This window comes from Notolepis coatsorum (genome assembly GCF_963971535.1).
Source record: "Notolepis coatsorum genome assembly, chromosome: 15".
Taxonomy (NCBI): domain Eukaryota; kingdom Metazoa; phylum Chordata; class Actinopteri; order Aulopiformes; family Paralepididae; genus Notolepis; species Notolepis coatsorum.
In genome coordinates this window covers 7,225,780-7,294,586 of record NC_140179.1, presented here as the reverse complement: position 1 = coordinate 7,294,586, position 68,807 = coordinate 7,225,780, and the positions used below count along the sequence as shown (strand labels likewise).

The 68,807-nt window shown below is 43.7% G+C and overlaps 1 protein-coding gene and 1 long non-coding RNA gene across 2 annotated transcripts in view; both read left to right on the top strand.

The window, feature by feature from the left end:
- Positions 1–8,327: 8,327 nt before the first annotated feature.
- On the top strand, positions 8,328–25,733 carry LOC311241656 (uncharacterized protein; the record flags this gene model as incomplete). Its single annotated transcript, XM_084330532.1, has 5 exons — positions 8,328–8,337; positions 12,476–12,568; positions 12,726–12,841; positions 24,901–25,645; positions 25,729–25,733. 5 exons carry the CDS (start codon positions 8,328–8,330, stop codon positions 25,731–25,733), a joined length of 969 nt encoding a protein of 322 aa, XP_084186658.1.
- Positions 25,734–68,005: 42,272 nt separating this feature from the next.
- The window catches only part of LOC311241702, a 7,095-nt gene continuing 6,293 nt past the window's right edge, over positions 68,006–68,807 (top strand). Inside the window, exons 1-2 of the long non-coding RNA XR_014620566.1 lie at positions 68,006–68,140; positions 68,232–68,347. This is a non-coding gene — a long non-coding RNA (uncharacterized lncRNA). The remainder of the gene's footprint in view (positions 68,141–68,231; positions 68,348–68,807) is intronic.

The window sequence follows — 68,807 nt, the reverse complement described above, 5'->3', positions numbered from 1 at the left end:
CAAACATAAGGCCACCATGGAGTAATGATACGAGTCTGCATTCCATTGCTAGGGGAACCCAAGATAGGGGCCTACCGCCTACGTTTTATTTCCTGTCAGCTATTGTACTGGGATTCACTATTGTTATGACCCCTGTGGGTCTAAGGGTAAAGGGCTGTAACATAACTGTTGGTTGATAGAAATGATGGATCAGGTTTGTAAACGCAATGATATTTATTAATAAATGCAAAGGAAGCACATGTAGCTCAAGGGTGAGCCAAGGCCAAAACGACAAACAAACACCACTATTCTCCAAATAAACCAACCTAATCTATGGTAAAATAAATGACATTATCTAAACTACCCTTACCGAACCAAAACAGGAGAAAACAATATCCAAATGAAATGGCAGCTCACCCCATCCGTGCTTCCTGGAAAAGAGGAAAATAACTAGGGGTGCACCGATATATCGGTCGGGTATCGGTATCGGCCGATAAGCTCAAATGTGCCGATGGCAGTGGCCGATAAATATCCGTCAATTTGTGTCAATCTGGTCCACACGTTCAAACTTTGAAAAGTTTCAGTCAAGCGACCTGCACACACAAGCTACTGCATCAAAGTTACTTATGATTAACAAAGGCATTCGTTTTGTGGGATTAACGTTATATAGTTACACGTTCAATAGCATCATATTATTTACCCGACCATAGCAAGCATTACTCATTCATATCTCTCACTTCCTTCCTTTGCTCAGAGAGCCCGTACTGAATTGTACCCATTCTGCAATCTGTTAATAAAGTTTTCAATCAGACAAATGTATAGAAAAGCTTTTATTATAACATTCGTTGCAGTAAAATCATTATGCCTCGTTTAGTACTCCTGCGGAGCGCTGGTAATCTACTCGTGGGCCGCGGGGAGCTAACGTTATTAGCTTTGTTGTTGATCTCTCGAGAAAATCAATGACAGATTTCCCGGAAGTAACAAACGAATAAGCGCTTGCCGATTGGTGGTAAGAACAGCAGGAGGTGGGTGCTAGCAAAATGGTTCTGTTGTACCTGACACGACACATGCATTGCAAACTCAGATTATGGAGATATTACTGGAGAACATGGAGCTTTGTTTGAGAGAGATACAGTGAGTGCTGTCTCTTAAACTCTTAAAACTCATAAACCTTTTTGTCTTTTTAGTCAAGTTAGTCTGTTGAAGATGAAAGCCAGTGGGTATTGTATGACTCAGACTTCAGCAATAATCATGAGCATTATAAAATATATAAAAAACACACATGGCATGATGGAATACCATAAATATATTTCTTGATGTTTCCTTTTTTAAGTAAGTAAAGAGGCCTATGTTCATATCGGTGAGCACAATTTGTAACACAAAAAGAGAGACGTGTAGCCTATTTATTTATTTAATATTTTATTTATTCATTTTATTATTATTATTTTATTTGTTGCCATGCCTAAAATAATAGTCAAGCATAGGGCTAACACATTTTCATAAACAATAATATAATTTTTTGTTATATGGTTATAATAAAAGCTTTTCTATACATTTGTCTGATTGATTGTTTGAAAACTTTATTAACAGATTGCAGAATGGGTACAATACAGTACAGCTCAATACAACAACAGTGCTAAGACTGGAGGATGAACACCAGAAAAAGACTTTCAGCTTTTTTACATAAGGGTCCTCCATTTTCAATTCATCTAAATATTTAGAGACATAAAAATATACAGTAGTTTCATAAAAAAAAAAGAAATTTACTTTTTTTTGTTGCCACAAATATCGGTATCGGCCGATTGTGTTAGTTGAAAAATCGGTATCGGTATCGGCCGCAAATGTTCATATCGGTGCATCCCTAAAAATAACACATTAGTAGAGCTGCCGCGGTATTGATGTTTTCCTTACCGCACAAATTTGCGTTTTGTGGCATTAACGTTATATAGTTACACGTTCAATAACATCAGCGTATTTACCGGACCATAGCAAGGCAAGCATTACTCAATTCATATCTCAGTTCCTTTCTTTGCTCAGAGCGTGCAGAGTTGTGCCCATTCTGCGGTCCGTTAATAAAGTTTTCAATCACACAAGTGTATAGAACGAAGGGCTTTTATTATAACATTCGTTGCAGTAAAATCATTATGCCTCGTTTAGTACTCCTGAGGAGCGACGGTAATCCACTCTGGCGGGAGCTAACGTATTAGCCGTGTTGTGAGCTCTGATCAATGGCTGACATTCAGGAAGTAAAAACCTAATACGCGCTTGCCGATTGGTGGTAACACACTGCAGGACGCTCCAACGTGTGATGAGTCTCTCTTCTGACCAATCAGTGGTCTGCAGTGTTTCACGTGACTTTTCTGGTACCCAATAGGGTCGCTTGGAACCTCGACAGAGGAGTAGGGTATATCTGCAGAGCCGCAAGCCCAACGAGAGCAGGGTACTTGTACTTTATTATTATTATAAAAAACAGCTGTGATGCGGTATTCAGCCTAACTCTGCGGTGGCCGTGATGTAACAGCGATACCGCGGCAGCTCTACACATTAGTAATATATACAAGAATGGAAAACATAACAAAACAATCTAAAGCTATCTATGCTCTCTCTGTGGCCATACACACAAAAAGGCAATGTCACTAATACAAAGGCCAATAAACGAATGCAATATTATCCAAGTACAGGTTACAAAATCACACCAGGCCTAGCCTCATGCCAGAGAGAGTGAGTGACTGAAGTGAGCAGCCATGTTTTAACAGGGTGTGGTGATCCATGATTGGGTGGTGGGTGATGGCTTCTGATTGGGTCTTGGAGTCTTGAAACCCATCCACCAATCAGTGCTGTGCTGCTATGTAGTCTACCAATGGAAGGGCAGGCATAGCGGGGACCAATGGTGGAGGATGGGTTCTGGCTGGAGGGAGGAAACAAAAAGGAGAACAAGACACACACTGGGGAAGCACATGCATTGGGATGTAACAACTATAAAAACAAGGCATCTCATGTATTGCATCATGCAGTCTGGTTAATGTTAAGACTACATGAGACACCTGGATTATAAGGCTAGGGTTGAGTATACACAAGATGCCTGGATTTTAGAGTCCCCCACTGCACATTTGGAATCCCCTCCCCCCACTGTAAAACAGACTAAAGTAAATACGCTCTAGTGTAGTCTGGCAGATTTAGGCTATTTTCGGTACATTATGAACCATGACATGAAGGTATTTTTTTCTCTTAACCTGCTGTAATTTAGTCTTTAGTTTTTTGACAAATAATCCACTGCGTCCACCATGATGAATTTGTTTTGGGCATCTTTGTGTCAACGTCTAGAGAAAACACGAATGGATTGTCCAGACGTCCACACGCTTCCCATCACCCGTGGCAACAAGGATGGTCTGCTGGACGAAGACAAGCTTGCCAGAGGTGATTATTTTACCACTTAATTTAAGTAATTTTGTTCTTAATTTCTATCATTCCTAAACACCTCATGGATGTCAATCAATCTACATTTCATTATGGACTCACGGCCCATATAAAAGACAGGACTGTGGGATCGCAAGAAAGGATGAAACGGGAGACGGTAGTCGAGTCTTTCCTTTACTTCCCAACATAAATTACATACATCAAACAGAGTGCAGAGACGTTTAACGTTACTACTTGAAAGTGACAGCAGCCAGCTGACAGCTGACATAATATACGTCACCAAATACCCACCCCGTTCCCAGAATCCCCAGGCTTAAAGGAGCATTCCTCCGCTCCTCAAGTCCAGTGAATGTCTGCACCAATTGTGCGTGATAAGTGAGTCACCACACAGGCCCCCCCAGAATTCACAATAACCCCCCAAAAGATCATCCACAGTCAACGAGGCGGGGGGCAGATCAGGCGCCCAAAACGACTCCGTATCAACCGTGCAGGGGTAGAGGTGGGGATTGGGGCGTGTGGGGGGGATTCAGGAGATATGAGGTGACGAGAGGGAAAAGCAGTTGGCAGGGGCCGGGCAGGGGGTCGTCCACGCCGCGGGGGCCGGGCCAGTTCAACTGGCCTGTCTAGGTCCAAATGGGCAGGCTTGAGCCGGTCGACCGATACCTGCTCTGACCTTCCTCCAATGTCCACCATGAAGTTCTTAGGCCCCGCCTCCAGGACGCGAAAAGGGCCGTCGTAAGGGGGCTGCAGAGGAGTACGGTGGCTGTCATGGCGAATGAAAACATACCTGGCTGACTGCAGATCCCTAGGCATGTAGGACTGCGGGAGGCAGTGCTGGGAAGTTGGGACTGGGGTGAAAGCACCGGCGTCATCCCTGAGCACAGTCCGAGATGAGGTGACCGACCAGGGAGCCTCGGCATCCGGGAGGAACTCCCCAGGGACTCGCAGCGGCTGTCCGTACACCAGCTCAGCAGCCGAGGCCTGCAGGTCTTCTTTGGGGGCGGAGCGCAGGCCAAGCATGACCCAGGGAAGCCGGTCGACCCAGTTGCAGTCCGTAAGGCTGGCCCGCAGAGCAGCCTTCATAGATCGGTGAAACCGCTCACACAAGCCGTTGCCCTGTGGGTTGTAGGCTGTGGTGCGGTGGAGCTTCACTCCCAGGCCCTCGGCGACTGCAGTCCAGAGCCCGGGCGTAAACTGTGGGCCCCGGTCGGATGTGAGATCAGATGGTGTGCCAAAACGGGCTACCCAGGACCCAATGAATGCCCGGGCCACCTCGGCGGATGTGGTCGATGCCAGCGGGACCACTTCCGGCCACCTAGTGGTTCTGTCCACCATGGTGAGGAGGTGAGTGAACCCGTGGGAGGGGGGCAGGGGACCCACCAGGTCCACATTGACATGGTCAAAGCGCCTTTCCGGCACGAGAAACTGTGCCAAGGGGGCTTTGGTGTGACGGTGTATCTTTGCACGCTGGCACGCCACGCAGGAGCCGGCCCAGGCTGCGATGTCCTTCCTGAGGCCATGCCAGATGAATTTAGCACTGACCAGCTTAGTTGACGCCTTCACCCCCGGGTGCGACAGGCCATAGATGGCTTCGAATACCTGCCGCCGCCAGCCAGCGGGAACCATCGGACGGGGCTGACCGGTGGAGACGTCGCAGAGGAGCGTGGTGTTGGCAATACCAAACTGCACATCCTCTAACCTTAGCCCAGTGTCGGCTGTTCGGTAGGCCTGCATGTCCTTGTCAGTGGCCTGGTTGGCAGCCATGGGAGCGTAGTCCAGTCCCAAGTGGACGGCCCCCACCACCGTCCGGGAGAGGCAGTCAGCGACGTAGTTGTCTTTACCTGCGACATGCCGTAAGTCCGTGGTAAACTCGGAGATGGTGGAGAGTTGGCGCTGCTGGCGCCCTGACCACGGCTCGGTGGCCTTGGCCATGGCGAAGGTGAGTGGCTTGTGGTCCACAAAGGCAGTAAACCGTCGGCCCTCCAGCAGGAATCTGAAGTGCCTGATGGCCAGGAAGAGGCCTAGGAGCTCCCGGTCAAAGGTGCTGTACTTTCTTTCATTGTCCCGCAGCTGGCGACTGAAGAAAGCAAGCGGTTGCCAGCCCCCCCCCACCCACTGTTCGTACACTGCCCCCACTGCGTAGTCTGAGGTGTCAGTTGTGAGGGCGATAGGGGCGGTAGGAAATGAGTGTGCCAGTAATGCGGCATTGGCCAGTGCAGTTTTAGCGCCCAAAAAAGCATCGTCGGTACACGGGGACCAGTCCACCTTGGCCTTGGGGTCCTTACCACGCAGGGCCTCATACAAGGGGCGCATGAGGTGAGCAGCACGGGGAATGAACCTGTTGTAGAAGTTCACCATGCCTAGGAACTCCTGCAGGGACTTCACGGTGCGGGGGCGTGGAAAGCTGGCAACGGCGTCCACCCTGGCAGGGAGCGGAACGGCTCCCTCTGCTGAGACCCTGTGCCCGAGGAAATCAATCGACGACCGGCCGAACTGGCACTTGGCGGGGTTAACAATGAGCCCATGTGCACTGAGCCGCTCAAACAACTGCCTGAGATGTGTCAGGTGCTCCTCTGCAGACGTGCTGGCTACGAGAATGTCGTCCAAGTATACGAACATGAATGCCATATCCCGCAGCACCGAGTCCATCAGTCGCTGGAAAGTCTGTGCCGCCCCCTTGAGGCCAAAGGGCATCCGCAGAAACTCGAACAGGCCAAAAGGAGTGATGACCGCCGTCTTGGGAACGTCCCGTGGGTGAACTGGTACCTGGTGGTATCCCCGCACCAAGTCCACCTTGGAAAAGATGGTGGTCCCCGCCAGGTGGGCGGAGAAGTCCTGTATATGCGGGACGGGGTACCGGTCCGGGGTCGTGGCGTTGTTTAGTCGTCGGAAATCGCCACAGGGACGCCACCCACCATCAGCCTTAGTGACCATATGCAGGGGGGAGGCTCACGGACTGTCAGAACGGCGCACAATTCCAAGGCGTTCCATGGTTGCAAATTCCTCCCTGGCAATGGAGAGCTTAGCTGGGTCAAGGCGCCGAGCACGTGCATAGACCGGGGGACCGACAGTGGCTATATAGTGCTCCACGCCATGCTTAGCGACTGCTGAGGAAAATGTAGGCGTGGTGAGGATAGGGAACTCTGCTAGGAGGCGCTGATATACATCCCCAGCAGCAAGCATGTTGGACAGACCTAGTGTTCCTGGCCCTCCCAGCGTGCACGGGTAGGTAGCGAAGGAGACAGCATCGATCAGGCGACAGTTTGTAATGTCCACTAGCAGCCTGAACGCACACAGGAAGTCTGCACCGAGGAGAGGAACTGACACAGCGGCCATGACAAACTCCCACCCGAAACGGCGCCCGCCAAAACACACCTCTACATACCGGGTTCCGTAGGTACGTATAGGCGTGCCATTAGCAGCGTCCATGGGGGGACCGTGGCCCCCAGCCATAGTGTCCATAGCTGTAGCAGGCAGGATGCTGCGTTGCGCGCCCGAGTCGACTAGTAGTCGCCGGCCAAATAAGGTGTCCTTAATAAATAGCAGCCTGCTGCCTCCGCCAACGCTCATGGCTGTTAATGAGCATTGGCCCTGGCGTTTCCCTGGTCACTAATTGCACGGTGGGCGACAGTTTGGCCCTGGCGCCAAACCGGTTATGGAAATAACACCATCCACTGTTACCCTGGCGACGGGCAGTCACTGCTGCAGCGGCGTCCACTAGGTGGGTAGGTGGGTGGTAGGCTGGAAGCAGCGCATGCACAAACTGCTGCCGGTTGGCGAGATAAATCCTGTCCGCTTCGGCAGCCAGCGCGCGGTAGTCCTTGGTGAAGGAGACGGGAGAGCTGGCCAGGGCGGTGCGCACAGGCGCTGGGAGCTGACGCATGAAAACATGTTTAAACAAAAAAGAGGGATCTGCCGAGCCCAAAACGGACGGCATCCTGTCCATCAGTTCGGACGGCTTGCCGTCGCCGAGGCCGTTAAGTGACAATAGACGATCCGCCTTTTCAATTTCCGACAGTTCAAATAATTGCAAAAGGAATGCCTTGATAGCGTCATATTTGCCGGCAGCTGGCGGGGCTTCCAGCAGCCCCATAGCGCGGGCCGTCGTCTGGGCATCCAATGCTGCTACCACATGATAATATTTCGTAACATCCTGTGTTATTCCTCTCAACTCGAACTGAGCTTCAATGTGTTGAAACCAGGGTCGAGGGCTGTGATGCCAGAAGTCGGGTAACTTAATTGCAGCGGCGTAGATAATGTTCACTTCTCCGTCCGTCATGATGTAATATTCACGTACTTCAGGTCACCAATGTGGGATCGCAAGAAAGGATGAAACGGGAGACGGTAGTCGAGTCTTTCCTTTACTTCCCAACATAAATTACATGCATCAAACAGAGTGCAGAGACGTTTAACGTTACTACTTCAAATTGACAGCAGCCAGCTGACAGCTGACAGGTGACATAATATACGTCACCAAATACCCACCCCGTTCCCAGAATCCCCAGGCTTAAAGGAGCATTCCTCCGCTCCTCAAGTCCAGTGAATGTCTGCACCAATTGTGCGTGATAAGTGAGTCACCACAGGACAATACATTGAATAAATTACATATAAAAGCACCATAAAAACATAGTTTAAAAGATAAGAAAAGAAAATACAGATTAATGTCTTGCATAAAGACAACATGTCTCAGTGTTTCCACTGCTGGGATTGAAGGACAAAACCAAGAAGATCTCATTTACAGAGTAATTTACCCGGCAAATACATTTATACATAAGATTTCTTAAGATGGCTTGGGAAGGAAGTCACATATGGGCGAATTCACAAAGAATGGATTGCGCACGCTAATAGCACCCTTAACTGTGTGTGATTAGTGCCCGCTATTTGCGAGCTATTCACTAAAGTTATTGCGTGGATGATATACTAGCGCAAACATGCCCATAGGTGTGCAATTTGCTCCTGATATATGTCAGCGCAGTTGGCTCGCTGAGCAGTTTAAAAAAGAAACCCGAAATGAGGGAGAGGGAAGCTCTTAGACATAACAGTATTTTTCACCATTTGTATTTCGTATTGTATTTTGTTTATTTCGTCATTTGTATTTTCATGACACATTGCATCCTTTGTTTTTGTAAATATCTTTCGTCATTGCATTTGTTTGTCATGTCATCCCCAAATAAATTATTTTGAGCAGACCTGTCCATGGTGCTGAATCTTTAGACCGAAGTTAGGCACTGTGCCAGTGAAAATATTTTCCTCATGGACCTGACGAAACGTTATAAGTGAAGTTTATTCTGGAGCATATGAGTCTGCGGGTTCTATTCTCTTTATTGTGATTATTACCTAACCCAGCACCCAAAGGAGTGGTGTGCTTTGGGGCGACGATATAGCATTGCTCCACTGCTACGATCCAGGGCCCTCATTTATCAACGTTGCGTACGCACAGATATGTGCGTAACCCGTGCATACGATCATTTCTAAGCAAAGTGTGGGACTTGACGACTAGGGGTTAAACCCTGGTCTATGCCTATAGTTGTTATTACGGTATAGTTGTTGTTGCCGTAAATAACACCATTCAAATAAATAATTGTATTTTTATTTGAAATCATTTCTTTTAACACATTAATTGCCAATAACTAGTATACTGTATATGAGTATAAGTAATATTGACGTACAGAGATTGAGAGTTTCCAGTGTGACACTGTGAGACAGGCACTTTCTCATCAGATGGAATAACGTTACTATTCGTTTGGGGAATATATATATAAATATACTTAAATTGTATTATGCTTGTCCGACCATTTTTTTTACTTGTCCCGGACAATAGGACAAGCCTTAATGTTAAGCCCTGCATTTGCAATGAATATTACAGCACAAACATTTGTGTCATCCTTGTCTTGCATCATTCCTATAGACTGCTGTTATAGAGAGAGACCCTTACCAAACACACTCAGTTTAGTTTGGTACCTCATGGTACCAAAGCACCTCAATGGCGCTTAAAACAAAATTACAAACATCACAAAACAAACTGGTCAGACTACTACTTGACCTGAACCCCAGAACCCACCTCACCACTGCCCACTTTGCCAACCTAGGATGGCTTAGAGTAGACGACAGAGTACAGCAACTAGCAATGGGCCTGGTCTACAAGATACACTATACGACCGGGGTGCCCATGTACATGTCAAAATACTTCCCAAAGGTCAGTGAATACCACAACCACTACACCAGAGGAAGCTCAACAAATCATGTTAAACCCAGATTCGGCTCAAACAAGGGACTAAACACGTTTCGCAATTATGCCACAACAATGTGGAACGCCCTACCCAAAGCTGTAAAGGAATGTGAATCCCTGCCCACATTCAAAACCGCCCTTAAAGAGCACCTACGGGAGGCTGCAATTCGAAACTGGCCACCGTAAATGCCCAAAACCCCCACCACCTCCTAATAGACAGTCTCCTCCCCACCGCATGTATATATTCCCTCCCCGCCGTATGTATATTTCCCTCCCACCCACCCACCCCCTCCTAATGTACAGTCCCCTCCCCATCATATGTATATACTCTGTCAGGATCTAGGGGTAACAGTACTGTATATTTGAATACCGCCTATGTCACAAATGTATCAGTACTAAATACCTATATGTCCCTATGCCATAAATGTCATGTATGTTGTGTATGTCATAAATGTCTATATGAATTGAAAATGGGGGACCCTGATGGAAACAAGACAAACGTCTTTCTCAGGTCTGCATCCCCTTAACAATTGTATGTATTGAGCCGTACTGTATTGTACCCATTCTGCAATCTGTTAAATAAAGTTTTCATTCATTCATTCATTCACAGCAGATTAAAGTAGATACTTTGATAGTGGGATGTACAATGTACCCATGTTGTGTACCCTTTCTAACAAATCTCAAACCAAAACCCTGCTCAGACTAGTTTGAGTGAAACCCTGCTCGGAGACCTTGGTGTTGGATTATTCCTGATTCTTGGACGATTAGTCAGTTAGCTAGGTTACATCCAAATAAATCAAACAAATCAATAAAAAATTTAGATTCTGGTTGAGGCATCATCTAGCCATACTATCTGTTCTAGTGAGTGTAAACACTCCTACTTGACAATACAAGTCAGGGTTCTGGAGTGGTGTGTGTGTCGGAGAGAATTAGAAAATCAGAGGGGTACAGATCACACTACACAGTGGCTGAAAGACCCTGGAATCGGGGATTGATACCAGCCAGTTAAGGGGAAGGGATGATAAGGTGGTCTTGATGTCAGAGACCTTATTGGGAATTTGGCCAGGAACGTCGGGGGGAACCGTCTTTATGACCAAATTCAGTCTGGACCTCGGTTTAACGTCTTATCCGAAGAATGACACTCTAATCTGTACGGTGTCCCTATCACCATAACGGGGGCATTGTTACTATCTAGAGGACTGAGTGCCCCCTGCTGGACAACAACAACACCACCAGGTCCAGAGAACAGGGTGCTCCCTGCTGGACAACAACACCACCAGGTCCAGAGGACAGAGTGCTCCCTGCTGCTGGACAACAACACCACCAGGTCCAGAGGACAGAGTGCTCCCTGCTGGACAACAACACCACCAGGTCCAGAGGACAGAGTGCTCCCTGCTAAACAACAACACCACCAGGTCCAGAGGACAGAGTGCTGGACAACAACACCACCAGGTCCAGAGAACAGAGTGCTCCCTGCTGGACAACAACACCACCAGGTCCAGATGACAGAGTGCTCCCTGCTAAACAACAACACCACCAGGTCCAGAGGACAGAGTGCAACACCACTTTCCCACAACATTTACATTTACATTTAGTCATTTAGCTGACGCTTTTATCCAAAGCGACAACGGCCTTGACCGGGGCCTGAAATGGTGATCTTCCGAGTGTGGAGCGTGTGGAGCGTGTGGATGTTTCATGCATTTCATTAGTCCAGACAATGTCTTTGGGCTGATTTATCAGTGTGCAGGTGAGTTTTGAGAGAAACTTTGTGGTCTTGGTTGACCAGGTGGAGAATTTGTCTGTTTGACATAAGGCTGAGACCACTTATTGATTTATCGATAACTGCGTGAAATCGATAAGTGGCATCACTTATCGATTTTCTTTGCATGTGTAAAAAAAATATATATATACTTTATACTATACTAGGTCTTGTGGCATGTTTTAGTTAAAACATCCCCATTTCATGTAAATTCAGTTGAATTGCAACTCTGCACTGTGCATTCAATATTGCCTTTTCCTGGCAACAATTACTGCTGCCATGATCACCTGAGACGCTGGCAATGACACCCCTTTATAAATGTGCTTAGTTACCACCAAATCTCTGAAGGCGTAAATAGCGTTGCGTGGCAATTAGCACAGATATTTGTGTTTTTGCGATGAGGCTAATTTGCATAGAAAGGGGCACATGTTCCGCCCATATTACCTCATTTAAATACCCACAGATAGCACCGACGCAATGCTGATGGCAACGCAGTTAGCACCGCATTTCACCCTTTGCGCTTGCTTTGTGAATAACAAACTGTGTTTCGGAGCTATTTGCACAGGCATAGCATCAGAAAAAGCCACGCAATCCCTTTGTGAATTTGCCCCACAGTAAACTAACAGAGAACAGAGACATCTTCACTACATCTGTACACATAGTAAACTAACTGAGAGAACAAAGACATCTTCACTACATCTGTACACATAGTAAACTAACGGAGAGAACAGAGGCATCTTCATTACATCTGTACACATAGTAAACTAACTGAGAGAACAGAGACATCTACACTACATCTGTACACATAGTAAACTAACTGAGAGAACAGAGACATCTTCATTACATCTGTACACATAGTAAACTAACTGAGAGAACAGAGACATCAGTATTTTCCCCAACATAGATATAGTATTTATGGCCGGTTTAGATGAATCGACTAATTGATAAAATAATCAACTGATTAATCGATAACAAAATAATCCTTAGTGATAGCCCTAGTATTTTCCCCAACATAGATATAGTACTTTGCTGGCTTGTTGCAGTGTTCTTGCTTGATGCAGATGTTGGCTGTATATCTTTTTACTGTCCAGAGTCGTCGGAGGAGGATGAGGAAGAAGACGATGAGAGCGATGAAGACTGGAGCTCACATAGTGGACTTGCAGCAGAGGAAGAGAAGGGAGGGGGTGAAAACTGAGAAGATGAAATTGGTAAAGAAGAGGAAGATGAGGCAGAAAGTGAAAAAGAGGACGGTGAGAATGACGTGGGATGGGAATACATTATTTCGAATTTGAATTTCTTCAATATTTAGTTTCAAAAGTGTGGCTATGACGGTTCTCTCAGTTTCAGAAAAGGACACAGACTGGTTTGTAATCCAAGGTTACGAGGAGCTTGGAGAGAAAAGTGGAGCTAAACTACAGACAAGACTCTTGGAAATCCGCCTCAAGAGATTGTCAACGGTAAGATGGGGAGGAAAATATTACAGTGAGTTTCTTTTGCATAATGCATTTGCACATTTTATATAAGAACCTTTACATGATAAAAAATATAGATATAGTGTATTAAAAAAAGAAATAATTGCTTAACTAGGCTTGCCTAGTCTCGTTCTTGGCTGGGTCTTGCTTAACTAGGCTTGCCTAGTCTCATTCTTGGCTGGGTCTTGCTTAACTAGGCTTGCCTAGTCTCGTTCTTTGCTGGGTCTTGCTTAACTAGGCTTGCCTAGTCTTATTCTTGGCTGGGTCTTGCTTAACTAGGCTTGCCTAGTCTCATTCTTGGCTGGGTCTTGCTTAACCAGGCTTGCCTAGTCTTGTTCTTGGCTGGGTTGGGCTTGACTTGGTGTCTACTGTAGCCTATTGTCTCTTAGCGAGAGAGAGGCGTGGAGAGAGAGATACTCTAACCAACCACACTTAGTTCGCACAGCAGATTAAAGTAGATACTTTGATAGTGGGATGTACAATGTACCCCTGTTGTGTACCTTTTCTAACATCTCAGACCAAAACCCTGCTCAGACTAGTGTGAGTGAAACCCTGCTCAGAGATTGATGTTGGATTATTGCTGATTCTTGGAACGATTAGTCGGTTAGCTAAGATACATACAGAGTGCTCCCTGCTGGACAACAACACCACCAGGTCCAGAGGACAGAGCTCCCTGCTGGACAACAACACCACCAGGTCCAGAGGACAGAGTGCTCCCTGCTGGACAACAACACCAGGTCCAGAGGACAGAGTGCTCCCTGCTGGACAACAACACCACCAGGTCCAGAGGACAGAGTGCTCCCTGCTGGACAACAACACCACCAGGTCCAGAGGACCGAGTGCTCCATGCTGGACAACAACACCACCAGGTCCAGAGGACAGAGTGCTCCCTGCTGGACAACAACACCACCAGGTCCAGAGGACCGAGTGCTGGACAACAACACCACCAGGTCCAGAGGACAGGGTGCTCCCTGCTAAACAACAACACCACCAGGTCCAGAGGACAGAGTGCAACACCACTTTCCCACAACGGCCTTGACTGGGGCCTGAAACGGTGATCTTCCGACAATGAGTGTGGAGCGTGTGGAGCGTGTGGATGTTTCATGCATTTCATTAGTCCAGACAATGTCTTTGGGCTGATTTATCAGTGTGCAGGTGAGTTTTGAGAGAAACTTTGTGGTCTTGGTTGACCAGGTGGAGAATTTCAGTCTGTTTGACATAAGGCTGAGACCACTTATTGATTTATCGATAACTGCGTGAAATCGATAAGTGGCATCACTTATCGATTTTCTTTGCGTGTGTAAAAAAAAAGATATACTTTATACTATACTAGGTCTTGTGGCATGTTTTAGTTAAAACATCCCCATTTCATGTAAATTCAGTTGAATTGCAACTCTGCACTGTGCATTCAATATGCAGTGCACTCCTCCATCACATCCAGAGACCTCCGACTATAAAATGAGAAGGATCACTGTGGTCGTTTTGAATGGGGAAATCTGTAACACTAAAGATGGCGGCAATGACAAAGAATTGCTGCAAGATTAACATAAATGTGTTGTTTAAATAATAATAAAAAAAGTATATATTTAAAAAATATACTAATAAAAAATATCGATAGGTTTGATTGAAAATGTTATTAACAGATTGCAGAATGGGTACAATACAGTATGGCTCATTACACACAATTGTTAAGGGGATGCAGACCAGAGAGACTTTCGTATTGTTTACATTAGAGCAGTGGTTCTCAAACTTTACACCAAGTACCACCTGAGAACGTAGCTGGCTCTCCAAGTACCACCATATGACCGGCGTTAAAATACAATCTATTCATCTATGCGCAGTTCACGCAGGAGGCAAATGTATTCCTAATACCATTATGTATTGTTAACTTTTGTCAGACACAGCCACAATGTACAAAGGGATAGCACTAGAACTAGCAAACGCTTCCACACAACTCATACAATACAAGGGGCATTGAGAACATAATAACTAACATTCTCACATAGCAAGTGAGAAAATTAAGAACTGTATTTCAGCAAATGTACTTAATTCTCTCTATCTCTCTGTCTCTGTCTCTCTCTCTCTCTCACACACAGTAAGCGATTGTCCATCATTCACTCACACACACACACACACACACACACACACACACACACACACACACACACACACACACACACACACACACAATTATTTGGTTACAAAAACTTAATTTCCTGCATTCTGGTGCAGGAATTTTTGAATTTTTACCCTTTAAATGTCAGTGTTTGTGATGGGCATCACAAATTATTGTAAAAAGAAAAGAAAACACATATTTAATACATTTTTTAATGTTTACCCTTTAAATGCCAGTTTGTGTGATGGCATCACAAATTATTGTAAAAAAAAACACACAAAAAGTAAAATATTTTCAATATATCAAATGCAAAGTAAATTTTTCTGGGGGGGATTGTTACAGGCTAGGCATGTGTCAATGATTAGCAGCAACACAGATTGTGATGAATTTTTTGTAATGTCAGATTTTTTATCTGACATTACAAAAAATCTAAAAATAAATGGTTATGATCAGGGCTGAAGTTGAATTAAAGATGTATGACTGTTTAGACTGCATTACTCTCTGTCACAGTGATCTCCTGGTTGTTCCCCACTTAGGTTATCTAACTATCGCGCCACCGCAACCAGAGACACTGGCCTGGCCTGCTTCTAAGTTCAGTGGCCTGACTGAAAAAAAATATGTTTACTGGATGTTTACTGTTAATGCCTGTGTCTAATTTGATGTTATGTTTAAAAAATAATTAAAAAAAAAATAGTAAAAAAAAGAAGAAAAAAAATTGTGCTTTTTTGTAAATGTTTTCAAGTACCACCAGCAGTACCACCAAGTACAACTAGTGGTACGCGTACCACAGTTTAAGAACCACTGCATTAGAGTCCCCCATTTTCAATTCATAATGAATTGTAAGTAAGGGTGCAATTAGCACCGTGCAATCCATTCTTTGTGGATCCCGCCCCCAGTCTGTTTGACACTGTGGTCTTGGTTGATCATCAGTCAAAGTCAACTTTATTGTCATTTCCCATAATGTGCAAGACATACAGAAAATGTAATTACGTTCCCCCCTTCCCACAGTGTATATAAAAATATCTCTACAATATAAACAAAGTAATATAGGACACAATATACAACACACAATATACAGGACTATGTACAATATAAACAGTAGCTAAAAATAAATGAATGAGTGACTTAAATAAAAGAGGTAAAAGAGAACTTAGTGCAAATCTTCCTACCAGCGGTAGTACATAGTCAAATAAAATAAAGTGGCAGTGAGTTAGTAAAGTGGCAGTGTGTGTCTGTGGGATGGTGTGTGTGTGTGTGTGTGTCAGTGGGTTGTGGGTTCCTAGTCCAGAGTCTGTGGGGGCAGAGTAAGAGAGGGGGAGAGCTGGGAGAGAGTTCAGCTTCCCGACAGCCTGATGGATGAAGCTGCCTTTCAGTCTGCTCGTCCTAGCTCAGAGGCTCCTCATTCTCCCGGAGGGCAGGGTGGTGATGAGTGCTTTGCAGGCCAGGCGTGTGTTGTAGATGTCCTGGAGGGAGGGGAGGGGGGCACCAACGATCCTCTCAGCTGTTCTGACCGTTGCAGGGTCTTGTGGCAGGATGCCGTGCAACCCTCGTACCACGCGGTTATGCAGCTGGTCAGGAGGCTCTCGATGGTGCCCCAGTAGAAGGAGCACAAGATGGGAACTGAGGCTCCAGCTCTTCTCAGTTTGCGGAGGAAGTAGAGGTGCTTCAGGTTGTTCAGCAGAGTGGTGTCACTGTCACAGGTCTGTGGTCAGGGTTTGTAGTCTGTGATGGTCTGAATCCCCCGCCACAGGCTCCTGGTGTCTCTGCTGTCACTGAAACGGTGCTCTGTCCTCTTTGGGCGTTTTCACTCCGGCAAGACTCCGGCTCTGTTCTGGAGCCTCTGAACCTTGGTGCTCTCTGGCGAACCAGCCCGTGTGTACACCTATTTAAGCAGAACCCAACGCTCCACCATCCTCTGTCATCAAAACAGCTTCAAAGGTTCGGCATTGCATCTGCACCATGTACTCAACAGGTAGCAATCTCAAGATGAGATCCGATTCAAATGTATTGTCATTATACAGCACAAGTACAATACACCATCCAACCAAAGTGGATAAAGAAATGCTCCAGAAAAAAATAAATGAATGAAATAAGAAAGGAAGTTTTGAAACCAAGAGATTTGAACCTGGGACCATAGGATCCACAGGCAGCCACACTAACCAGTTGAGCTAAAGGGTCCGACGTTGACTGCAACTGACTAATCCATAGTTTACACTTGTCAAGAGCCGATTGCGCAGTCGGTTAGTATTGGCATTAATAAATCAGATGTCATGCTAATATGTCATGTTCTACAGTAGGACTTACTACTATGATACGCAATAAAACAAGTCATTAGAATAATAGAAGCCTACTTTGCTGGACCGATTCATTTTGAACATATACAGTACGTGTGTGTGTGCTTGCGCACTTTGGCTCACTACATTTCTTCACGCATATTTATTTCTGGAGCATTTCTTTATCCACTCTGGTTGGATGGTGTATTGTACTTGTGCTGTATAATAACAATACATTGGAATCTAATCTCATTTTGAGATCAGTCACAAATCGCTTCCTGTTGAATGGATCGATTGAGTGCAATGCCGAACCTCGAAAAAAAGTTTTTGCTTGTCCTGACAGCCTAGAATATGACACGCCCACTGATGATGTCACGGTTCGCAAGGAAAAAACAACAATTTCCCGAACCAATTAATCCCGGAGTGAACGCGCCTATTTGTGTACTGCCTTTTTGCATTTTTGATGCCAATGTCCAAGTCGGCCCTGGCTGTTCTCAGGCCAGGGCAGGCGGCGTTGCGGGCCCTCAGTAAACCATGGACTTCCCCTGTCAGCCATGGTTTCTGATCGATGCATTTACTGATGTAGTCAGTGACTGTCTCTGTATATTCACGGATGTTGGTGTGATGGTTATAGGTGGCTGCCTGCTTAAACATTATCCCAGGCTGTGGTGTCAAAGCAGTCTTGAAGTGTTGAGGAGGCATCCTCTGGCCACACCTGCACTTGCTTCTGAACTGGTCTGGTGACTTTAGCCCTTGGCCTGTATGCTGGCATTAGCATGACAGTAGTGTGATCAGAAGCACCCAGGTGGGGGAGGGGTGTAGCCTTGTATGCTCCTCTCAGGGTTGTACACAAGGTCCAGTGTGTTTTTTACCTGTGTAGGAAAATCAACATGTTGAAGTTGTGAGCATACAGACTTAAGGTTTGGTTGAAATCGCCAGCCACGATGAGAAATCCATCTGGATGGGCTGTCTGTTGCTCACAGATGGCGTTGTTCAGTTCCTATAGTGCCCTGTCTCTGTCGTTGTTGTTAGAGCAGGGGGGAATGTAAACTCCCTCGGTAGGTAGAATGGCCGACACTTTAGGAACATTAACTCAACCAGGGCTGAGCAGTGTTTACGTACCACCAGTGTCTTGACACCAAGCATCTCTGATGTAAACACAGACCCCGCCGCCGCAGGTCTTGCCTTCTTCCGTGAGGAACATGTCCGCCCGGTAGCATGTTAGCTCATGTTTGACTCTTTCAACAGTTTCCTAAAGGTGAAAAACAACACTCTCTCGCCGCCTGCTGTGTCGTTGTATGTGGTCCCGTTTATTGTCCAGGGAGCGTACGTTAGCGAGTAGGATAGATGGTATGTTTGGGTTAGCCGCTAGCCTAGCTCGTATACCTCCACGCTTGCCCCTGCTTCCGCTTCCTCTTGCACCACCTGCGTTGCGTCCTCAGCGGGCACGACTCAGTGGTGGTGGGTGTTGGAGTGGTGGGCTGCCGGAGTAGTCCAATGGCCCGTAGCTCCTCAACGTGCACCGGATTTAATTCACTAAATACCGTACTGCCGATGTCGATCAGGCTCTCATGGCTGTATGTTTGCCTTGAGGTGGATAAGCGCGACCAACACTCACACACGATGAGTAATAACAATTAAAACATGTAAACGCTGCATTATCGGGACAGAGGGTAGCCGCTGCGCCTGCTCGCACCGCCATCTTGGTCTTGATGTGGAGAGCATTAGTCTGTTTGACACTGGTCTTGGTTGATCAGGTGGAGAGCCTTAGTCTGTTTGACACTGTGGTCTTAGTTGATCAGGTGGAGAGAGTTAGTCTGTTTGACACTGGTCTTAGTTGATCAGGTGGAGAGAGTTAGAGAGTCTGTTTGACACTGTGGTCTTAGTTGATCAGGTGGAGAGAGTTAGAGAGTCTGTTTGACACTGTAGTCTTAGTTGATCAGGTGGAGAGAGTTAGAGAGTCTGTTTGACACTGTGGTCTTAGTTGATCAGGTGGAGAGCCTTAGGGGGCTTTCACACTCAGCCTTTTGTACCGAATCACCGTCCCGGAGCACGGGGGGCAGTGTTCTCACTCACCACTTTTGGGGTGCGAAACGGCGCTGAATCGTTTCACCCCCCGCTGAACGGGACCAGCTGGCAGAGGTGGTCTCGGGGTCGGTCCCGGGAGAACGGGGGGTGTGGCTTTGCGAGCTTGTACCTTTTCACGGGCGTGGCGCCTGGTGCTGACATAACGTCATAAATTTTGTTTGCCATGGCTATGTCTATAACATTGTTCGAATGCATTTATTTCTATTAGACCAGTGGTGCCCAACAAGTCGGCCGTGGTCGACCAGTAGATCGCTCAAAAGCGGACTCTACAACACCATCCATTCGTGATAAAATATAACTTAATATTTATTGGCAATTTGTTCATTTTATATCAACATCCAGAGTCCGCAGTCGTGTTAAGACATTCCCGTTTACATTTTTGGTCGACCAGTAGATCAATGACATTCAATATAATCGATGCGAGTTACTAGTATGTTGCAGTAACGTTAGCGTTAGCCGTTAGCTTAGCGTTATTGTTAACGCTGCAAAACGATCAAAAGCGGACTCTACAACAGAGTTCCATTCGTGAGAAAATGGGGGTGGGTTATATTGACAAGGCTTGACAACAGAGGTTCAAATATAACTTCATATTTATTAGTTATTTGTATCTTTATATCAACATCCATTCTCCAGTCTCCGTGTGAACACTTCCTGTGTTTACATTTCGAGCGTGACATCATCGACTACGGCAAGCTTACAAGCTCAAAACGCAAACCGTAAACAAAACCCAGAGCGCACCCAGAATGAAGTGTGTACACAAACTAGAGGGGGGAGAGGGGGGGGGGAGAGTTCGGATCAGATCTCGGTACGGGAAGAACGGAACGAAATAGAAACGAATAGAGTGAGTGAGAAAGGGCCCTTAGTCTGTTTCACACTGTGGTCTTAGTTGATCAGGTGGAGAGCCTTAGTCTGTTTGACACTGTGGTCTTAGTTGATCAGGTGGAGAGCCTTAGTCTGTTTCACACTGGTCTTGGTTGATCAGGTGGAGAGCCTTAGTCTGTTTGACACTGTGGTCTTGGTTGATCAGGTGGAGAGAGTAGAGCCATATGAAATCCGCGTTCACGGAATCGCGGACGGAATCGCGGAATTGACCAATAAAAATGGAATCGACTGCAAAATGTGGAATATTGCAGAATTTGGCCTAATCTGGACTGAAATTCCGTTTTTGGGTGGAACGTTTGGTGCAAAGCAAACATGACCGGGGACCGCTGCGTGTTACACACAACACAACAGTGTCCAAGCGTCTGCTTTGGCGTTAACGTCGTCAAGAAGCTAAGAAATTCCGCAATAAGCCCTAAATTCAGATCAGAGCAGTATCCTAATGACTTTTATGCCTCCGGCGATAAGGTGTTTTGCTAATTCTGTCAACGTTCCGTGGACTAGACCCGCAAAAACACGTGCGACACTATTGTGATTAAATAGCTAACGTTACAGTACATAAGACTATAGATGGAAATGATAGCTTCTTGCTAAATCTGGTGCACCCATCCATTTGTTTAATGAAAACGATTGTCATTACACACTGTCCTTTATAAACTAAATAAACTTAAATAGCTATGTAACGTTACAGTACATAGGACTATAGATGGAAATGATAGCTTCTAGCTAAATCTGGTGCACCCATCCATTTGTTTAATGCAAATGATTGTCAGTACACACTGTCCTTTATAAACGAAATAAACTAAACTAAAGGTGCCCAAATGATGCATTACTATATTTCATCACAATATAATAGATATAGCTAGGCTACTGACATTGTCATTGTGATAATGTCAGTAGTAGCTAGCTGTATCTATTGTTATTTAAAAGATATTGTGTAAAATGTAACTATTTCTGATTTGCAGCACCTAAAAACATTAAATGGACTGTTATATCTTATTCAATTGTGGACATTTATTCATTCCCACTTATTAGACACTATTCCTGATGGTAAAATGAGCATAAAAAGCTAAATACAGAATTCTGAAATATTAAAACGGAATTTGGGAAAAAATTTAATGGAATTTGGAAAATAATAAAACTGATTTCATATGGCTCTAGGAGAGAGTTAGTCTGTTTGACACTGGTCTTGGTTGACCAGGTGGAGAGAGTTAGAGAGTCTGTTTGACACTGTTGGGATGATTCTTGACACAATAAGCAGGTCATGGTGCTTCTGGCAGGAAAGTGGTCAGACATTGTGGCCTAAGCGTATATATACTGGGCTACTTCCTAATTTTTAATAAAAACAAATATGTACTGATTGAAAAATGCACAATTCATCTACTGTATGGAACCAGCTGTTAGAGGCCAGAATAGAACTACAGTATCATAATTAGTGTTTTAGACAAATTGCGATTTTTCCTGTAATGTCTGGCTTTAGCATTATAATTACAAATCAAGATTCAGTTTATTGTCATTCCTCTCAGCCTAGAGCAGTGCAACAAGAAAGGATAAAATAGAAACTAAAATGTATCTGCATATAAAATAATAAATCTAAAATATCTAAAGACAATTAAGAAGCGATATGAAAAACGGAAGACAATCAATCAATGATCAAATAAAAACACTCTAAGTCAGTGCTTCTCAAACTTTTTCTGTCAGGCCCCCCTTTGGCGGACCAAAATATCTTGCCCCCCCCCCCTCGCCCCAACAAAATAGTCATGAAATGGGCCATGTTTAAATTTATTGAAATAACACCAATATCGTGACCTTTCAAATTGACAACCTCGCTGTGAAACAGCACTGCAGAATGGTCAGCTCCCATCTCCTCACACAGTGCAGAGAACCGGCGCGCTTTCAGGGCTCGGGTTTTGATGAAATTTACCACGTTTATAACTTCTGTCAAAACCTCATTCAGCTCAGGGCTAAGCTGTCTTGACGCTGGCGCCTCTCTGTGAATTTACAGTGCGTCCATTGCGCGTTTGGCGAGACCCCCTTGATGAGCGCCTGTTTTGTTTTCAGAGCCGTCATGGATGAAAAGCCAGCTTCACACAGATATGTGGTGCTGAATGGTATCAACACCTTAACTGCTGCATCATGAGATACTTGGTACTCAGCACCACACTCTGAACCTAGCTCTCCAGGTGGTATCAGATGAGATTTCAATGAGTTCTTCCAAGAGTTTGGATGGAGATGTGTCAGGAAGCTTTGTCTCAATGTTGTCTGTAAAGTTTTTTTTTATCGAGAGTAACTTGGTGATCCTTTTCTGTGTTTTATTAAATAATGATTTTCAGATTTTGAGAAATGGTCAAACTTATCCAAATATGGTATTTTCATGGAGAACAGTGCAGTTGCAACAGATAGCACTTTAGTGATAATTTTCTGTAATAATAATAAAAAAAAAAAAAAAACTTTTTTTAAATCTCAAGGCCCCCCCTGTCATGCCACTTTGAGAAACACTGCTCTAAGTCAACATATAGGACACTTGGGCAGTTGGGGGCGGCTAAGTGGTGCAGTGTTAGGGGTGGGAAAGCCGGTGGGTGGGGATTGGACGTTGTGGACAGCGACTCCTACAGGTCTGTTGGTGCGCCTGTACAGCAGAATCAGGAAGTATCGGGGGCAGCATGAGCCTCCCACGCGTTACTCCTCGCCACTGAGAGATCACGCTGTTCAGGTGAAAAGATGCGACAGCTGCCTCCTCGTGTACCGGAGGGGACACGTGATGCAAGGCTTGGTCCTCACTGCAGCCGACCAGTGGGAGGCATGGTCTAGCAACGTTGGCGAGGCGAAATTGGGATGGGAGAAAAATAGAAAAATAAGGAGAAAAAGTGGATTAAAAAAAAACATATAGGACACTCAATCAATGATCAAATAAAAACATATAGGACACTCAATCAATAATCAAATGCAAACATATAGGACTCTCAATCAATAATCAAATAAAAACATATAAGTCAACATAGGAGGAGCAGAGAGTACTGACAATGGGCTCTGTTGATTAGTCTGATGGCTTGGGGGGGGAAACTGTTCACCCCATAGTGCAAGTGCTTCGAGAGGCACATAAAAAAAACTAAATCTGTGCCACACTAGACCAGCACCAGTTTACTTTTCGTGAAAACAGATCCACAGATTATGCCATATCCACAGTACTCCATAGCACCCTCACTCACCTGGAAAACAAGAATACGTATGCCAGATTTCTGTTTGTCGACTACAGTTTGGCATTTAACACAATAATCCCCTCCAAACTGGTCATCAAACCAGCCAACCTAGGCTTCACCCCTGAGCTGTGCACCCTCATCATGGACTTCCTGTCTGAGTGGCAACAGGTAGTGAGGACAGACTCCATTACCTCTGCTCCTCTGACCCTGAGCACTGGAGCTCCTCAGGGCTGTGTCCTGAGCCCCCTCCTGTACTCCCTGTACACTTACGACTGCGTATCTTCACACCACTCAAACCTGGTGGTCAAGTTTGCCGACGATACAACTGTGGTGGGCTTGATCACCTATGGGGACGAGTCGGCTTACAGGAGGGAGGTCGACAACCTGGCACAGTGGAGCGAGGATAACAACCTCTCACTCAACATCGCCAAAACCAAAGAGCGGGTGGTGGACTTCAGGAGGGGGAGGAAGACAAGAGTTGGCCCCCATCACAATTGGAGGTGCTGCTGTGGAGAGAGTGGGCCAGTTCAGGTTCCTTCGGAGTCAACATCACCGAGGACCTGAAATGGGACACCCATGCGGATCAGGTGGTGAAGAAGGCCCAACAACGCCTCTTCCACCTGAGAAAGTTTGACATGGGGCATAGTATCCTGCGTGCATTCTACAGGGGCACCACAGAGAGTGTCCTTACCGGCTGCATCACAGCTTGGTACGGGAACTGCACTGCTCACAGCCGCAGAGCGATACAGAGAGTTGTTAAGACAGCTCAGAAAATCTGCGACTGTGGGCTCCCCTGCATACAGGACATCTATAACAGCCGGAAGATCATTAAAGACCCCAGCCATCCCAACAACGGCTTGATCCAACTGCTGCCTTCTGAGAGGCGTTGCCACAGCCTCAGAGCCAGGTCCAGCAGGCTCAAGGACTCATACTACCATCAAGCCATCAGACTCATGAACACTATCTAATCATTCAGATTTTATTGTGTGTATTTAATATGTATTTATATTTTAAGTACTTTACGTTGATTTTATTCTACTGTTGCAATTTTTATATTAACCACTCTCAGCACTGTCACGTTTTCATACATCATTATTATGCTGGTTTTCACCGTGTTTTTGTGTATTGTATTGTTCTATTGTGTATTTTATTGCCATGCTGTAGGTCGATGGGGCAAGGCCCAAGAATCTTGCTCTTTTTTGTATAAGAAATATGACAAAGATGCAAAAATAAAGCTGAATCTGAATCAGTCACCTCATGCTATGTGTCCAGTGGAGAATGAACAGTCACCTCATGCTATGTGTCCAGTGGAGAGTCACCTCATACTATGTGTCCAGTGGAGAATGGAGAACGGTCACCTCTGTAATTTCACTGTAAGGCAGGGTTAATCAGAAGGTCTTAAAGTATACATCTATACATAGCCTTAGACTGCCAGTTTGTAAACTGGCTATCTCTTCATTTGAATGTTTCTGTCTCTCTGTTCCCCAGATCCACCCCCTGTCCTGCTGCCCGGCAACCAATGGAGACATGGAGGAATTGAGACTCCATTCCTCCGACCAGTGTGGGGAGAGCTTCAAGACAAAGGCAGAACTTAAAAGTCATCACATGGTACACACAGGAGAGAAACCTTACTGCTGTGACCAGTGTGATATGAACTTCAAGACAAAGGCAGATCTTAAACAACACCATGTGGTACACACAGGAGAGAAACCTTACTGCTGTGACCAGTGTGAGAAGAGCTTCAAGAGGAAGGGAGATCTTAAACAACACCACATGGTACACACAGGAGAGAAACCTTACTGCTGTGACCAGTGTGGGGAGAGCTTCAAGACAAAGGCAGAACTTAAACAACACCATGTGGTACACACAGGAGAGAAACCTTACTGCTGTGACCAGTGTGAGAAGAGCTTCAAGAGGAAGGGAGATCTTAAACAACACCACATGGTACACACAGGAGAGAAACCTTACTGCTGTGACCAGTGTGGGGAGAGCTTCAAGACAAAGGCAGAACTTAAAAGTCGTCACATGGTACACACAGGAGAGAAACCTTACTGCTGTGACCAGTGTGGGAGTAGCTTCAAGACGAAGGCAGATCTTAAACAACACCATGTGGTACACACAGGAGAGAAACCTTACTGCTGTGACCAGTGTGAGAAGAGCTTCAAGAGGAAGGGAGAACTTAAAAGTCATCACATGGTACACACAGGAGAGAAACCTTACTGCTGTGACCAGTGTGATATGAACTTCAAGACAAAGGCAGATCTTAAACAACACCATGTGGTACACACAGGAGAGAAACCTTACTGCTGTGACCAGTGTGAGAAGAGCTTCAAGAGGAAGGGAGAACTTAAAAGTCATCACATGGTACACACAGGAGAGAAACCTTACTGCTGTGACCAGTGTGGGGAGAGCTTCAAGACAAAGGCAGAACTTAAAAGTCATCACATGGTACACACAGGAGAGAAACCTTACTGCTGTGACCAGTGTTGGAACAGCTTCAAGACAAAGGCAGAACTTAAAAGTCATCACATGGTACACACAGGAGAGAAACCTTACTGCTGTGACCAGTGTGATATGAACTTCAAGACAAAGGCATATCTTAAAAGTCACCACATGGTACACACAGGAGCGAAACCTTACTGCTGTGACCAGTGTGGAGAGAGCTTTAAGACAAAGGCACATCTTAAAAGTCATCACATGGTACACACAGGAGAGAAACCTTACCTCTGTGCCCAGTGTGTGAAGAGCTTCAAGACAAAGGTAGAACTTAAACTACACCACATGGTACACACAGGAGAGAAACCTTACTGCTGTGACCAGTGTGGAGAGAGCTTCAAGCGAAAGGCACATCTTAAAAGTCATCACATGGTACACACAGGAGAGAAACCTTACTGCTGTGACCAGTGTGGAGAGAGCTTCAAGACAAAGGCACATCTTAAAAGTCATCACATGGTACACACAGGAGAGAAACCTTACCTCTGTGCCCAGTGTGGGAAGAGCTTCAAGACAAAGGCAGAACTTAAACTACACCACATGGTACACACAGGAGAGAAACCTTACTGCTGTGACCAGTGTGGGAAGAGCTTCAAGACGATGAGAGAACTTAAACAACACTACAGACGGCAGAGGACACCATGCAAGATGCCAACCTACTTATCGAGAGCAGTTGGGGGTTATGTGTCTAGCTCAAAGACACTTCGACACACTGCCCAGGACGAGTTGGAATCTAACCAGGAACCTTCTGATTACCAGACGACTGCTCTCCCTCCTGAACCACTGTTTATGCAGGTAGTTATATCACTGTAATGATGTGTTTCTATGTAAATCAAGATCCGTGGTCTGAGGTATTAAGAATAGAAATCGGAATACTAATATTGAAATTAATATCCGAATGATTAGGAGACAATTCCTGAAGTTCAATAAGTTTGTTTATTATACTATGGATTAGGGCTGAACGATTAATTATAATATGGATTAGGGCTGAACGATTAATACATTTTAAATCGAAATCGCGATTTGAAATTACGCGATTAGCAAATCGCAAAGCCTGCTATTTGGGATACGTTATACAGCGAGTCTGATTCAAGGTATTTTCTTGCTTGTCAGTCATGCTTACCAATCAGAAGTGCTGTGCTCTCATTGCTCACCAATCAGAAGTAGCCCAAGGTAGCTATACGCCCAACAACAACAGCCCGTGAAACGTGTGTGAAGACGTTACAGCTAGGGATGCACGATATTGATTTTTTGACCCCGATATCGATACCGATAACTTTATGCTCCTCAAGCCGATAACCGATATCTATAACCGATATTTATTGTATTATAATTTTTTTTTTAAATGTATATATATATATATATATATATTTTTTTAATCACATTTTTATTTTTATTTTTTTTAGTATTTATAAGCTCAGACGTCATCGGTACTGCTATCGGTACTCGAGAAATTATGGAGTTTTTTTTTGAGGAATTTAAACGTCGCAAACTAATCTTGTTGGCCGTTTTCTATCTCTCCTCCCTCGGTCTCTCTCTGCCTGCGCGAGTCGGCTGTGCTCTTACACACACTCACACACACTCACTCACTCACTCAGACAGCTCTGCTCTCGACAGCACCCGTGTGTGCGTGTGTGTGTGTGTGTGTGTGTGTGTGTGTGTGAGTGAGTGTGTGTAAGAGCACAGCCGGCTCGCGCAGGCAGAGAGAGACCGAGGGAGGAGAGATAGAAAACGGCCAACAAGATTAGTTTGCGACGTTTAAATTCCTCAAAAAAAGTCTGGGTCTATTTTACTAAAGTCGATGCTGACAACGCTCGTTGCCACAAGTGCAACAAGACATTTGCCAATGTATAAGCGCTGGTACTTGTCAATGTGGCTGGCGGGGAGCAGCTAACGTTATAGCTCCGAGTAGAATAATGGCAGACAATCCGGAGGTAAATAAACGAACGAGAGCTTCTGATTGGTGGTAAGAAGAGGTGGGTGCAAGCGGAGGGACGTAATTGGCAGATCGACTGTCTGTCTCCGAATGTAACGTGACTACGTCACAGCCAAGAAAGGGAGCGCTGGATTTGTGTAAAACTCCCTGTTCCTAAACCACACGCTGTCAGTCATACCACAGTACTGGCAAAACGGGAGGAGGCTATAATAAAAACAAGCGCCCTTCATCCAAATCCACCCACAACGGATTTCTTTTAACCAAAAAATTTATTATATATTATCGGAGCTATTAATAACGTTATCGGGATGACGTCATAATTGCTGATATCGGCCCGATCATTATCGTGCATCCCTAGTTACAGCAGGGCTCCAGAGTGTGCCTATTTGGTCGTATTTTCTATGTGCAGTGAAAACTCCAATGCGTCTAACAAGCTTTGCATTCTCGTCATTCCTGATGCCCACGTCGGGGGAAAATAACATTAGCCGCAGCGCTAATTAAGCTAAGCTTGCTAACCCTGCTCAGACAGAAAACAGCGGAGTTTCAATAGTAGGGAATAGAGATGGGCGTGAGTAATCGATTACTCGCGGCTATGCGAATACTCGCAGCTATGAGAACTTGAACCAGCTTGTGAGGATTCATTGTAGCCAGCTAGCGTTGATGTTATTCAATGCTATCAACATTAGCTAACCAACTAACGTTAATGCCATTCAGAATGTATAACATAGCTACAACATACAATAACGTTAATACAATTACATGCATCATTGTTTACAATGAACGGGTGGGGCTAGTGACCGAAAGGACTGGACACGGGGACAAGTTAAACATCAATTAATTTAATACAACGGGTAGTTTCGATCTGCAAAGTCTAAAACACCGGAAAATACATTTATTTTGTACAGTAATTCACAATCACTCGAGTATAGCATGCAATCAATATCTGGGCCCTCATTCACCAACGTGACTTACGCACAGATATGTGCTTAAGCTGTGCGTACGACCATTTCTAAGCAAAGAGTGGGATTCATCAATTTCAACTTGAACTTGACTTCGTGCTTATGTGTACGCACAGCTCTGAGCATGCTTAGCTGACGCCCAGTGGTAGAATATCGTTACTACGGCACAAGCGCTCCTCAGTACATGCATTCGTTTCAACGCGGAAATAAAGACACTGGCGCGTGTTCTGTATGACCCCCGTAATTCATTATAGTTCATTGTGAAATAGCGATATTAGTGTAATTATTGTCAAACCCTAAATAGCATGTGGAATAGGTCTTTCTCTCCGAATTAATGCAGGTTTATATATATAGCGTTATCGGGTGCACTGACTGCGCTCGCAGGAACTGTTTTCAGAGATAGCATCAGATAGGGATGAATGAATGAATGAGGGGCAGTCTAATTGCAGAGAGAACATAATATTAACTAGAGTCCACTACCCGAGACACCTCCTTCATTTGTACCGCAATTTGGAGCTATGAGCTTAAAAGCTTTTCCGTGCTTATTTGAGAAGGTCCAGCTGCAGAGCCGGAGAGACAGACAGCAGAGAGACAGACAGACAGACAGACACTGTTCCACAGTGTGTGTGTGTGTGACCACTAGTCTCCTAGTAGAGACCCCCCCCCTCTGGACCACCTCCTAGTAGAGACAAGTTTTCTGAAATGTATGTTTATATATGCAAATGAGGCACTTCCCCATTAAATATGTGGACATTTATGGATGCAATAAGGCAAAATGAAGTAAAATGAACAACTAAATGTGTGTCATTGACGTTTTATTGTCACTAGTTTCATAGAAGACATGTTTAGGAAGCAAAATATAACAATCTCAATCAACAAAAAAAGTATATTTGCCTATTCACCTGCAGTGTCTCGCCTTAATCCTCATCTTCGTCTTCTTCCTAGAGAAGTCTCTACTAGGAGGTGGTCCAGAGGGGGGGGGGGGAGGGGGCTGAGTCTCTACTATTAGACTAGTAGTCACACGCACGCACGCACGCACGCATATGCTAAACTTCGTTTTAAATTCCTTAATTCACTTTTGTTTATTTCATAAAGATTTTCCCGACATAATGCTACCTGCCCCGACCAGATCCGTGACTCTGTTGCGATACAGATTAATTATCTACTCAGAAAGCTTATAAAACGATTTAATATGCTAAACTTTGTTTTTAAATTCTTGAATTCACTTTTGTTTATTTCATAAGGATTTTCCCGACATAATGCTACCTGCCCCGACCAGATCCGTGACTCTGTTGCGATACAGATTAATTATCTACTCAGAATAGTATTATAAAGTGGCTATCTTTTATGCTGTAGATCACTGCTGGTATGTGCGTGCAGAACCTTTATTTCAGCGGCGACTGTAGTATTTATTTGACGTTACTGTACAATATATGTGTATTAAAAGACGGAGCTGTCTTTTATTGTATTATAATAATTATTAATATTAAAAATAAATGAAGAAAGGCATTCTTATTCCAGCATGCATTAATGACACTAACGGGCAACGGCAAAACAGTGGTTAATGGTCTTTATTAGTGTTTGCGGTGTCCAGGCAGCAATGGTCTTTTAGGAAGTTAATAGATATAATATCCGACAGTGTACAACACCCTCGGCTTAGTCCACTTTTCCACATTTCATGGGGGTGGTCCATTACCGTATATGGTTAATCGGGGCGGTTCTGGTATGCAAATACGTGAAAGTGTGCACGAGCCTCGGCGCAGGGCCAAGGTGATATTTATCATGACAGGTGTGCGTAGAACCTGCGTACGCACGTGTGGTAAATCCCGTTTATTTTGTGCGTGCACTCATTCTAAATTCTGTGCTTAAGTGGGGAAATAGAACATTTTCCACGTCACGTTGATGAATGAGGGCCCTGAATTTTTCTTACAAATGCCCATCCCTAGCAGAGCATGTGAGCGGAGCGGCGCGGACGAGAAATCCGCTCTTCGCTCTAGACGGCTTGTTCTGCTCCGCTAATCGATCATGTTGATCCCGCCGCTCAGCGCTCCGCCCCGCTCACCTTCATTTACGAATCAAGCGCTCCCCGCTCTACATCGCTCCACAGCTCGCTCTGCAGATTTTTTTTCTTTTTGGAGCATGATGTAAATTAGCTTGATTTGACCAAACTACAACAGTCTACACCCCCTGGGCCCCTTAACAATTGTTTGTATTGAGCCGTATTGTAATTGTACCCATTCTGCAATGTTAAATAACGTAATATCCATTCAACTAGCTCTACTAAGCAATGGTAGCTAGCCTAGCCACAATGCTATGGTAGCTGCCATTCACGTTACATTCACACCTAAGGGAGACTGCAACTCGAAACTGGCCCCTGTAAATGTCCGAACACAACCCCCGCCACCCCCCCCCCCCCCCCCCCACTCCTACCCCCCCCCCCCCCAACCACCTCCAATGTACAGTCCCACCCCCACCTACCCAATCCAATGTACAGTTTCTACGCCTAATGTATATACTCTTTTCTTTCTGGACTCTTTTTGTATCACAAATACAGTACTGTAATTGCAAATCTGGTATGTCATAAATGTATAGATGTAGCAGTACTGTCTATCTGTATGTCATGTATGTCATATATGTTACGATGAATTGGAAATGGGGGACCCTGGTGGAAACAAGACGAAAGTCTTTCTCTGGTCTGCATCCCCTTAACAATTGTATGTATTGAGCTGTACTGCACTGTACCCATTCTGCAATCTGTTAATAAAGTTTTCATTCATTCATTCATTCATTCATTCATGTAAGCTAACAACAACAACAATTGCGGAATATACTTTGGTCTAGCAGGATGTGAGTGACGGGTCACCCTTCTCATTGGTCGCTGCCATTCACGTTAGCATGTAAGCTAACAACAACAACAATGGCGGAATATACTTTGGTCTAGCAGGATGTGAGTGACGGTTCACCCTTCTCATTGGTTGAAAATGGCCTTCATGTTTGTACATCGCCACCTGTTGCTTTGGCATTGTACTACATGTATATTACATCAGTGTTAAACCACTGTGAGCGGAGCGGATTGGAGCGGAGGAGAACTCTCGCTCCGGAAGTCGCGCCGACCCAAATATGATAATAAACATTTTACTTCATTAGCTGAAATATTCTACAATCATTAAGTCTACTATAAGCCATTCTTCCTTTATCTGTCTGTGTGTGTGTGTGTGTGTGTGCAAATTGAATCGCAATCTGTCCGAAAAATCGCTATTAGATATTTCCCCAAAATTGAGCAGAGGATAGAAGAGACCGTAACACGGTAATGTTTTATATCTCACAGACAAAGAGAGTCATATTACTTGATACATATTTAACATGTAAATTCTGACATGTAAGTTCTCATGATGCATATACTGTGTCTCGTCTATGTCCATATTAGTCCATAAGGTACATCTCCCATTGCTGTTTATATATCATAGGCCTTATAGTGTCAGAAGCAGATACTGAGCAGAGACAGGAGTCCATTTATGGCTATAGAGTGACTGAGAACATAGTGTACAGAATATGTTCATGTAAGGATGTGTGAATAATTTTTCCTCCTTACAATCACATTGTAGGAGTCATACGGCAGGTCCATATCATATAAACATCAGTTAGTAGCTATTCTCTATATTTACTAACTGCAATTACATTTTCTATCTATATTTACAAACAGGTAACATGACTATTCTTTATATTTACTAACTGAGGTAAAATCTGACTAGTCTCTATATTTACCTAACTGAAGTTAAATCTGACTATTCTCTATATTTACTAACTGAAGTTAAATCTGACTATTCTCTATATTTACTAACTGAAGTTAAATCTGACTATTCTCTAGTATATATAGAGGTTGAGTAGTTTCCTGTGATATATCACATTCACACTCCAAGTGAGTTAGATTATCTTCACAACCGCAAATATACCCTACCTGCAGTATTTTAGCCTATTATCACCCTCAGTACCTGCAGTCTTTTAGCCTGGTATCACCCTCCGTACCTGCAGTATTTTAGCCTGTTATCACCCTCAGTACCTTCAGTATTTTAGCCTGGTATCACCCTCCGTACCTGCAGTATTTTAGCCTGTTATCACCCTCAGTACCTTCAGTATTTTAGCCTGGTATCACCCTCAGTACCTGCAGTATTTTAGCCTGGTATCACCATCAGTACCTGCAGTATTTTAGCCTGGTATCACCCTCAGTACCTGCAGTATTTTAGCCTGGTATCACCCTCAGTACCTGCAGTATTTTAGCCTGGTATCACCTCAGTACCGGCATCAGTATCTGTGTATCCACATCAGTATGCATGGGACTTATGAATCAGAGATTTGAACCTATAATGTACTGAATCCTCTAAACATGCACTCTTTAACTCTTCACAGTGTGAAAGTGCGGTGAAGACTGAAGCTTCACTTAAAGAGGAAGGGTTGGAACATGAAGATCTGCAACGTGAACAATCCATGGATCTAGACTCCACCTCAAAACTAGCAGCGGCGTCTGCCTCCTCTGACATAGAGGTGTTTGACTCTTTCAACGGATTCCTAAAGGCGAAGAACATCAATTATGCACACTGTGCCATTTTTTCTGCCCCAGAGGAGGAGGACAGCGACATTCAGACCGCGGATCAGAACCCGAGGCCACAGATGACACCTTCATGTGAAGTTGAGTCTGACCCTGAATGTGATGGGGACCTAAGTACCTCTGAAACTGAACACAGTTCTGATTACTCAACATCTTGATTAATTTCCAAAAAGCTTCCGAAGATCTCCCTCCAAGTCAGATTGTAAGGATGAAGAAGGCGAGGACATGTCAGACGTAGCCTATCGCAGAGTCCTCCTTTACCCGAGTCTGACTCTGAGAGCAGGGGAGGAAATTAGGCCATTTTACTCGCCAAATGCGAGTATTTTTTATGTTTGGCGAGTGATTCATGAAGACCACTAGCCACACTGGCGAGTAAAGAAAACTAAACGAAAAAGGATCGGTTCATATTGCGATACTCTTATTTTGAAAATCCGGCGAGTCGTATCCGCCCAGTAGTGTGAAACGCTGTGTAGCTCTGTACAGCAGAGCAGGGCTACAGAGCGCCTATTTTGCGACCCGATATGAGTCTGTGCAGTTTTTTTCCCGCAACGGGTCAAATGCATCTTAACATGCTTTGCATCGTCGCCATTCCTTTATGCCCATGTCGCGTTAAATACCTAAATTAACATTACGTTAGCTGCTTACGCTAACTAAGCTAAGCAGCTAACCCTGAGAGAGAACAGGAGAGGGGACTGGGGAAGGAGGAGGAGGGGGGGGCAGACTCCCTTTCTGTGTGGGGACTGGGGGAGGGGCAATGTGTGTGTGTGTTTGAAAATACCAGATAAAGTCAGGAGTGTTATATTGATAGTATTTACTGAGGATAGACAGATAATGTTGATATGTATTCATGATCATCATGCAACATAAAACAATTGTAGGAACAGTTTGGGAGAGGAAGGGGGAAAATTAACACTCACCATGCCCCGCTCAATCCAGTATTTAGTCCAGTCCATTCCAACATCTCTTGTCCAGCCCAACCCAGTCCAGTGCAACCCAGCACAGCCCAACCCAGCCTAACCCAGTCCAGCCCAGCATATTTCACTGCCCAACCCAGTCCAGTGCAACCCAGCACAGCCCAACCCAGTCCAGCCCAGCATCTTTCACTGCCCAACCCAGTCCAATCTAGACGAGCCCAACTTTCCCTCTCCAGCCCAGCATCTTTCACTGCCCAGTTCAGCCCAACCCAGTCCAGAATAGTTCCCTCTTTCATGTTAATATGTTTTATGCTAATATTGTGAAGAGTAGAGACACTGTTATTAATGTTTTATGCTAATAAATATTTTAAAGAGTAGAGACAGTGTGATTATTACTGTGATTGAAAATCTATTTAGACAAAGACATACAAAGAAGTAATTATCACAATTAGAGATTTATTTTTGGCTGGTAAAAAAAACCATCTACTCGCCAGTTGACTGGTAAGCCAAAAAGTTAGTTTCCTCCCCTGTCTGAGAGTGATGATGGCGATTTTGCAAAGAATGTACGCAAGTGCGAAGAGAGGAGACTTCCAACCACAACCGAAAGCAAGGACACTTCTGATGAGTCCGATTGTATGACAAACGGACAATCTGCTGAATCCAAAACGTCCATTCAGCGCAGGTCACCAACTTCAAGTGGCAAACGCATGGCGACTTCTGAATCTGACTCAGAACCTGAGCAGTACAGTGAGAACACACATAGGCTGAAGAGGAAACTGACTTACACTGCACCAGATGGAGTTCTTCTAGAAAACGTTTCTCAGAGTTCAGAAAAGGCACATCATCCTCCAGAGAAGGCTTGGCCTCTTCAAGAGAAGGCCCCTCCACTTCCAGACTTGCTCCCATCACCTCAAGGTATTCTTTTCAGCGACTGTTCCACCCGGTACGGTACCGGACCGCAGATGACATCACGTCATAAATCAATCTGTCTCTAGACTGTATGACATAATGTTGAGTTTTTTTTTCTTGAAATGTATCCAAGAGTAAACATCCTAACCATGTCACAACAGCAGTCATAGTGAATATTTTCAGCAATACGTTTGTTTAACAATAGGTTAAAGTGTTATTAGTGAGATTTTAGTTTTTGAAATGTGATAATATTTTCACGGAGGTCAGCCATTTTGAATCGCCGAGTGATGATGCTTTGTAGTCATATGAGCACAGGGCATCCAGAGCTCTCAATGAGCGTTGAAATTTCGAAAAACTACAGTACCCAGGAAATGACTTGTGTATGAATTTTTTTTTTATTTCTTGGGATACTATATCACAAAACTGAACGTTATTGGCATATATTGGAGCGCAGTTAGTGTGTACCTTCCGTGAACATTTAGCAACAATCCGCGCTGAACGGATTCAAAATGGCGGACCTGTCGCAAAAATAAAAAGCTGACTGTATTTACAGTAGATTTCATTCTCGGTTCTTCATGCACACCTGGTGATACTAAATCCAAATTGAACTCTGCCATTTGGAAAGAGTAGATTTGGCCCGATCCATAGATGTGCAAGTTGGCTATAATAAGGTAATTTATAGGCCTCATATTCTATATTCTATAATAATATTTCAAATAGCATGGGTCCGGATGGCAGAATTCAGTACTGTATCTTCAAAACCTTCTGTTTAATCATCTTCCCTTTATTAATTTCCTTAGATATTTTGTGTATGTACTTCCCCTGGAAGCTGCCTCCGAACGGACCAAACCTTTCCCGAATCCTGTCGGCAAACAAGCTAGAACGTCCCGGTCATGTAGTAAATTCTTCAGGCAAAGCCGTTGCAGTGGCTTAAACGAGGAAATATTGTGCACTTCACACGTTTCTATAATTGTTTTGTCGAAACCGGAAAGCCTGTAGCCGGTACTTCCTGTACTTCCGTTTTCACACTTTAGAAGGCATAGCTTTACCAGCCTACCCTACTTCTCATTTATCCACGTGGAATGCACCTGATTGGATAAATTACATGCTGGTGCTCTAGTGTGACACCTTGTGGCTAAATGTTATCTATAGCACCAGCCAGGTGCTACAACCAGGAAATGCCCAAGAGAAAGTTGTATGTTATAAGCCATGCACAGAATTTCTTTCTTTTTGTATAGAATATAGGGCTGGGCGATATGGCCAAAAATCATATCGCGATAACGATATGATAATGTTATCATATTTCTCTATATCGATAATTATCGAAATTGTTATAAGTTAAAAAAAAAAAAAAAAAATTAAACAGATGTATGTTTATTTTGCAGCAATTCTTTGTCGTTGCCGCCATCTTTAGTGTTACATCCCCTCACATTCCAGTTCTCAGGCTGCAGCTGGTTTAAAAGCGAAAGTAAACCGGCTTCTCTGCTGGCTGTGGCTCCAGGGGAGTTGAACAGTTCTGGCTCTGCTAGTTTATTTTCGATCTTTTGGCGCTTTTTTGGTGGACAAACCACCGCACATGTGCACCGTGACTCGTGGCTGGAGTCTAGCTCTGCTAGCACCTACTGTGTACAGACGGTTTCAAACTGTATTTTAAATTAGAAAGCAAACAAAATAAATGGACAAGAGAAAAATAAATCTCAATTTGGTCAGTATTGTCATTTGGACAAGCAAAGCCATTACTTTAAGTTGCAGGCAAGAAAGACAAGTCTGTCCACTGTCTCTGGTTTTAAAACTGCCGTGTTGCAGGTCAAAAAAAATAGTAAAAGAAAAGAAAAAAAATTTGATTTTTTTTTCTTCGATATTCGATATCGATTATTAAAATATATCGCGATATTTATCGTTATCGTTATATCGCCCAGCCCTAATAGAATACTTAGAATTATCATGCAGAAGCACCGCAATCATCTCTCCTTGTTTAAAAGAGACCAAGCATTCTGAGATTGTTACATTTGAATGATACGGTTTGAAACAGGTATAGTTTTAAAGGTCTCATATTGTAGTCCTTTTCAACAAGTTAAATAGGTTCAGTTCAGTTCAGAGTTTGTATTTGCCACATGGAATCATACAATCATAGTTTCTTCATTACACAATCATAAATATCATTCCATGGACAAAAGGAGCAGGAAGAAGAATAAATCTTATAGTTACCTGCCCCTTATTCCTAAACTAAACAAGTATTTACTTAATGGTCGGCGTACAACCTAATTTACACAAATAATTTTATACCATTATACAAGAAACACACAATCCACAGTTAAACAGGAAAAATTTTAATAATAATAACAAGGAATAAAAAAAGAGAAAAAAAAGAAAATATCTCACTATTCAGATCACATTTGATTTTCATACTGACTAAAGTTTTTGTTTTTGAACAAATGTTTTTTATTTACCCTTTTTTAACATAAAACTAGACACACAATACATTAACAGTAGAAATCCACAATAAATCACAGGACTATGACCGACATAATAATAACAATGACAGTCCAGTACTTAAATCAAAATAAATGTAGATTAAAAGATATACACATAATAAATACAATACAATACATGTGCTCTTGCTTGCTCCCCCCCCCCCCCTCAGGACCCCCTCTTGGACAATCCATCCATTATTCCGTTTAAAACCAGGAATTACAAATTCATATGCTATCCTTTATCCTCTCCACCACATCTAACAGGTTGCTATGCTGGCTTCATTACCACCTAACATTTGTGCGGTAGATATCTCTAGATAAATCACATCGAGATAGGTAAGAACCCATACCTTCCGGCACATTTTATCCGGTTGAATCCAGCGTGATGCTATCAGCTTTTTAGCAGCCGTAAGACCGGACAAAATTAGTCTCTTTACCTGTATAGAGGCTGCTAACTGAGAAACATCATTCAACAACAATACAGAAGGCAGTACAGGTATGGTCAGAAATAGAAAATTCTGATAATTGCGTGGTTACTTCTTCCCAAAATATCTTAACAGGAGGGCATTCCCAATACATATGCATAAATATACCAATATCACCGTTTAAACATAAGGAGCATCGAGGGTCTTGTTTGAGCCCCATTAGGTGCAAACGTCTAGGAGTTAAGTAAGTCCTATGAATAAAATTAAGATTAATCTGTTGATGATCCGGGTTGCGTGATGACAGCCGTACGTTTGCCCAAACTTCATCCCAATCAAAATCTACTTCCAAGTTTGGTATATCCTTCTTCCAGACTAAGTCTAGAGGAAGGACATCATATGAGGACGTAAGTAAGTGACGATAAAAGTCAGAGATGAAGCCTCTCGATGTCTCCTTTTCATAAAAGAATTTGTGATATCTGTGGTGCTCAAGTGGCACCTTTAATGGGACTCCATGAGCCCTTAAAGCTGCTCTTAATTGTAGATAGAAATAATAAGTGGAGTTGGTGAGGTTAAATTTGTTAGATATATCTTTATAGCTGCAAAAACCCCGTCGTTGAAGACATCCCCCAATGTATGTATGCCCTTCTTTTCCCATTTGGTAAATCTGATCGGTTGTTGTGCAATAAGGAGTGAATTGTTGTTTTTAAATAGGGGAGAATGACTATGCCATTTGTTGGTTAAAACACATTTTTTTATTATTTTTTTTTGAATTGATAAACACTATTACATCCCTTAAGCTCGCTATGGAGAGAATTCCACAACTTTACACCAATAACTGAAGGACACATCTGTTTAAGTGTGGTACGTGCAAACTGATGTTTAAAATTGTATTTTCTCCTACTAAACTCACTTTCTAAATGAAAAAGATTTTGTAGTTTTTCTGGCAGTGTATTATTTCTTGCCCTAACCATAATTAACATTGTTTGAAACTTAACCATGTCTTCAACTTTAATTATTCTAGATTTAATAAATGTATTTGTGTGTTCTCGATAACTCACTTTATGTGTGATTCTTACAGCCCTCTTCTGTAGTATATATAATGGTTTTATATTGGTCCCATAAGTATTCCCCCATAATTCAACACAATAACTGATATAAGGTGAGATGAGTGAACAGTAGAGTGTTCTCATTGCCTCATACTCTAACACATCCTTTACTTTATTCATAACAAAAATACTCTTGGACATCTTTTTTTAACGTGTGCTATGTGCGATTTCCATGTTAATTTATCATCCATAATCACACCAATAAAACAAAATTCATTAACTCTCTCTATATCAACTCTATCTATGGTCAGTACTATATTTTCATCTAGTTTTCGATTGCCAAAAATCATAAATTTCGTTTTTTTCAGATTCAGTGATAGCTTATTTACATCAAACCATTTCTTTAGCGTTGTCATTTCATACACAATATATTCAGCTAGTTCCTTTAAATTATTTCCAGAGCAAAAGAAATTGGTATCATCAGCAAACAAGACAAACTGTAATAGTTTTGAAACATCACAAATATCATTAATATAAAAAAGAAAGTTTGGGCCTCAAAACCGAACCTTGCGGTACCCCACATTCAATTTTCATGAGCTCAGATTTGACATCTGCCAACAGCACATATTGTTGCCTATTGTGGAGATAACTACTCAACCATTCTAGAACCATTCCTCTCACACCATATGAACGTAATTTAGAAATTAGAATATTATGATCTAAGGTATCAAATGCCTTTTTTAAATCAATAAACACCCCTATTGTTAATTTCCTTTTATCTGTTGCTGTTGTTATTTCTTCAATAATATTCATTAAGGCAGTCGCTGTTGATCTGTTTTGCCTAAAGCCATACTGGCTTTTGCTCAGCAGTTTGTTCTTTTCCACAAAACCATCTAACTTATGCGAAAACAGTTTTTCAAGCACTTTCGAGAACTGTGAGAGCAATGACACTGGTCTATACAGGGAGCGAAATTAACTTTTTGACTCACCGGCCAGTGGCGGGTAGATGGGAAGAATCTACCCGCCAAGCAGATTTCTTACCTGCCAACTTTTTTTTGATAATTTCTTTTTTAATTATTATTTTATAATTTTTTTTTTAATAAAATATATATATTATATAATCATACTTGTAGTTGTATTATCTGCGAGACATCGCCACCTCGCTGTCTGCAAACAGCTCCACTGTCTGTGTGTATACTCGAGTGGCCTCCAGCTCCAGCAAGGATTCTCCGGCGCTACAGCTGGACCCTAAACTCTTACATTCAGCATGAAAGGATTCTCCTGCACCTGGACCCTAGTCAGCAGCGCTGCAGCCCTCATGCGATGTAACTGGACACTTGCAGTTGTTGATGTCGGGAGCTATGAGTAGCTAGCCAGCTGGATAACGTTACACAATGCCTCATGTATTAAACTAAAAGTGAATAGTTGACTGGGTCATTTTGTAACAGTAGCTAACATCAGCTCACGGAGGTCTCTCTGACTAGACTAACGTCAGTCACGGTGACTGTGTGTTTACATGCAGCATACAGAAACAGGTAGGGGAAGTTTAGGAGCAGCAATGCGCTGCGTGTCTGTGCTCAGACAGCGAGTGAGAACGCCGCTCAGAATTGGATCATGATTTTTGCTACCTTCATCCTGTCTGGAAAAATACCTGTCTGAAAAGAAAGATTACAAATATAACAGAGGTTTGATTATACAATGCAATTGTCTTCTTCACTATAATCATATCTATCCCATTCAATGGATAGTCAAGAAATAGTGATATCTTATTCTTTGACTTTGATACAATGGATATGATTTCTGCTTCACTGACATTTCCCAAAAACATAGACTGCAGTACTTTACTATCTCCTCTCCATCCTTCCTGTAATGGTTCATCGTGTTTTTGAATGGCATCTGCCAGATTTGGCCCCACATTTACAAAAAAATAGTTTAATTCATTAACCACCTCATTCATGTTTTTTATAGTCTTACTATTACTAATGAAATGGCTAGGCATTTTTATGGACGCTGATTTATTTCCCATTACCTTATTTAGAATGTCCCATGTGCCCCTTATATTATTTTTATTTTCGCCTAACAATCTATTGTAATAATCTTTCTTAGCCCGTCTCATAATTAATACTAACTTATTCTTATACACTTTGTATTTAGTTTCAGAAGCCTTTTTTCTACATTTGATAAAATCTCTATAAAGTTTGTTTTTCTTTTCACATGCATTCTCTAACCCCTTTGTTATCCATGGTTTTCTATTGTCATTACTTTTTTGTTTATGTTGAACCATTGGGCAAAATATTATCTATTAATGTAGCAGAGGTTTCTGTTATTCTACTTGGCTTGATGATCAGTGGATATAACCCTCTTCCATACAATAATTCAAGAAAATCTGCTGAAGCCTTATGCTTAGAAACCTTTAGTAGGTCAATATTATAATCTCCACAAATAATAAATGTCTTATTTCCGTTTACCCTACTCAACAAATCATCCAATGTATCTGTAAATGTTTCAATCTTTGACCCAGGTCTCCTGTATATATATACAAGTAACAATTATATTGCTTATTTTTTCCATTTCGATTTCCACCGTTAAACATTCCATTATGTCATCAATAGCCATTGTCATATATCCAACTGGTTTACATTTAAAATCTCCATGCACAAAAAGTGCCACACCTCCTGCTTTCTTACTTGTTCTGTTTATATGATATAGTTCATACCCGTCAATGTGGAAATCAACACCACTTTCATTTTTTTTTTAACCTTTATTTACCCAGGGTAGGTTCGCTGAGCACAGATGCTCTTTTTCAGGAACGCCCTGCTTCACATTCACACAGTTCCATTCACACCTGGGAGCTGCCCAGTACAACCACAGTTGACACCATTACATTGGCCACTGAGCAACTCCACTGGAGCAGTTGATTTGCATTGGCAGGGTTTGGCCCTGTCTGGCACCCAACGGGAAAACATATTATAGGCACTATAAGTAGACACCGCTACATAAAACAAGCTGGTCTGCCTGAGTGACTGGTGGAAGAAGGAGAAATAGAGATTGGACTGATTGAGTCAAGCCATGTCACATAGTTCAAGTTTGAAATGCTTATTTCTGTTTTGCTCCTGAGAGTGTGCTATATACTGTACTGTACTGGTAATATTATTTATTTGTGTTAACTTCTGAATAAAACAACTTATTAAACACAAGTACATCTTATTGAACATTATTTTGATATTTCATTACCAATTATCATAGCAAAACAGCTTTTTCAAACAGTCTGTAATGCATTTTGGAAACGGGAGATGGGCTCATGGTGTAATGGGCCACCTGGCCTGAGAAACATAAGGAGGAAAGAAAAAGTAAGGACTTACTTCTGGTCATTATTTGGGTAGAACACACATATTTTGAATGCCTTCGGCAGATTTTTTTTTTTTTTAGCCATTTTAATCTAGATTAATCTAGATTAAATCCAGGATTGCAGATAGATTAATCTAGATTAAATTAATCTATGCCCACCTCTAAATTAAACATGTCTTTCTGGGTCTATCGCATTCAACGTCTTGTATTTTATTGTCACATAAATATTCGTCTGTTGATTCTGTCATATTTCATGGAATATATATTCAACTGCTTTGCATTTCAAGTCACCGTCGACAAACACAGCTGCATTGTTGTTAAATTGTTCCTCTGTGTAGTATTCACAGTTTGGATTGATTGCATTACATAGATGATTTTCTGGGTCAACATATTCAAAATCATGTAATTTGTGTTCTGTGTATTCAGCTTTTGAGAGCGATTGGTACTCATCTCTATCGGTGTGCAGTCCCACTCGGTCATGTCCTTGTTCTTCTGTCATGATGGGTTAGTCATCTGAATGGCTCCAGATCCTTCACCTCTCAAATTGTGACAACCCTGGCTTCTTCATGTGTCTTCCCGTTTAGCCGAATCATGATTTTACAATTCCTCGTCCATGTCGATTGGATCTTTTTCTCTTTTCGGAGGATGCGAGCCTGCCTTGCAATGTCCGCGTTCCTCCTGGTGAGATGCTCGTTAAGGTACACACCTGTCCCCTGCAGATTCCGCGCCTCTCTCAGTATTTGAGTATTTGAGGTCCACTAAACATGTCTTTAGATTATGCATTCTAGCTGTATATTCTATACCCCTCTGTTTCAGTCCTGTTCCCAAGCCCTGTTTCTGTGTCTGTAGATTAGATAGATTAGATCAGAATCAGAAAGGTCTTTATTGCCAGAGCGGCTAACTACTATTGTAACTGAGGGGTACAATTCCCTGACTGTATTAATCAAGTATTGATATCATTAAATCACTACCGTCTATGTACTACTGGCCAATACTGTACACAAGTATATTAGATTAGAACACTTCCACAATAACACGGTTTTCCACACAAATACTCGTTTACAATATTTATTACATAAAGGAATATTAGATTACATTACTTTGAATGCGCTTATAAGGCAAATAGAATGTGCAGGCAAATCAATAGTGAATATTAAGTAATTAGATCTAGGGATATTCTGGGAAAGGGGTACTACCGGTTGTAAGCCAGCAGAGGGGGGCAAAGCTCTATGCAAGTCAATGGTTCACGGAGGCGATATCACCCCTGGGTCAGCGGGGATAGGCAGCCTGGTCCCAGGGTGCGCGTCGTGCAGGTGAGAGCCGTGGAGTCTCTGGTACGACAGAGACGGGCTTGAGTGATGTCCCCACGGGCACGTAGATCCCACAGCGGTGGGTGTAGACGGTTCTCTGCTTCCAGCAGCTTAGTGAAGAATGAAGAATAATAGTCCTGGCCGGAAAGTGGCACTGCTGGCGGGGTGTAAATCCTCCGTGGTGCTGCTGGTCCGGTGTAGATATCCTCCGGTGCGGTAGTGCACGGTTGAACTTGACGTTACTATACTATTAGCACGGGCAATAAGTGCTCTATGTAGACGCACAATTACTCACTCCACGTGGTCTTTGACTCGTAATGAAGGTTTACTAATAAATAGCGAACGATACATTGAACAAATGTATTAGGATAACACGAGACTCTATCTTGGGGCAATGCGAGCCCTGCTCTGCCCACGTTGCGTAGTGGGTGAGACGTTGCTTGGATAACTGGAACTGAGCGAGACTGAACGGGACAATGGACTAAGAGACTAAGAGGAAGTTCTACTTTACTTGCGCCATATATATATGCGCTGTGAACAAATAGTACCATTCGTATTTCGCCAGCCGTATTCATGGGCAGAAGCTGGGCATGTACAGACATATCTCGTCGGTACCTTTGAAGTCAGCTCTAGGGGGTAAGGCAGTGGCGCCAGGGGATCGCTTCCAATAGGAGAACGAAATATTATGGGCTGTGTAACTACTAGGTTAAAGGGATATTCCGTATATATGTACAAAGAATATACAAGGGATATCAAACGATATACAAATATTATACATGGGATCTCAGGCAATAAATATATATTCGGTTTAATCTGACCCTTTGTAACAACTATTAAACTGTCAACAAACATTTCCCAAAATGTCTATCGCATCAAAAGAAAATCTAGGGATGTATAAAAATTAATTACTGGCTTTTTTTGTTGCTTCCTTGATACACGAATCCTGTTTGTCAGCGTTTTTTATTCCTTCTTTCTATATGTGTAGTCTGTGTTATGATGTCTAGCCAATACGCAATAGCCGACATTCAACAGCAGACCACCCAAACACCAACCACCGCCCACATGAGCAGCAGACAGCCGTGCACGTATTCCCGGTGTGCGCACGGCGGCAGCAGAACAAGCTACAACGCAGCAAAAAACCCGAAGGCACATCAAGCAGCAGCCCCCGCAACCCCATGGCAGCCTCCCCTAATCCTCCACTAAGATGTATCTTGTATATTCACCCTTCAGCCTCCCTAAAGGTACTCCATCTATCCCTAAACACCTCTAGACTGTCATTACCCTGCACCAACCGCCCCTCTATTATGCTGTGATGCCTTACCTGCCTTTTGAATATCTTCAACTGCAATTCATGAATAAATTGTGCTTTAAAAATTTACCTTTTTCCCAAAAGAATAATCATATTTACAAAAGTACAGTTATATTCCTTTAAATCACCCAACAGTACAGTCTGTATATCAATATAACAACTGACATTGCAATTCGATAACCAGTTTTGCACACCATTCCAAAAACGGACTACATAAGGACAGTACCAAAAAAGGTGTGGCAAATGTTCTGTCTCTTCCACACAACATACACTCATCTGTCCGTTCAATGCCCCAGATCCTTATCATCCTCCTTGTTGCCAACGCTCTGTACAGTATGTTCAGGTTTGGACAGGTTGTTTCAATGAGCTACAATCAACTTCTCGCATCCCTGCCAAGAAAATGGAAAAAAAGCGTCAATGTATAATGGTTTGCAGACCCTATATTAAAAATAATAAATGGTCCAAAAAGACAAAAATAAATAAGGAGATCTACCGTTTTTATCTAAAGACCAAAGGGTATATTTCATCTGCCGTATAAGATGCAACAAAAATGGGAAGAACTTGTTGATACCACTTCCTTGGCATTTGATATACAATAATATACATGAAATAACTATAGACACCTATATGCGAGCCTTCCAGCTGAAAATACTCTACAGAACGTTGGCAACAAGGAGGATGTTAAGGTTATTCATGTAAGCCTGGGGGATATTCAGGATGTGGTGGAATTGGGGAGCAGGGGTGATGGGTGCATAGAAACTAACTGCGTTCTGTTTTATGGCAATAACGTTAAAAAAAATGTCAAAGCAAATTGATTGATTGATTGAAAACGTATTAATACAGATTGCAGAATGGCTACAATACAGTACGGCTCAATACAAAACAACTGCTTGATTGATTGATTGAAAACTTTATTAACAGATTGCAGAATGGGTACAGTACAGTACAGCTCAATACATACAATTGTTAAGAGGATGCAGACCAGAGAAAGACTTTCGTCTTGTTTACATCAGGGTCCCCCATTTTCAATTCATCATAACATATATGACACAGACACACGACATACAGATAGACAGGGGAGACCGGGGCACAGTGGATCAAGGGGCACAGTGAATCAGTGGCTATTTATAGAAACTTGTACACAGGAATGCCTTGATGATGTCATCAGTGTGTGCCTCTGGTTAATCCATATCTGAAAATGTGTTTAATTTCCAGGCAACACACTTTTGTGAAGAATTGAAAATGAGGGACCCTGATGTAAACAAGACAAACGTCTTTCTCTGGTCTGCATCCCCTTTTGTGTGTATTGAGCTGTACTGTATTGTACCCATTCTGCAATCTGTTAATAAAATGTTCAATCAATTAATCTCCATAAACACACGGGCCGAATACGGAGTATAATCAGAAGCGTGTGCGCAGCGTGTCAGTGTGCGCGTCACTTTCCGAGTATGGGAGCGCCTTCACACAGACCGCGCGCTGATTGGCAGAGAGGGGACGTCACTCCACATTGGGTCTAGCCCCTCCCCCTTGACCAGGCTCGGTTGAGACGTGCGGTTGGAGAGAGTGCGAGAGAACATCAAACATCAAACATCAAACAATATAAACATCAAATATGTAGTTATGATACTGCATACTTATAAAAAAAAAAAATTAAAGATGTTTTTTTTTTTTTTACAAACTGCTTGAATCATAGCCACGTTAATAATGCTTGTAATAAACCAAACCGTTTGTAAATCCGTCAATATTTCAGCGAGTTATGAGTATTTTTGTCTGTGCAGCTCACTCACTCTCACTCAAGGCTAACTGGAGCAAGATGGCGGCGGTTCAGTGACGTCGCTCTCCATTGGCCGGCAGCACGGGCAAGCTATCTAGTGTTCTATATATATCTATGCCTCCGACGTTCAGAATACCGGAACTGTCGCGGTGGTCTGTCCGACGTCGTTCGGCACGCATGCGCATTGTAACCACATAAGGAGCTGCGTCATCATTCCTCCTCTACGACCGCGGCCTGATGCGGCCCTACACTCCTTTACCATCACTTATCTTTTATCAAACTGGATAATGCCAGGTAGGCAATGTTTTAAAATGTCTTACACTTTTTTCAAGTGATGCTATACTGGTGTCTCTGCTGTATTGAGCTATAGTTTACTATGGACTACGACGTGTTGGTGGTGTTTAGGCTTTGGCCTCTGGGTGATAGTTTTTAGCTTCAAAATTGTACCAAATATATACGGTACTTTGAATTGAAATACCCAGTAACTAATAATCTATCACAACCCGATGCAAGTTCATGTTCAGGGATTTCCTAAATAGGCCAGTGGACCAGTAAGAGTTTAAATGGCTCAACGATTGTTGTTGCTTGTTGATTGTTGCTAAAGTAAGCGACGATAGACATTTACGATACATAAATTAACATAAGTACGTATAAAAAGTTAACTATCCTATATCTGTGATTGGTACATAACTACCCTAACAGTTACATGTCTGTGGTCAGTACATATAACTATCTAGCCCCTTTCGTGACTTTCGGTTTGCAAGCCTGGGGCTTTTGTGACCGCAGTCACTTATTTTCTCATCGCGATCACCCAGCAAAACAACAACCAAGCGTGATCGCGGGGCTCGGAGTGTGTCAAAAACATATCAGATCTGAATTTCAAATATACCCAGCGTACAATATGGGTTTAACACAGCTTCACGGTGGGGTCTGGAAGCTCGGAGTTGCTAATAAACAGTTTAAAACATTGTTAGGAAACACAAGTGGTACTCACAGCGAACTCTGGCAGCAAGATGGCGTCTTCTCCTTCTGCAACTTCTTTTGTCGCATGCCTGGTGCGCCAGCAATCACTGCGCTCCCTATCGGTCCCTGTTGGTCATTACCTATAGGCCATTACAGGGTAGAATCTGCTGAGCGCGTCTCCTGTGTATTGTTGTAATGACCAACAGGGACCGATAGGGAGCGCAGTGATCGCTGGACGCACCAGCCATTTTGCCAAGGTTCGCTCTGTGAGTACACTCGTTTTATGAAAATGATTTAAAATGTTTATTAGCAACTCCGAGCTTCCAGACCCCATCGTGAAGCTGTGTTAAACCCATATTGTACGCTGGGTATATTTGAAATTCAGATCTGATATGTTTTTGACACACTCCGAGCCCCGCGATCACGCTTGGTTGTTGTTTTGCTGGGTGATCGCGATGAGAAAATAAGTGACTGCGGTCACAAAAGCCCCAGGCTTGCAAACTGAAAGTCACGAAAGGGGCTAATAACTATCCTACATGTCTGTGATCAGTATATAGAACTATCCTACATATCTGTGGTCAGTATATAATGATCCACACCTGCCTTTTTCACATCTGGAACGACGCAAAGTTATCTGCTCTTTGGTAAGTCATATTGTAACATGTCACATATCCAATGTGTTGTTTGCTTAAACCTTGACTAAACCTTCTCAGTTTGTGATTGTTCTGTTCTGTTAGAACAATCATATTTTACATTGCATCGTTTGGAGAGCTATGATGCTACCTTAGAAGAGACTCAGAGTTTAGTGTAAAAATGAAAGTAATTGATTGATAGAAAATTTTATTAACAGAATGCAGAATGGGTACAATACAGTACGGCTCAATACACACAATTGTTAAGGGGATGCAGACCAGAGAAAGACTTTCGTCTTGTTTACATCAGGGTCCCCCATTTTCAATTCATCATAACATATTATATGACACACATGACATACTACAGATAGACCATACTGCTACATCTATACATTTATGACATACCAGATTTACAAATACAGTATTGTTTGTGATACAAAAAGTCTAAAAAAGAGAGTATATACAATTGATGAAGAAACTGTACATTGGAGGTTGTTGGGTCGGCGGGGGGGGTAACTGTACATTGGATTGTCGACGAAACCTTACTTGGTCCCAAGAAGAGGGTCTTGTGTATTATTGGGTTAGGACATTTATAGTTAGGGATGCACCGATATGAAAATTTGCCACCGATACCGATGGTTCAACTAACACAATCGGCCGATAGCGATATTTGTGGCAAACTTTTAATCTTTTTTAATTTTTAATTTTTTTTATGAAACTACTGTATATTTGTATGTCTCTAAATGTGTTGATGAATTGAAAATAGAGGACCCTTATGTAAAAAAGCCGAAAGTCTTTTTCGGTCTTCATCCTCCAGTCCACTGAGCTGTACTGTATTGTACCCACTCTGCAATCTGTCAATAAAGCTATCAATCAGACAAATGCATAGAAAAGCCCTTATTATAACCAAATAACAAGAAAATATATTATTTATGAAAATGTTTTAGCCCTATGCTTGACTATTATTTTAGCCATGACAACAAATAAAATAATAATAATAAAATTAATAAATAAAATATTAAATAAATAGGCTACACGTCTCTCTTTTTGTGTTACAAATTGTGCTCACGGATATGAACATAGGCCTCTTTACTTACTTAAAAAAAGTAAACATCAAGAAATATGTTTATGGTATTAATTCCACCATGCCATGTAGCACTATCTCTCTCCCAGTATGGTCTGCCGGGCTGCAGCTGGATACTATTGTCTCAACCAGAGCTCTCAACCAAAGCAATGCAACGGAACAATTTTGATTGACAGTCGATTCTGCCAATTACGTCACACCGCTTGCACCCGCCTCTGCTGTTACCACCAATCGGCAAGCGCGTATTCGTTTTTTACTTCCTGGATTGATCTGCAGCGAGAGATCAACAACAAACCAACGCGCTAATAACGTTAGCTCCCCGCCGGCCACGAATAGATTACCAGCGCTCTGCATGATGACCAAACGAGGCATAATGATTTTACTGCAACGAATTTTATAATAAAACAAAGCTTTTCTATACATTTGTCTGATTGAAAACTTAACAGATTGCAGAATGGGTACAACTCAGTACGGGCTCTGAGCAACGGAAGGAACTGAGCTATGAATTGAGTAATGCTTGCTACTTGCTATGTTCGGGTAAATAATATGCTGATGTTATTGAACGTGTAACACTAACTATATAACATTAATGCCACAAAACGAATGCCTTTGTTAATCATAAGTAGTAACTTTGATGCAGTAGCTTGTGTGTGTGTGGGGGCGGCGTTGTGCAGGTCGCTTGACTGAACTTTTTATTTGTTTTGCCTTTTGACGCAACACAAATTGATGGATATTTATCGGCCACTGCCATCGGCACATTTGAGCTTATAGGCCGATTGCTAGGCCTGCCACGATAACACATTTTGCTGGGCGATTAATTGCCCCCGAAAATATCGCGATAAGCGATATTATTGCGACCGGTTAGAGAATTTTTTTTTTTTTTGGAGAAATTTATTTCCCAAAACTTTTATTTTGAAGCCCACCGACCGGACCGGAAGTATTGTTGTGATTATTTCAGGTACTTTTTGGGTACCAGAAAAGTCACGTGAAACACTGCAGACCACTGAATAGAGACGCGTCTCTAGGATTTCATAATCATTATGTTTGCAGCAGGCACAAGTGCAATAAACAAAGGATACAGTCACTGTGTATTCTGCCTCATTTATTGATTAAACAAAACCGACATCAACACAATTTGCCACCGAGCGGAGAGTTTAGTCTCGCAAAAAGATCGCTGACTTGTTAAGGCTTGTTGTTAGGTTAGGTGCTAATGTTGTGCTAGCGTTTTAGCATGGCTATCGTACATAGCGTGATCAATATAACTCGCTATTGATTGTTTGTATGAGTAACGTTAATGCTAGTAGAATAGACACAACGTGAGGTAATCACCATCCATTTTAAACCGGTTATTACCTAATGCTAACGTTAGCAAATAGACGCGACTGGTAACGTTACAGCTTGTTAGCCTAATGCTCGTTAACGTTAGCATAGACAGCCTAGCTAACGTTAACGCTTGTAGAATAGACACAATGAGAGGTAACGTTAGCGTTAGCAGAATAGACACAACGAGGGTCTCGTTAATGTTGTTATTGATTGATTGATTGAAAACTGTGTTTACTCTGTTTGTATGAGTAACGTTAATGCTAGTAGAATAGACACAACACGGACAGTGACTGACAAGGGGCACTGGGTCCGCCTCATTAAAACAAACGCGCAAATAGCAATTAATCGCGCCCGTCAAAATCATTGCATTCATTTTAATTATCGCGGCAATTAATCGATTTATTGCTTATCGCGGCAGGCCTACCGATTGCAGTCAACAAGGCACTTATCGGCCGATACCGATACCCGACCGATACATCGGTGCACCCTATGGTACAGCACAATAACTCAAGAGACTCGTTTATAAGTCATCTGTGGGAGACGCAGAATAAAACGGTCCACAGAATGTACTGTCATTTTGTCTTGCAAGGCATCTATTGTATAGCAAGGGAATAATGTCCACACGCCGACAGCAAATACATTTTCCATCTTTTACTCTCACAAACATTACAACATAGACAACACTATTTACAGAGTATCCATCACATAATTTGCACCAATCTAAAAAAAATTGTTAAAATGTCTTGATTGCTCAATCACGTGCGAAACCGATAACATTAAAACTAAAGTTACAGATGATTACATCACTGTACTGAACTCTATGGCAGTGAGAGTCGTTAGCTGGTTAACCAAACATAAGTCCACCATGGAGTAATGATACGAGTCTGCATTCCATTGCTAGGGGAACCCAAGATAGGGGCCTACGTTTTATTTCCCGTCGGCTATTGTACTGGGATTCACTATTGTTATGACCCCTGTGGGTCTAAGGGTAAAGGGCTGTAACATAACTGTTGGTTGATAGAAATGATGGACCAGGTTTGTAAACACAATGATATTTATTAATAAATGCAAAGGAAGCACATGTAGCTCAAGGGTGAGCCAAGGCCAAAACAACAAACAAACACCACTGTAACTGAGGGGTTACAAAACCCTGACTGTATTAAAGATTGTGATAGATTAAACCACTGCTAATTATTATTATTATTACTTGCCAGACAGTACAGTTATTATATGGCAGACACTCAGAATAGACGGCACGGTGACAAGGAAATATCATTTATAGTATTTATTATTATGCAGCAATGTACAGAATGGGAATTAATTAATCGCGCTTTTATGGCGAAGAATAGGATAAAGTCAGTGAGTAGCAAAGTCAGTTGGAATGAATAATTCCTAAACTGGGTATACTAGACCAAACGCCGCCTGGCGTGGGATGGCACTATAGGGGGCAAACGATGGTACCGCTGGAGACAGGGGGTATCCTCCCAGAGATGTAAGCTCTGGAGGAAGGAAGAATGTTCGGATACTCAGTCTGTTCACTTGAAGAAAAGGGGTTCTCATACGGATCCGGTCCTTATAATCCAAATGCTCAGTAGCAAGGTAATAGCTGTAATCCAAGGCTCGATAGTAATGATGATAGCCAGCCAGCTTCGGTCCTCGAAGCTAGCCCGAGGTAAGATCTTCAAGGTAGTTAAATCCAAACGACAGTGGGTATTAACGATGCTCTTCTCCACGGTAGTACGTTCCACAATCACTATAATCCAACCAATACTGGTTCTACAATATCGCCGCAGCAGGTTCCAATATGCACATGTCCAGTAGTTCTGCGACTAGGCCCTCCTCGTGTGATGGCACTAATTACTAAGTCCACACACACTTGCTAAGGTTTTACACTAGCTACTAAACGAACGAACTGCTTGGTAATGCTACACACCGAACGAACTGCTGTAACACGATTCACACTAAATGACGACTCTTTACTTCACATTAAGCTAGGTCGAACTTGACGTTACTGCATTAGATCTGACACTTGCACTTGTTCACTTCGCACGTTAGGTTCACACACTACTGCTGCGCCTTCCACGATATATATACTTAAAGGGCTTTCTAGTGCCAAGCCTCAGCTCTCGTCTGGAATCAATGCGCCGGCACCAGGCATGTCCCAACATGTCTCGCCTTTGAACCTGACTCAGGGGCGCGGTACTTGGCGCCGAGAACGTCAAGGGCATTATCCAATGAGGAAAGCGAATATTACTATGATTCAAACGGAGGCTTAAAGGGATATAGCTTATATATATAAATAATATACAAGTTATATAAAACAATAAAACGCAGATTCTCAGTGTTAATCTGGCCCTTCACAACAACCACTATTCTCCAAATAAACCAACCTAATCTATGGTAAAATAAAATAAATGACATTATCTAAACTACCCTTACCGAACCAAAACAGGAGAAAACAATATCCAAATGAAATGGCAGCTCACCCCATCCATGCTTCCTGGAAAAGAGGAAAATAACTAGGGGTGCACCGATATATCGGTCGAGTATCGGTATCGGCCGATGAGCTCAAATGTGCCGATGGCAGTGGCCGATAAATATCCGTCAATTTGTGTCAATCTGGTCCACACGTTCAAACTTTGAAAAGTTTCAGTCAAGCGACCTGCACACACAAGCTACTGCATCAAAGTTACTTATGATTAACAAAGGCATTCGTTTTGTGGGATTAACGTTATATAGTTACACATTCAATAGCATCATATTATTTACCCGACCATAGCAAGCATTACTCATTCATATATCTCACTCCCTTCCTTTGCTCAGAGAGCCCGTACTGAATTGTACCCATTCTGCAATCTGTTAATAAAGTTTTCAATCAGACAAATGTATAGAAAAGCTTTTATTATAACATTCGTTGCAGTAAAATCATTATGCCTCGTTTAGTACTCCTGCGGAGCGCTGGTAATCTACTCGTGGGCCGCAGGGAGCTAACGTTATTAGCTTTGTTGTTGATCTCTCGAGAAAATCAATGGCAGACTTCCCGGAAGTAAAAAACGAATAAGCGCTTGCTGATTGGTGGTAAGAACAGCAGGAGGTGGGTGCTAGCAAAATGGTTCTGTTGTACCTGACACGACACATGCATTGCAAACTCAGATTATGGAGATATTACTGGAGAACATGGAGCTTTGTTTGATACAGTGAGTGCTGTCTCTTAAACTCTTAAAACTCATAAACTTTTTTGTCTTTTTAGTCAAGTTAGTCTGTTGAAGATGAAAGCCAGTGGGTATTGTATGACTCAGACTTCAGCAATAATCATGAGCATTATAAAATATATAAAAAACACACATGGCATGATGGAATACCATAAATATATTTCTTGATGTTTCCTTTTTTAAGTAAGTAAAGAGGCCTATGTTCATATCGGTGAGCACAATTTGTAACACAAAAAGAGAGACGTGTAGCCTATTTATTTATTTATTCATTTTATTATTATTATTTTATTTGTTGCCATGCGTAAAATAATAGTCAAGCATAGGGCTAACACATTTTCATAAACAATAATATCATTTTTTGTTATATGGTTATAATAAAAGCTTTTCTATACATTTGTCTGATTGATTGTTTGAAAACTTTATTAACAGATTGCAGAATGGGTACAATACAGTACAGCTCAATACAACAACAGTGCTAAGACTGGAGGATGAAGACCAGAAAAAGACTTTCAGCTTTTTTACATAAGGGTCCTCCATTTTCAATTCATCAAAATATTTAGAGACATAAAAATATACAGTAGTTTCATAAAAAAATATTGACTTTTTTTTGTTGCCACAAATATCGCTATCGGTATCGGCCGCAAATGTTCATATCGGTGCATCCCTAAAAATAACACACATTAGTAGTAGGGATGCCCCGATCGATCGGCCACCGATCGTTATCGGCCGATATTCAGTATAAATATGCGATCGGTGATCGGTGATAATGTTTTATTTTCACAGATCGTCAAACCCGATCTCAGTCGCTGTCGCTGAGTTCTGTCTCAGACACCGGTGGTGCGGCGTCTGCTCTCGAGTCCAGCCCCTCCCGCACGCATGTAAACACGGGTCTAGTCTAGTGAGACACGGGAGGACGGCGTGACTGTCGGCGTCTAACCGAACGGTATCTAGCCGGCCAGCTACCGATAGCTCCTGACATCAACAAACGCTCTAGCAAGTATAGTAGGTAGGTATGATACCTGTTAGCTGTTAGCTGTTAGCTCACGTTAGCGCAAGTTAGTTCACTGTTAAAAACGAAATGTCCCATTTAACTAAATAATTCACTGAGGCGTTGTATTAACGTTATATATCCGGCTAGCAGTAGCTACAGATAGCTCCTGATATCAATGTCTTATAACACTGATTCGATGCGTATTCGAGCTGAGGGCTTGCTGAGCACAGTTAAGTAACGTTATACCAATAGGGTCCAGGTGCAGCGCCGGAGAATCCTGGCCGTAGCTCGAGGCTACTCGAGTATAGGTCCAGCTGCAGCTCCGGAGAATCCTGGCTGTAGCTGGAGGCTACTAGAGTACACACAGACAGTGGAGCTTGTTGCGTGGTGACGATGTCTCGCAGATAATACAAGTACAAGTCTAATTATATAATATATATATTTTATAAAAAAAAAAGAAAAAAAAAATATATATATATATAAAATAAAATTTAATTTCTTTTAATAAAAAACGATTGGTATCGGCCGATATGGCTCACGACGATCGGTGATCGGTATCGGTGGCAAAAAACGTGATCGGGGCATCCCTAATTAGTAGAGCTGCCGCGGTATTGATGTTTTCCTTACCGCACAAATTTGCGTTTTGTGGCATTAACGTTATATATTTACACATTCAATAACATCAGCGTATTTACCGGACCATAGCAAGGCAAGCATTACTCAATTCATATCTCAGTTCCTTTCTTTGCTCAGAGCGTGCCGAGTTGTGCCCATTCTGCGGTCCGTTAATAAAGTTTTCAATCAGACAAGTGTATAGAACGAAGGGCTTTTATTATAACATTTGTAACTGAGGGGTACAATTCCCTGACTGTATTGTTAGATATGATATTTAATACCACTACCTCATGTACTTTAACTTCTGGCCATCCAGTACAAGATATAAGTATGATGAACACTTTCCCACCTGATGAAACGAATCCACACAAATGTACCAAATCGAAGGTTTAATACAGCAAAAGGTGTATACAACGATCACTTAATTACATTTATGATTTGAAATATGAAATATGCACTTTTATGGCAAATGAGTATTCGTAGGTAAATCAACATTGAATGTCCAATCTCTGGTTACGCAGGGAGTAAGTATACAACCTGGAATATTTAGGAAACGATAGCGATGGTACTTAAATGATTATAGCTGGATACACTAAGGGGGGGGGGGGGTGTCCCGCTGGTTTTAAGACAGTAGGAGGGGGGGGTTAGAGAAGCCGCTGGCGGTATCCCATCTGGCCGACGGTGTCTTGGGAGAATCCAAAGTCTTGGACACGGTGCCCACAGAACCTCGGACCGCAGACGAATACAGCTGGACCCTCTGTGGACGGTAGCTGCCGGTCCACAACGGAGAGACGTGAGGCGGCCTCACTGGTGTAGAGCGCCGTCTCACCTGGAGTCCTCTCCGGGGGGTAGTTCCAACACTCCGCAGTGTTGGCCTTTATCCATGGAATAATCAAAGCACCCAAAGCATAATCCAAGCCGTGGAAGGCTCGCCGTCGTCCGGGTAGAGTAATCCAATATACAGGTCCAGTCGCTCTTGGCCCGGAGCTCCTCGGATGCAAGCACCACTAGGGGTCTGCTCAGCCTGGTTAAGCGTCCAGATAACGTCAGGAACGATGGGGGTACTGATAACTTTAGAACTCTAACCGAACGATGCACCATACATAAATAGACTATTATTAGCTTAATAGAATACGTCCAACTCGACGGTATAGTGCCAAACTATGACTATTCAACTATTAATCTACACGATATCTCAATGCCTATTCTGGGCCAAGTAGGCCTTACTACACCACACGTGCGTCGTGGGGAGGCTTTGCGTCTGTCACTCTGTTGGAGGGTAAAGAACTGGACTAAAAGAAAGTTCTACTTTACTTGCGCCATATATATATATGCGCTATGAACAAATAGTACCATTCGTATTTCGCCCGACATTCCTGCGCGGAACCGGGGCTTGCCCCGACATGTTAGGCGGCACGATTGAACTTGGACCTAGGGGTATGGCAACCTGGCGCCAGGTTCTCGTCCAATGGTAGAATGAAACTATTATGGGCTGTTTAGTAGACTAAAGGGATATTCAGTGCATATTGTACAATGAATATACAGGGGATATCAAACGATATACAAATACAATTAAATATATATATATAAATAAATATACATATTCGGTTTAATCTGATCCTTCACAACAGCCGCCCCCTAATTAGTCCCACCTAATTAGCTAAGCAGAGACAGATTAACCGCACTGTCTACCACTCAAGGTCCGCTGTAAGGGTCAGTCAACTCACAAAGTCATGGGGTCATGGTCATCATCGATAGTATCTGGGAGTCGGGGCAGTTCTATGAGCCTCGCCACGGGACGTGTGTAGGTGCGCCCTTGGACGAGTACTTCAGCTGCTCGGACCTTGCCATCGGCACCGGTGATCACTTTGCTTACGCGGCCAGCCGGCCACATCGCTCTGGGTAGTGACTGGTCAATAATCATGACGACTGTTCCTTCTGTCAAATTGTCTCTCTCTTTTACCCACTTCTGGCGGGTCTGTAGAGACGGTAGGTAGTGAAGTAGGAAGCTGCTCCAAAACTTGTCAGCTAGTACTTGGCTGTACCTCCACATTCTTCGGCCGTTCGCTTCTTCAGGCCTGTACATTGTCTGGGGTAGCGCGGGGTCCAGCCGCCCCATTAGGAGTGTGTTGGGGGTGACTGGGTCGACATCTGCTACATCACTGGAGACGTAACCGAGGGGCTTTGAGTTCAATACTCCCTCGATCTCCGTGAGGACTGTCATTAGGACTTCCTCCGCCACAGTCTGGGCCCCGAGCACGGCGTACAGGGCTGTCTTTATAGAACGTACTTCTCGTTCCCAGGTTCCACCGAAGTGGGGTGCGTTCGGGGGATTAAACTGGAAGTCAATCTGGGCTGGAGCGAGGTGGGTCTTAAGTTCTGGGCCCATAGCTTGGAAGCTCTCTCTCAGCTCTCTTTCTCCGCCTTTGAAGTTGGTCCCGTGATCAGACAACAATGTAGACGGTTTTCCTTTCCGTGATGTGAATCTTCGGAAGGCCATAAGGAATGAGTCTGTGCTCATGGTCGGAAGGAGCTCGATATGTATCGCTCTGGTGGTCATGCATTTGAATACAATACCCCACCGCTTCTCGGTGCCTCTTCCTCTCTTTATATACAACGGGCCAAAGCAGTCCATGTCTGTGGAGTGGAATGGCTTGTCGCCGATTCGGAGGCGACAGGGGGGTAAGTCAGCCATCCGTGGTATGCTGGGCTGCGCGCGCCACTTACGGCAGTCTAGACAGGTTCGCTGGAAGCGCCGTACTGCTTCTCTCCCTTGCAATATCCAATAACGACGTCTGATCTCCGCGAAGACTCTCTCTGCTCCTGCGTGGTGTACATCCTCGTCGTATTTCTTTATGATCAGCTCTGTGACCTTGTGTCGGCTGTTCAAGACGATCGGGTACTTAATGTCATCTGGTAGATCGGGGGCTCTCCGCAGGCGACCACCCACTCTGATGAGATTATGGGCGTCACTCTCTGGTGCCAGGTGAATCAGTCTGCTGTCTGATGGGACGGGGTTTCCTCCCTGTAGACAGTCTAGCTCATCGGGGAACGAGTCTCTCTGGGCTCGTTGTAGTAGAAGAAGTTCTGCTTCTTCGTAGTCAGCTGCTGACATGTCAGTGGTGGACTGAATCTCTGGGTGGTGCCGCAGGAATGTTCTTTGCTGCGCACTCGCTAGGGTAATGCAGTCATCTATGTTTCGGGTCTGTGGAGGCGATTGTGCTCAGTCCACAGAACATAGGTTTCTTGTTCTCAGCCTCCTCGTTACTTGCTTCCCTCGGGGTGGGCGTAGGCCAATCTCCTTCCGGGAGCTTGAGGAATTCTGGTCCGTCACTGTAGATGTTGCGACAGGTTAGGTCATCCAGAGACATTCCCCGGGTGATGACGTCAGCTGGGTTGTGTTTGGTGTCCACATACCGCCAGCTTGCTTCTTCTCTTAACTCTTGAATCTCGGTGACTCTGACTCCCACGAAGACTTTGTATCTGCATGAATCAGACTTGATCCATGTGAGTACTGTCGTGGAATCTGACCACAAGATTGTTCTATGCACCGGAATGGTGAGTTCACGTTGGATTAACGTGGCTAGATGCGCTCCTGCGAGGGCTGCGCAGAGCTCTAGACGTGGGATAGATTGTTGCTTACGTGGGGCTATTCTTGAGCGGGCCAGGATGAAAGCAGTGTGTATCTTTCCTCCCTTCTCTTGGGCACGCAAGTAAGCCACCGATCCGTAGGCTACTTCGGAGGCGTCGCTGAAGACGTGTAGATCAATCTCGCATGTCTCTGGCCTCACTGTGGATGGGAAGTAGCTGCGGCGTATATTGACACCTGGGAGTGAGCGGAGTTCCGTCTCCCACTCTCTCCATGTTGAGGCAAGGTGTGCGGGTATTGGGTCGTCCCAGCCCTGGTCCTTGTCCCATAGTGCTCGTACAATCATCTTTGCCCTGGTGGTGTAAGGTAGAATACATCCCAACGGGTCATATTGTCTGGCGAGTGTTCTGTACACACTCCGTCTGGTGGTCGGTATCGCAATGTGTGACGCCGTGGGTGGCGGATACATCGGCGAGCGTTGGGGGAGAGGCCTCCTAGGCGAGTCTCCTCTTGCGCCTCTCTGTGGGCTGGTACCGGCAGGGCACCATAGCCAGCTGGTCCAGGTGCTATTCCTCGGGGCTGGTCGTGCGTCGTGCTCACCTGTGAATAGAGTCGGGGGTCTGTAGCGCAGCGCCGCGGGAGTATAGCCTGGGCTGTCCTGGACCTCCGGGTCCGGTGGAGTACTGTGCTGTCGTCGGGCTTGGTTCTCCTCCTCTCCCTCTTCTTCCTCTATCAGATCTTCCAGATCCTGTAGTGGTTTATCTTGCTTCTCCGCAGTGTATGCCGCTCCTTCCTTGTAGCTGGGTCTCGCTTGGACCGGTCTGGGAAGGGGGTCTGCGGGGGGTATAGGCTTTGTCTGTTGGTCAAGTTCAGGGTCGCTTGCTCGTTTAGGAGGCGCTGCTCTTGACTGTTGTCTCGACGAGTTCCTTGAACCCCTGGTGGAGGGAGAGGGTGTTGCCCTGGGGATCATCAGCCGCTTCCTTAGCTGCGCCATTAGCTTGTCGCGCTCGGCTTGTAGTCTGTCGCGCTCGGCTTGGCGCTGGATGAGATCGATGTTGCGCTCTGCTTCTCTTTGGGCATAGTCAGCGGCGCGCTGGGCTTCGGCTGCGGCGCGCTCTGCTTCTCTTCGGGCATAGTCAGCGACGCGCTGGGCTTCGGCGCGCTCTGCTTGTCTTTGGGCACCGTCAGCGGCGCGCTGGGCTTCTGCGGCGGCGCGCTCTGCTGCGGCGGCGGCGCGCTCTGCTGCGGCCCGGTCTCTTACCATATTAATTTACGTCTGAAGGCGTCTCATCTCCCGGCCTATGCGCTCTTCTTCGCTCCGTCGCTGCGCTTGGAGGCGTTCTCTTTCAATGGTAAAATGTTCGTGCTCGCTAAGCGTCTGTGCTTGGAGACGGTCGCGTTCACCCTGAAGTCGATCGCGTTCGGTAGAGGCTGTCAGGCGGACGAGGAACGCCTGTTGTAGCATCCTCGCCGCTTCTCTGGGGGAAGGCGGTTGTGGAGGTGAGCCGCTCCTGCGTGAGCCGCTCCTGGGGGTACTCGTTGGGGAGTCCTGGAGCTCTATTTCCTCGGCGCTCTCCTCCTCTTCTTCCGTGCAGAGTTCTCTCTCTGTAGGGTTGTCTTCCTCCCGGGGCTGGTCGGAGACTACTTCTTGGGTAGTGGCGGGGGGTAAAGGCATGTCAATTCCCTCCTGGTCCCCACCGTGAGCTTGGTCAGTTACATTAGGACCTACTAGGGCCTCTGTGGTCGGGGAAACCTGGTCGTTAAGGTCAGACATAATTTTACTTTCTACTTTTACCGCGTTTACCGTTTGTCGAAGGCTAGGTAGTTGACTGACAGTGTAGGCCTCTAAGTACTGAGGTGTCTGTCGTCTGCGCCGCGGGCGTTCTAGGTTAGGAGGATCGTTTCGTGGAGTGTTCATCATAGGCCATTTCGATATTAATAACACTATATTAATATTACACTAGTTACCCTCCGGCTCGAAGGACCAATTGTAACTGAGGGGTACAATTCCCTGACTGTATTGTTAGATATGATATTTAATACCACTACCTCATGTACTTTAACGTCTGGCCATCCAGTACAAGATATAAGTATGATGAACACTTTCCCACCTGATGAAACGAATCCACACAAATGTACCAAATCGAAGGTTTAATACAGCAAAAGGTGTATACAACGATCACTTAATTACATTTATGATTTGAAATATGAAATATGCACTTTTATGGCAAATGAGTATTCGTAGGTAAATCAACATTGAATGTCCAATCTCTGGTTACGCAGGGAGTAAGTATACAACCTGGAATATTTAGGAAACGGTAGCGATGGTACTTAAATGATTATAGCTGGATACACTAAGGGGGGGGGGGGGTGTCCCGCTGGTTGTAAGACAGTAGGAGGGGGGGGTTAGAGAAGCCGCTGGCGGTATCCCATCTGGCCGACGGTGTCTTGGGAGAATCCAAAGTCTTGGACACGGTGCCCACAGAACCTCGGACCGCAGACGAATACAGCTGGACCCTCTGTGGACGGTAGCTGCCGGTCCACAACGGAGAGACGTGAGGCGACCTCACTGGTGTAGAGCGCCGTCTCACCTGGAGTCCTCTCCGGGGGGTAGTTCCAACACTCCGCAGTGTTGGCCTTTATCCATGGAATAATCAAAGCACCCAAAGCATAATCCAAGCCGTGGAAGGCTCGCCGTCGTCCGGGTAGAGTAATCCAATATACAGGTCCAGTCGCTCTTGGCCCGGAGCTCCTCGGATGCAAGCACCACTAGGGGTCTGCTCAGCCTGGTTAAGCGTCCAGATAACGTCAGGAACGATGGGGGTACTGATAACTTTAGAACTCTAACCGAACGATGCACCATACATAAATAGACTATTATTAGCTTAATAGAATACGTCCAACTCGACGGTATAGTGCCAAACTATGACTATTCAACTATTAATCTACACGATATCTCAATGCCTATTCTGGGCCAAGTAGGCCTTACTACACCACACGTGCGTCGTGGGGAGGCTTTGCGTCTGTCACTCTGTTGGAGGGTAAAGAACTGGACTAAAAGAAAGTTCTACTTTACTTGCGCCATATATATATGCGCTATGAACAAATAGTACCATTCGTATTTCGCCCGACATATTCCTGCGCGGAACCGGGGCTTGCCCCGACATGTTAGGCGGCACGATTGAACTTGGACCTAGGGGTATGGCAACCTGGCGCCAGGTTCTCGGCCAATGGTAGAATGAAACTATTATGGGCTGTTTAGTAGACTAAAGGGATATTCAGTGCATATTGTACAATGAATATACAGGGGATATCAAACGATATACAAATACAATTAAATATATATATATAAATAAATATACATATTCGGTTTAATCTGATCCTTCACAACAACATTCGTTGCAGTAAAATCATTATGCCTCGTTTAGTACTCCTGAGGAGCGACGGTAGTCCACTCCGGCGGGAGCTAACGTATTAGCCGTGTTGTGAGCTCTGATCAATGGCTGACATTCAGGAAGTAAAAACCTAATACGCGCTTGCCGATTGGTGGTAACACACTGCAGGACGCTCCAACGTGTGATGAGTCTCTCTTCTGACCAATCAGTGGTCTGCAGTGTTTCACGTGACTTTTCTGGTACCCAATAGGGTCGCTTGGAACCTCGACAGAGGAGTAGGGTATATCTGCAGAGCCGCAAGCCCAACGAGAGCAGGGTACTTGTACTTTATTATTATTATAAAAAAACAGCTGTGATGCGGTATTCAGCCTAACTCTGCGGTGGCCGTGATGTAACAGCGATACCGCGGCAGCTCTACACATTAGTAATATATACAAGAATGGAAAACATAACAAAACAATCTAAAGCTATCTATGCTCTCTCTGTGGCCATACACACACAAAGGCAATGTCACTAATACAAAGGCCAATAAACAAATGCAATATTATCCAAGTACAGGTTACAAAATCACACCAGGCCTAGCCTCATGCCAGAGAGAGTGAGTGACTGAAGTGAGCAGCCATGTTTTAACAGGGTGTGGTGATCCATGATTGGGTGGTGGGTGATGGCTTCTGATTGGGTCTTGGAGTCTTGAAACCAATCAGTGCTGTGCTGCTATGTAGTCTACCAATGGAAGGGCAGGCATAGCGGGGACCAATGGTGGAGGACGGGTTCTGGCTGGAGGGAGGAAACAAAAAGGAGAACAAGACACACACTGGGGAAGCACATGCATTGGGATGTAACAACTATAGAAACAAGGCATCTCATGTATTGCATCATGCAGTCTGGTTAATGTTAAGACTACATGAGACACCTGGATTATAAGGCTAGGGTTGAGTATACACAAGATGCCTGGATTTTAGAGTCCCCCACTGCACATTTGGAATCCCCTCCCCCCACTGTAAATACGCTCTAGTGTAGTCTGGCAGATTTAGGCTATTTTCGGTACATTATGAACCATGACATGAAGGTATTTTTTTTCTCTTAACCTGCTGTAATTTAGCCTTTCGTTTTTTGACAAATAATCCACTGCGTCCACCATGATGAATTTGTTTTGGGCATCTTTGTGTCAACGTCTAGAGAAAACACGAATGGATTGTCCAGACGTCCACACGCTTCCCATCACCCGTGGCAACAAGGATGGTCTGCTGGACATAGACAAGCTTGCCAGAGGTGATTATTTTACCACTTAATTTAAGTAATTTTGTTCTTAATTTCTATCATTCCTAAACACCTCATGGATGTCAATCAATCTACATTTCATTACGGACTCGGGGTCCATATAAAAGAAAGGACAATACATTGAATAAATTACATATAAAAGCACCATAAAAACATAGTTTAAAAGATAAGAAAAGAAAAGAAAATACAGATTAATGTCTTGCATAAAGACAACATGTCTCAGTGTTTCCACTGCTGGGATTGAAGGACAAAACCAAGAAGATCTCATTTACAGAGTAATTTACCTGGCAAATACATTTATACATAAGATTTCTTAAGATGGCTTGGGAAGGAAGTCACATAGGGGCGAATTCACAAAGAATGGATTGCGCACGCTAATAGCACCCTTAACTGTGTGTGATTAGTGACCGCTATTTGCGAGCTATTCACTAAAGATATTGCGTGGATGATATACTAGCGCAAACACGCCCATATGTGTGCAATTTGCTCCTGATATATGTCAGCGCAGTTGGCTCGCTGAGCAGTTTAAAAAAGAAACCCGAAATGAGGGAGAGGGAAGCTCTTAGACATAACAGTATTTTTCACCATTTGTATTTCGTATTGTATTGTTTATTTCGTCATTTGTATTTTCATGACACATTGCATCCCTTGTTTTTGTAAATATCTTTCGTCATTGCATTTGTTTGTCATGTCATCACCAAATAAATTATTTTGAGCAGACCTGTCCATGGTGCTGAATCTTTAGACCGAAGTTAGGCACTGTGCCAGTGGAAATATTTTCCTCATGGACCTGACGAAACATTATAAATGAAGTTTATTCTGGAGCATACGAGTCTGCGGGTTCTATTCTCTTTATTGTGATTATTACCTAACCCAGCACCCAAAGGAGTGGTGTGCTTTGGGGCGACGATATAGCATTGCTCCACCGCTACGATCCAGGGCCCTCATTTATCAACGTTGCGTACGCACAGATATGTGCGTAACCCGTGCGTACGATCATTTCTAAGCAAAGTGTGGGACTTGACGACTAGGGGTTAAACCCTGGTCTATGCCTATAGTTGTTATTACGGTCTAGTTGTTATTGCCATAAATAACACCATTCAAATAAATAATTGTATTTTTATTTGAAATAATTTCTTTTAACACATTAATTGCCAATAACTAGTATACTGTATATGAGTATAAGTAATATTGACGTACAGAGATTGAGACTTTCCAGTGTGACACTGTGAGACAGGCACTTTCTGATCAGATGGAATAACGTTACTATTCGTTTGGGGAATATATATATAAATATACTTAAATTGTATTATGCTTGTCCGACCATTTTTTTTACTTGTCCCGGACAATAGGACAAGCCTTAATGTTAAGCCCTGCATTTGCAATGAATATTACAGCACAAACATTTGTGTCATCCTTGTCTTGCATCATTCCTATAGACTGCTGTTATAGAGAGAGACCCTTACCAAACACACTCAGTTTAGTTTGTACAGCAGATTAAAGTAGATACTTTGATAGTGGGATGTACAATGTACCCCTGTTGTGTACCCTTTCTAACAAATCTCAAACCAAAACCCTGCTCAGACTAGTTTGAGTGAAACCCTGCTCGGAGAGCTTGGTGTTGGATTATTCCTGATTCTTGGACGATTAGTCAGTTAGCTAGGTTACATCCAAATAAATCAAACAAATCAATAAAAAATTTAGATTCTGGTTGAGGCATCATCTAGCCATACTATCTGTTCTAGTGAGTGTAAACACTTCTACTTGACAATACAAGTCAGGGTTCTGGAGTGGTGTGTGTGTCGGAGAGAATTAGAAAATCAGAGGGGTACAGATCACACTACACAGTGGCTGAAAGACCCTGGAATCGGGGATTGATACCAGCCAGTTAAGGGGAAGGGATGATAAGGTGGTCTTGATGTCAGAGACCTTATTGGGAATTTGGCCAGGAACGTCGGGGGGAACCGTCTTTATGACCAAATTCAGTCTGGACCTCGGTTTAACGTCTTATCCGAAGAATGACACTCTAAGCTGTACGGTGTCCCTATCACCATAACGGGGGCATTGTTACTATCTAGAGGACTGAGTGCCCCCTGCTGGACAACAACAACACCACCAGGTCCAGAGAACAGGGTGCTCCCTGCTGGACAACAACACCACCAGGTCCAGAGGACGGAGTGCTCCCTGCTGCTGGACAACAACACCACCAGGTCCAGAGGACAGAGTGCTCCCTGCTGGACAACAACACCACCAGGTCCAGAGGACAGAGTGCTCCCTGCTGGACAACAACACCACCAGGTCCAGAGGACAGAGTGCTGGACAACAACACCACCAGGTCCAGAGAACAGAGTGCTCCCTGCTGGACAACAACACCACCAGGTCCAGAGGACGGAGTGCTCCCTGCTGGACAACAACACCACCAGGTCCAGAGGACAGAGTGCTCCCTGCTGGACAACAACACCACCAGGTCCAGAGGACAGAGTGCTCCCTGCTGGACAACAACACCACCAGGTCCAGAGGACAGAGTGCTCCCTGCTGGACAACAACACCACCAGGTCCAGAGGACAGAGTGCTGGACAACAACACCACCAGGTCCAGAGAACAGAGTGCTCCCTGCTGGACAACAACACCACCAGGTCCAGAGGACAGAGTGCTCCCTGCTAAACAACAACACCACCAGGTCCAGAGGACAGAGTGCAACACCACTTTCCCACAACATTTACATTTACATTTAGTCATTTAGCTGACGCTTTTATCCAAAGCGACAACGGCCTTGACCGGGGCCTGAAATGGTGATCTTCCGAGTGTGGAGCGTGTGGATGTTTCATGCATTTCATTAGTCCAGACAATGTCTTTGGGCTGATTTATCAGTGTGCAGGTGAGTTTTGAGAGAAACTTTGTGGTCTTGGTTGACCAGGTGGAGAATTTGTCTGTTTGACATAAGGCTGAGACCACTTATTGATTTATCGATAACTGCGTGAAATCGATAAGTGGCATCACTTATCGATTTTCTTTGCATGTGTAAAAAAAATATATATATACTTTATACTATACTAGGTCTTGTGGCATGTTTTAGTTAAAACATCCCCATTTCATGTAAATTCAGTTGAATTGCAACTCTGCACTGTGCATTCAATATTGCCTTTTCCTGGCAACAATTACTGCTGCCATGATCACCTGAGACGCTGGCAATGACACCCCTTTATAAATGTGCTTAGTTACCACCAAATCTCTGAAGGCGTAAATAGCGCTGCGTGGCAATTAGCACAGATCTTTGTGTTTTTGCGATGATTCTAATTTGCATAGAAAGGGGCACATGTTCCGCCCATATTACCTCATTTAAATACCCACAGATGGCACCGACGCAATGCTGATGGCAACGCAGTTAGCACCGCATTTCACCCTTTGCGCTTGCTTTGTGAATAACAAACTGTGTTTCGGAGCTATTTGCACAGGCATAGCATCAGAAAAAGCCACGCAATCCCTTTGTGAATTTGCCCCACAGTAAACTAACAGAGAACAGAGGCATCTTCATTACATCTGTACACATAGTAAACTAACTGAGAGAACAAAGACATCTTCACTACATCTGTACACATAGTAAACTAACTGAGAGAACAGAGACATCTTCACTACATCTGTACACATAGTAAACTAACTGAGAGTACAGAGACATCTTCACTACATCTGTACACATAGTAAACTAACTGAGAGAACAGAGACATCTTCACTACATCTGTACACATAGTAAACTAACTGAGAGAACAGAGACATCAGTATTTTCCCCAACATAGATATAGTATTTATGGCCGGTTTAGATGAATCGACTAATTGATCAAATAATCAACTGATTAATCGATAACAAAATAATCCTTAGTGATAGCCCTAGTATTTTCCCCAACATAGATCTAGTACTTTGCTGGCTTGTTGCAGTGTTCTTGCTTGATGCAGATGTTGGCTGTATATCTTTTTACTGTCCAGAGTCGTCGGAGGAGGATGAGGAAGAAGACGATGAGAGCGATGAAGACTGGAGCTCACATAGTGGACTTGCAGCAGAGGAAGAGAAGGGAGGGGGTGAAAACTCAGAAGATGAAATTGGTAAAGAAGAGGAAGATGAGGCAGAAAGTGAAAAAGAGGACGGTGAGAATGACGTGGGATGGGAATACATTATTTCGAATTTGAATTTCTTCAATATTTAGTTTCAAAAGTGTGGCTATGACGGTTCTCTCAGTTTCAGAAAAGGACACAGACTGGTTTGTAATCCAAGGTTACGAGGAGCTTGGAGAGAAAAGTGGAGCTAAACTACAGACAAGACTCTTGGAAATCCGGCTCAAGAGATTGTCAACGGTAAGATGGGGAGGAAAATATTACAGTGAGTTTACTTTTGCATAATGCATTTGCACATTTTATATAAGAACCTTTACATGATAAAAAATATATAGATATAGTGTATTAAAAAAAGAAATAATTGCTTAACTAGGCTTGCCTAGTCTCGTTCTTGGCTGGGTCTTGCTTAACTAGGCTTGCCTAGTCTCATTCTTGGCTGGGTCTTGCTTAACTAGGCTTGCCTAGTCTCGTTCTTTGCTGGGTCTTGCTTAACTAGGCTTGCCTAGTCTCATTCTTGGCTGGGTCTTGCTTAACTAGGCTTGCCTAGTCTCATTCTTGGCTGGGTCTTGCTTAACTAGGCTTGCCTAGTCTCATTCTTGGCTGGGTCTTGCTTAACTAGGCTTGCCTAGTCTTGTTCTTGGCTGGGTTGGGCTTGACTTGGTGTCTACTGTAGCCTATTGTCTCTCAGCGAGAGAGAGGC